Genomic DNA, 72,089 nt, shown 5'->3' with positions numbered 1-72,089 from the left:
AATCACGGCAGAGAATGTTATTCCCTTTAAAAACACACCCTGTTTCCATTGAAAATTAAAAATCAACCATCATGGAAACGTTTATAAGATGTTAGACTTGTTTTGTACTGTAAAAATCTGGGCTAACTTTGGGTCCTAAATTGTTCTGACCATGTTCCTTTAGAATGCTGCTCCTTATATGCTTCACTTTCTTTCTCATTGTTACTGTTTCCTGATGTAAAGCTACTTTAAAAGTGTTTTTTGTGATGTTCATTGTTTGCCACTCTCTTCTCTTGCTGCTTGTCACTTTGTAGTGTCAGCAACTTCAGCACCCTACCATTATAAAGCTTGCAGACAAGTAAGGTTTATTATTCACCAGAATTCAGAGCTCCTATGAATGAGTTGCTGCATGTTTTGGAGATGTGCCTGCAATGTCACACTCCTTCTCTCATTCTTTTCATCCTCTCCTCCTCTGTTAGATTTGACATGCTGGCCTGTAGGAAAGCTGCCTGTTTTCAAGACAGACGACAATTCAGCACAAGCCTAGTTATGATTTAGTCACGGCTAAGTTCCATCTGAATAGATAGGTTATCAAAGCTGAGAGATGTTTATAAATAGCTGATTGGATGGGAGATGATTCTGACCCTTAGGTGAAAGGTTGAGGCCTAGAGCAGGTTTAATAGCCTCTGGTTACACTTGGTGACCTTTTTGGGGTAACCTTGCTGAGGAGAATGTTCCAAGGTCAGAGCTGGCAGCCAAGTAGATTATTCACAGGTGGCCCGGCAGGCTCTTGGAAGTTGCCCATATTGTTTGTTTTGGTCTTGTCTTCTCCTTTGCTTCAGATTGGAACTTAGGTAAAAAATCATCAGTCTTCTCCGGTTACACAGAAAGTAGCAGCATGGCCAGCTGCCACGTCCTTAGCAGTAGGGACTGCACCAGGCTCTTTCATGTATTTGTAATTACAGGCATTGGACTCGAGAACTGTAAAATCCAATTGGTCTTGCCTGGGGAGGGAAGGGCTCTTCCACCCCCCACCCCTCATTTGAATTTGTGTCAAGGAAAAATAATGTCTGTGGGAGTCCTGTGCCCTAGGAGAGAAAATTAAGAAAGAAAAGTCAAGATATTGGGGTTCCTTTTTGGAACTTTTAATACTTATTGGATCTCATACGAAACTATTACAGATATTTAATGAGGTCCAAGGACTTACTTTACCTGCTGTTTAAAAACAAGTTAGTTTATGTTCAAGAGTAAGTGCCCAGCTTTGGGAAAGATCAGACACACTAAGGTTCATTAGTCACAGAGTCCAGGAACAAGGAGAAAGAGCAAATTCTAGACATGAGCCTGCAAACTGATTCTCCCACCTTTATGCCCACAAGGCACAGCACTGAAATCAATGGGGCTCCGCATGGGTCAGACGAAAGCTTTGGGGGCAAAGCCTTAGTTCGGGGTTGGGCAGCTGTACCTGGTGCCACTGAAGTCAATGGCAAAACTCCCATTGACTTCAGTGGTTCAGGATCAGAGTCTTGGTCCTTTGAAAGATCAGTGTCCACAAGACCACACCCCCACACAGCCATGCTGCTGCATAGTTACATGGAGAGGAAAGAGTTTCACTTATCTCGTTTCTTCACTGCATGCCCCAGCTCACCTGTACTATGCAAGATGGATTTGGCTTATGGATTTACATTTGTCACCCAACTTAATGTTCTCTTAATGGAGTTGCTGTTGATGAATGTAGACAGGGGATGTTTATTGTAATATATTTTCCTCCTATTGGGAAATACCATTTTGAGTTATGTTTTTTTCCCCATGTGAAATATCTGGCAACATTTGGACTAAAAAGAAAATAGAGGTTGTTTGTCAGCCGTAAGAGAGAAGGGGTGGGCGGTGTTGAGGTGGGCAATGCAGCAAGGTGCTTAAATAAAACTGTCAAAAATGGGGAGATTGAATTTGGCAGGTGGAAACCTGAATACAACAGAAGGGAAATGAGACCTTACATGGAGTGCAGCAACAGGAGAAAAATGAATAGCTCAGAATAGGAAGGTGTAAGTTTGATCTGAAAAATAGACTGTGGAGAAGAGAAGGGAAGTCCAGTTCTCTGAAGGAGAAAATAAAAAGTATTTCCAAGGAGCTTGGGACAGAAACAAGAGGCTGAACTGGCAAGAATTTAGAACAAGAGGCACAGGGCAAATGGGAGAAGAATGGGAAGGGAGATAAAGACTTACATGAGTCTTGTGTAGAGGGAAGAAACTGCAAAGGAGGGAAGGTAAACATCTGATACAGATTCCGAGCTCCCAGGAAGAAATTGTCTCTGAGTTAAAAACCAAAAAGCCAAAAAAAAACCCAAACCAAAAATGGTTGCAAACTAGTTCTTTAATGGGAGCCAGAACTTTTGGCTCAATGGCATTTTTTTTTAACAAGTAGGGATTTGTGGGATTTGTCCAATCACCAGTGTGGATTCTGGTCACAGATGGACTGTCATCTAGGACTTTGGGTGAAATTCTCCTACAGTGCCAAGAATCTGTCTCCCATGTAAGCTCTATTTGAGGCCTTGGTGCCCAATCCTGCCCCCATGAAGTCAATAGCAGAAATGACTATTGACTCCAATGGGAACAGGATTGGGACCATAAAGCAAGACTTATATGGGATTTAAGTGATGCTTAGGGTCTTTGTATGGGCTCTCTGTACTGGGGCTAATTTAACCCTTTTAAAATGACACAGATTTTTATTTAATAGCCAGTGGCCCCAGTAATGAAGTTCTCACTCAGGCTAAACTCCCATTGACTTAATTAGGAGTTTAGCCAGTTTATCAATTTCAGAATAGACCATGAATAATGGGTGCAATATAAATACTTAAGATGGGTAGACAGATGGAATTTCTCATAGATGAAATGAATTGATGACTAGAAAAGATAGAGATCTATTCAGATAATCCCAGTTCAGATCTGTGTCTATTAAAATAAATCCAATTCCCTGATGTCTAGTATTGGTGGGGCAGGAGTTTAAATTGAACAGCTGGAGAGCAGCTGTTCACTTCCCTCCCCCACATCCTTTGCAGTTTACCTAAATTACAGGTATTAACACTAATCAGTCTTCTCGCACAATGTGGTATCAGCATAAAGATTACCCTGATTTTCTACCATCACCCAGTGTGTAGTTAAATTGCACCCAGATCCACAAAACATAGTATAATTTGTATCATGAACAAGACACACTGCACTATTTACAAAATACTTTCTGTGAAAGGCTGTCTTTGGAAAACCCAGAATTCAACTTATATGGCCAACCCTCCAGAGTACTACTCAGTTTTTGCTTAGTTCTTCCTCCAGCAAATCCCTGCTGAAGTCAATAGATGTTTCCTGGTGTAAGGCTGGAGCAAAAACCAGAGCTGAATGACTAATGCAAACCTTTTCCCATTAATATCTATCCTCACGTTTTACATAACTTCACTTCAGACATGCTTGCCCCATGCCCCTTCTGTGTTAATTTTACACTCATATTCAATCAACTAATTTTTACTGTCACAAAAGTTTGCAGAGAGTTAAACTGAAAATCACAGCTGTATGTTTGGAAACTGAATTCTACATTCAAGGATGCCAGTATATGTGCTGAAAGTGTGCGTTGACTTGTCCAGTCAGAGAATGGAAACAATGCCATGTGACCTCTCTGACCAATCACAGCTATGTAACACTGCTCTAATACTGAATATTTGCAATCAATCCATATTTAATAAAATTCAGACTGAGCATCAGCAAATACCCTGAGAGCAGAAAAAAAAGGGGGGAGTGATTATCAAATAAAGTATTTTTGTGAACTCTGCTTTCAGCGCCAGTAAAGATTAAATTAAAATATGAGCCACGACCTCAGGATGTGGATCACAGTGCGGTAATGATGTCATGACAGCTGACCTTTGATCTCCCAGACCTTCAAAGGGGTTACTCACACGAGTAAGGCTTTGGAGAATGTGGCACTAGATAAAAGTGACAAGCAACAATGATTACGAGTGCTCAGGCCCAAGGGTATAGATCTCATCTGGAAAAGCAGAGTGATAAAAAAAAGAGTTGAACCATGACACACATTCTCACCTGATTTTCCTGTGTCTGATTCCTTTGAATCTGCGTTAAGCCATGGCTAACCTCTGCGGTGACATGAGATGGGAAAGTGCCAGCACAAGAATTGGATGGCTGCTGAGCCACGAGTTCCCTAACTGTGTTGGCTAAACACGACCACATGCTAGCCAGCAATAAGTGCAAGGAGCCATTCAGTGCTCAGCCTGCGTGTTATGTTATGCCTATCAAACTCTGCCAGCAAGACACGGAAAAACTAATGAAAACCTAATGGCATCCAAACGATGTCTGTTATCATAAGGTTAAGTTGCTATATTCAACCATGTATATAATAATAAAGACAAACTCTTCTGCCACCATAGACATTTGTAATGTACGTTATAACTACATTGAAAGGAAGGGTGATCCAGTGGCTAGGGTGCTAGCCCGGAACACAGAAGACCTAAGTTCAATTCTATGTTCTGTCTCAGGCTTCTGACGTGACTTTGGGCAAGTCTTGTACGATATGTCTACACTGCAACTTGATTCCTAGCATGGGTAGACAGACATGCACTAGCGTGCTGAAAATCTCAGTGTGGATGCGGTGGCTTGGGCTAGCAGGATTAGACTGTCTAGCCTGAGCCACCACCAGTGCCCCAACATCCACACTGAGATTTTTAGGGCACTAGGTTGAGCGGAGATAGTGCGAATCTGTCACCCACACTGGGCTCACGCCTCCCAACGGCGTGTAGACATAGCCGTTGTCTGTCTGTATTTCCCATATGTAAAACTGGGCCAAGAGTACATTCCAAGAAAAAGTTTTGGCCACTCAGGAATATTTTGAGGCTAAATCCATAAACAATTGTGAGGTGCTCACATTAGCACATTACTTAGGTAATGGAGGCCATACCTACCATACCGTAACTACCTATTATAGACAGATTGTAGCATTAGCAGCTGCAACTGTTAGCTAAAATAAGGTCACTACAGCTAATGTTAGTCCCCATGCTTCAGGATACAATCTGATCACCAGCTTGGATTAGGAAGAAATTTCCTTCCATGTGTTACACAGTTATATGTACCAGTAGGATACTTTGTCTTCTGCTGAAGTACCTGGAATACAGTAGTTATCAGTAAGATATTGGACTCAATGGATAATTGGTTCAGTGTTGCACTCCTGTATTTGGGTTTCAAAAGACCACCAGTGAGATAATGATAACAAACAAATGTTCAAATATCCCACAGCAATTTTCAAGCAATGGCCCCATAAGCCAATTAGCACAGCTGTATCCTGGGAGATTAGCATCTGAAATTAAAAAATGTGATGCGTTAAATTATTTAAACTATTTACTCAGCATTGTCTGACCCTATAGGAAACTGACATACTTACACTGCTACTTGGTATGCAAATATGGCAGGGTCTACAGACACCATTCCTTATTGTATTCCTAACATTGATTTGGACTTGTAGTTACTCAAATTGAAGATGAGTTACACTAAATTATGAGTATTGTTCCTCATAATTCCTAACCTCCACTCAAACTTAAAATTTAAATTCCCCTTAATCTTTAATAGGTAAAATGATGGCTGGTCAAGTCAAGGAGACTTGTAATATTGGGCTCAGACTCTAGCTGCATGAGAAAATAAATTGCATCACTGTTGTGGCGTTTATAGTCAAAGAGGCCGTCAAAGTCTTTATGTGTTTGCTGAAGCAGTGGAGCAGTAAAAAACTGCAATTCTACAGGACTCTTCCTTTCATTGAGGCCTGCCTTCTGTGGCTAGCACAAGTTACCCATCAAAGAGGAAACCTGGCCTTGTAAACTGTTTATCAGTAATGGAGACAAGGAGTTGTGCTTCCTCAACAGATCCTGGCTTTCAAGAAATAAAGTAATAATTACCTGTGTCCAGTCCAGGGAAATTGGGCCCTTGAAAAATACAGTGATATGTGAAATCTCTTTCTATTGATGTAACTGTCCTCCCGCTATCAGCTCTCTCTCTCTCTCACACACACACACACTATACAGTAGCAATGGGAGTTTTGATTCCAAAGCGTGATATGGAATACAGCTGGTCAGGATAAGTTTAGTTGTCCTATGAAAAATGTAGATGTAAACAGAAAACCAAACCAAACAAAAACATTTTATTCCACAAATTTCTACACCTTTTATGGGAGATTTTAGTTAAAAAAAACCTGATGAAACATTTTGGCCAGCAGGGTAAAAAATGTTGTTGTCCCCAACAGGTAGAAATTTTTAAAGTTTTCACTAAAAAAACCTAAAAATGTCATGAAAATCAGGTGTTTCCTGCAGAAATTTCTGAGATCACAAAAAAAATCATTTTTTGTGGCAAATGTGTTTTGAATGAATATTTCAACTGGCTCAGCTACGGAACTGACAGACTGAGTAGGCTCACGAAAGCATATGCTCAAATAAATTTTTTAGTCTCTAAGGTGCCACAAGTCCTCCTTTTCTTATTACTTACCTTAGTCTTTGGTCTTGGGTAGGTAGGTTTCCTCTGACAAATCAGAGGCACCCATGTCAAGGGGGGCTGGAACAGTTTGTATAGTAGGGGGCTGAGAGTCATTGAACCAAACTGTAAACCATATATATGATGGAAACAACTTCAAGCCAGGGGGTGCGGCAACCCAGCAGCCCTAGTTCCAGCACATGTGCCTGTGTCTTTGTATTGTATTCATCATCTTTCCTAACAGTACTGAATACTCAGTAGCCCTGGTTGGGCAATCCTGCTTAGACAGTAGTGCAAAGAAAACTGTGTTTTCTGTGGAATTTCAACCCTTCTGAGCATATCAACAGAACAACTCAGCTGCCACTGTTCTAATCCTCCTACCCTTCAGGAGCACTAAATTCATGATTTGAGAAAACTGAAAAAGGTAATGCAAAGTTCTCCTGTGCGACATTTTTTCAGTATTGGATTGAATGACTAATGTGTATGTGCATCTGTGGTATATTTGTGGTATTGAAACAGGTTCCCCGGGGTGTGTCTATTTTGTTCCACAACAGTTCATAAATCTAGTAATTACTAACAAAGGATATTCTGTTACAGGTAAATAATATTTGAAATATAATCTCCATAAATGTCATTATTTTAGCTATTAATTTTATAGATTGTTGAAGTAATTAACAGTGCATAAAGAGGACTTCCTGGAAAGTGAGTGTGATCAGCTGCTGAATAGACCTTTATAATGATCTCTTAGACAGCATCTCAGAATGGGGATATGAATTTCATATTACATATATTTACTTATTTTAAGATCTGCCAGACCTATTGGCCAGCATTTCTGTTTGCTTAAGTAGGACAATCTGAATTACATCAAGATTCATGGCTTAGAGTCACTGCCATTGCAAATTATGAAAAGATCAAAATATACCATAATTCTCTCACACAGTGAAGCTGCTATGTTACCTATAACTAAGCAGAATCTACAGCACAATTAGTGCATGACACTTTTGTAAGCACTTTTCTCTTCACTTTAATGCTTTTTTATTTTTAGTTTGTTTTTCTTTCTGCCTGCTATGTAGCTAACAGTGGTTTAATGCTGCATCAGAAATGAAGGTTTCTATTCATTAAAGGTTATTTGGGCCACTTCTGTATAAAAGTGACATTCTTTCAGTGGAAAATAGCCCAGAGAATAGAGGGCCTATCCAGATTTTTCTGCTTGTGTTCGATTTTACTCTCCTTCACCTTTGGCCTTCGTCATAATTTTTACTTATATGTCTCCCCTACAGCTGATAATAGTCAGCTGATGATAAATCCTGGTTACCTTTAACTTTCTTTCTTCCATTTTTTGTCCTCCGATTGATTAGATGGTTGTTGCAAAGAACCACAAGGAAAGGCAATATAAACCAACAGAATGGAAATCACCATACTTCCAGTTCTCTGCGCCCCTCGAGTTATACTCTGCTGAATGGCGTGGAGAGTAGCAAACATGCTCAAAAAGCTGCTTACCACCAGAGGTGTGATGAGGAGTCTGTGTGGTGGCATTTGACTTCTACACAGATTTTCCCGCCCTTTGTGCGTGTCCTGAGATCCATGGTTTTACAGAATTGAATCTCATACTGATTCCACAGGAGGCAAAGTTTACCTCACCCTGTTACCCCCAGGACAGAATGAACCTCAGGGACATTGAGCAGCTGAAAGCTGTGGATTTTCTTTGCCCCTATACAAGCCTTTCTACAATGGGACTGCGTGTGGCCCCCTGTAAGCAGTGCTGCCCCCCAGATATGCATGCTTATCTTCCATTGACCACAACTGGTGTTTTGGATGCCAGAATTAAATCCACTTGACTTTATTGGGGAGCAAAGCTGAAAAACCTGCATAACCCCCTGGCAATATAGTGACTTATCAAGAACTGAAGCTGTTCATGCACGAAGCCTTATTTCCTTTAGAATGCAATTAATCAGAAGCAGAAATTCAGACTCCCCTTTCCTTTGGTAGACTATATTCAAATCAGCATTGGTTAGTCCCCAAAATATTCAAGCAGCAGTAGAAGTAGCATCTGTTTCTTTAATAGCTAGCTGGGGTTCAAAGTCTCCAGCGATCATATTGTCCTCTTAATCTAAGACATCAACTGGTGCCCATTTGGTGTTTATTACAGCAACTCTTCCTTCTCTGTGTGAAGGAAATGATACCTCATTTCCCTCATTAAAGTAAAATATAACCCCTTTTTAATGCACTGGTATATTGTTGTATAAATTATGAGGACTTCTTTCTGTTGATATGGAATGCAGACGTTTCATACACAGAGTGCAAAGACTCCTTGTCTATGAAAATAAAAAGCAGATGTCTCTTCCCCCCTCCCTCTTTCTCTTGAGGTTAATCATGGTACTTTAACTCTTGACGTACTGTGATGGGCCACATTCATGAACTCTATGCAGCTGGCAATCAGCCTTAGAATTAAACAAATTGGACCCAGTTAATCCCCAGGTTGCTCTCTATATTTGTCAATGGGCCAAATACAGTGGAGCATCTAAAGGAGTGAAATTCTGCTGTCATTTACACAGGAGTGAATCTTCAGTTTCTCTTGTATAAATGAGAGCAGAAGTCAGCTCAGGGAGCCTATAGGAAGACTAAGTGGGTGAAACATTATACCTTTGTCCAGCCCCTCGGTGGATGTGAATTGCAGACTCCCTTTGGCTAAGTCTATACTTTGAGCTAGGGGTTTGATTCCCAGCTTGCGTGGACATACCTACACTTGCTCTCATCAAGCTATGGCACTAAAGATAGAAGTGTAGCTGCAATAGCAAAGATAGCAGCAGCATGGGCTAGCTGGCCTGAGTACGTACCCACAGGCGGGTTTGTACTCAGGGCGGCTAGCCCATGTCGCCACGCCCCATGTTACTTCAGCAACACTATTTATTTTTAGCGCACTAGCTCAATCACAGCTCGTGTGAGTACGTCTGTGCGAGCTTGGAATCACACCCCTATCTCATAGTGTAGACACTCCCTTAGTGTGGCTTACTCAGATTCACTCCCACTTATCAATATCTAATTTACACTCCTACCACGCCTTACGCCTCATCTCTGAATAGGGTTCACTGAGTCTAATTGAACATAAGGGGGTCTCAGGTGCTATCGCTCAAATGCTGAGGTGTAAAAAGAGAGGAGTGTAACAAGAAAATCAACTAGCAGCTGGTTGTAAAAAGGTGTAAATTAAATCAGGCTCCAGGTGATCCTCACCCTCCATATGGAGAAGCAGGTGCTTTACATCTCCCAGGGATTCTCCTGCCTCACGGGGAACGTAATCATGAATGTAGTGCTCCTGAAGGGTAGGGGGATTGGAACAGTGGCACCTGAGATGTTCTGTTCTGCAGATCATTTTGATGAACAATTAAAAATTGAAATATTTTGATTTTGAAATGCCTTCACAGTGCCTGTCGGTGTTTTAGTTCAGGTTATATATGGTCCTATTCTCCTCTATAGCCTGGGCTGCCTGCTTGGACTACATTTCCCACGATGCAACATGGTCCATTCTTTTGCTGAGGAAAGGTATGGGAGTTGCATGGTCATAGGGCATCAGGGAAGAAGTCTGATTGAGGAGCCTGATTGACATAGAAGAATGAGGGAGACAAGAGGTCACTGAATTACAGCTTCCATGAGGCACCACAGAGGCATTTCCAAATACTGTCAACATGTTCAGTTTTTAAGGGTTAGGATATTTTATGAAAAAAAAAATCACAATTTTCCATGGGAAAGCAGACACTTTTTGTGAAAAATTTCATTTAATCAAAAACGTATTTTTCTGTCAAAAATCTGTTTTCACGGAAAATTTTCAATACACTCTAGTATTTAATATATCAGAATATCTCTTTTATTTTCTTCAGGGAAGAATCCTTGTAAACACACTGCACAAACTAAGCGGATGACTCCAAACCATATGGTTGGCTTGCACTTCATTGTACTCTCACAAGTGGATTATTACTTCTGGAGGGAGACCTATGGTGCAGAAGATACAAAATTAGTTTAAGTGTGATTAAATGGGCCTAGAAGCTGCATATTTTATGGGAAGGATTCGTAGGCCCTGTGCCAAGCTGTAAGAGATAGTATGGTACTTACATTCTTCTTATCCATAAGGGTGGCTTCAGAGGGAACCTGTTTAAAAGTCCCCAAACAATTTAACAGCTGTTTTCATCACAAGGTCTGAGTACTTGAGGGAGATATCCAGGAAGAGTCTTGAAATCTTATCAAGATCATTTTTTTTCTAACTTGGCAAAGTACATTTTCCAAATTGTCATCCATTTATATCACAGCAACTCCTATGAGCAGCACTGTATTTGGGGAGTTCTTGGTGCTGCCGTAATGAACATCATTTATCAGCAGATAACTCACCAGTAAAAACAAACACACAAACAACATTGTGACTAAAACAAACCTGGCACAGAAGGGTCAGCATGGGAATGGATCAGGTGGCTCAGCAATGAAAACAGTCAGTCAGCCAGTAAGTTTCCCTTGAGTGTTGTTCTTGAGAGTTTTATGGTGCATTGGTTATAATAAGAGTAAAATGAGATGAAACAGAAAAAAACCTGCTTTGTACCACCTGGTTGTGTAGCCAGAGGCAGACAGGCCACAATGCTAGAATAAACTGATGTACGTCACTGGAAAGTAAGGATTTCCATACCATCAAATGGTTGCTGGTTCCTTAGATCAGCTGAATACTATATCATTTTCCAGGCAAGTCAGGAGAGATGCTTTAGGTGTCTTTGGCCTGTCCTGCTCTGTCAAGCTCTACCTTCTCAAGGGATCCTAGCCAAGACCCTACTCCTCCTTTTGACCACCAAGCAGCTGCTTTCATTTCCTCTGAGACTCTAACCGACCTACTGTGAGCTATGGAATTAGTATTTATTCTGCTTCTTTTACTGATGGGGAACTGTACAGATTAATTGATTTAGCCAAGGTCATGCTTCTGGAAAAGCCAGGACATGAACCTAGATCTCACAATTCCCAAGCCAGAATCAAATGAACTCATTGGTAGGTCCTTGTGAGATCCAAGAAGGTGTGCCATTAGTGCACGTCACATTAGGTCTAGAAAACATTGTGATTAAAATGCAAATAATCACTGTCTATTCTAGGGTTCCTACTGTTGCTACCCTCAGCAGAGCTGCACTACTATTTCACTAGGAGGGTGGTGAAGCCCTGGAATGGGTTACCTAGGGAGGTGGTGGAATCTCCATCCTTAGAGGTTTTTATGGCCTGGCTTAACAAAGCCCTGGCTGGGATGATTTAGTTGGGGTTGGACTAGATGACCTCCTGAGGTCTCTTCCAACCCTAATCTTCTATGATGCTACTAGAAGTGCAATGACAGCAAGTCTATATAGATGTGATGGAGAAGTCCATAATGGCTCAATGGATCTGCATGTCAGAGTGATTCAAAGTGAAACCTTTCATCCGACATACACCATCCCACTTACAAAGAATGGGCCTGCTAGTTATGGGCTGGATATTCTCCAAGGAACAAAGAGTGTTTTGAAGTTGCTTCCTCTAAGACTAAAGTCCATGGAAGGGGCAATTCTGCACTGAACTTTGATATTCCTGCATCTCCTCCTGTCTCCATATGTACTTTTGGCAATAAATCTCATATTCTTCCAGCTATCTCACCTTAAATGTAAACAGTTTATTAGAGGTCCCTTAGCAACAACAATGGTCATCATGCTATTCTGGAAAGCAGAGATGACTCCCAGGACTGAACAAGGTGGGTCAGCTCTCTGCTGGATATAGCCAAGTATGTAAAAGCTGTTTTTATCTGGTCCAACAAACTTTATATTTACTAGAGAAGGTCCAAAATAAAATGTTTTAAATTGAACCTGTCACGGTTTCAGGGTAACTGCTTTCCCTCTCCATGGTCCACTCCAGGATTTTCCAGTCAGGTGTCAGGTCTCCAGCCATCACTTGTCTTTTGGCCAGCAACCCTTGCCCCAATCCCTTCTGCCTTCAGGTACTGTTATCACTCAGCACAACAGCATGTGGAGCCCCAAACCCAGGTAGATTGCATGGATGCTCCCAGAGCCATTCATGAACTAAAAATAGAGAGAGGCTTTAGCCAAAATGCCCCCAGCTCCCCAGCCTACGACCCCAGAACTGTACTGTCTTGCCCTGGTCAAAAGCCTGACCAGTATACATTTATTACCAAGTCCACCCCACCCTCGATGTGGAGATGACAATGCCCCAGCCCCTGTTTCTGAGCGGATTCCCCATGTACTTCAGGCAAACCACACCGTTTTATCTAAAAATATAAACAGATTTATTAACTACAGAAAGATAGATTTTAGTGATTATAAGTAATAGCAAACAGATCAGAGATGGTTACCTAAGAAATAGGCAAAAATCACAATGTAAGTCTTATACACTAGATAAGATTTGAATCAAGCGGTGTCTCAAGCAGTTAGATAGTACAAGCAGGTTAGCTTTTGCATACTCAGGCAGGAATCCTCTATTCCAGCCTGGGACCAGCACTTCCTCAGTTCAGTCTTTGTTCCTAAGGTGTTTCCAGGTGTTGTCTTGTAGGAGGGAGTGAGGCCAAATCATGATGTCACTTCCCCCATTTATATCTTCTTCCAACCTGCTGAAAAGATCTTTTACTGTGACCTGAGTCAAACAGTCCCCATTGTGTAGTGCTGTCTCTGAGAGGTTTCGATTGCATCTAGTTCCTCGGGTAATCCTTGTGAATGTGTGTATTTCCTCACTAGGCCATCAACATTGTTTGGCCTTTTTATTGTTGTACCTAAGAGGCTGCTTGTGAGTGTTCCCACCCTCACAACATGTTTCAGTAGCAAAACTTCATAACCCCGTATACAATGAGAGCGCAGACAACTTAACTGGATATCAATGTTCAACAGATTAAGATTTTTAAAATGATACCTTACAAGGCATACTTTGTACAAAACATCTAATTATATCACCATGATGAATATAGGGTGCAGTGTCTCTCTTTGGGGCACAGAGAGTCACAGATACAATACTGGGTGTTCTTCCAGATGATAAATTTACATTAATAATGTATCCAACTCTAACACACACTCAAGCCTGTATTCTCAGCTATATGCACAGAGATTTAGCGGGGTGACTCCTGCTGATTTTAGTGAAGTAAGTATCATGGGCTTCTTGCAGGATGCACAGGAAATGGACCACTAAGTTAGCACCAAGCAAACAAGAGGGAGGGAAATTATTCAAAAATGTCATGACATTCGTTGAATGATTTATTAAAAAAAATATGAATCAACTGTTAGCACACACTGGAATAGGATACAGATCCTGTCTTAGACTTCAATCCATCTTGAAAAAAGGGAGTCAAGTGAGAATTTTGGGCCTGATTCTCATTTATGTTGAGGTGTCTTTACCTTGCCAGAGCAAGATATAAATGACATTAAGACCCACTTTAAAACCCATTATACACTGCCAGAAATGAGTAAAAGGAGACTTAGGCCCCTGGTGTCAATTTGTGTTACCTTCTGCTCCTTGCATTGGTCTATCATACCTACCTGTTGCCTGTCATTTGAACTTGGATCGAAAACTCTTTTAGGTAGGGAATGTCTCTTTGTTATGTGCATGTATAGTGCATGGCACAATGAGAGCCTTGGCCTCTAGGTTCTACCCCAGTACATATAATATAATAATAATAGACCAGTGTCTTATCACAAAACCACAGCATGGACATGGGTTCATGACCTCCCATACCCGGGTTTTCCTCCTTCCACTGCAGCCATGGGGCCAAGAATCCCAGGGCCCTGGGAGAATGGAGGAGGGGTTAGGTTCCAGGGACTAGAGCTGGTGCAGAAACACAGACCTTTTGGGGATGGGTTCCATGGCCTTCTCTCCAAGGAGACAAGCCCCACCCCCTAAAAGGACAATGTTTGGGTCTCCATGAGGGGAGCCTTGCTGAGGTTTCCTGCTTCCAAGACCACTCCTATGATGAAACCTGTGGTAGGGGATGATCTGAAATAATGAAGCTATCGGGAACTGGCTGAAGACTGATTTGAGCTTGCCTGCGTATTATTGGAGAAGTGGTGTCAATTGCTGCTACTGTCTAACTCCTCAGATGGTTCATTCATAGTGATTCATAGAGTTTAAGGCCAGAAAGGGTCATTAGACCACCTAATCTGACCTATATCACAGGTTGCTAAATTTCATCCAGTTACCACTGTATCAAACATTATGAATAATTTATGTTTGACTAAAGCATCAACCTTCACTGCGTCTCCCCTGTTACTTGTGAAAGCACAACGAATGTCATCAAATCAGTGACTGCCATACAAAAGTAAGACTAAAGCATAACTTGTGTTTGGCTAAATCATATCTTCCAGAAAGACATCCAGTTCTGATCTAAAGATCTCAATGGATGGAGAATCTATCACATCCTTTGGTAGTTTATTTCAGTGGCTAGTCACCCTCACTGTTTAAAAGTTGTGCCTTATTTCTTATTTGAATTTGTCTCTGTATTTTTAGTGAAAATATAGAAACGGTCTTACTAGGCAATCTGAATGTGCACTGTGAATGCAATCTGTGGGCAAGAAAGGCAACCCAATGTGTCTGTGATTACAGCTGGTCAAAATTTTCCATAACAAAGTTTTTTCCAACAGAAAATAGCTTTTTGGTAAAATGGAAAGTTTCATTTAAAAAAATGGTTTTCATTAAAAATGTGAAGCCCCCTGAAACTGGGAAAAAATTGATGTAATCAAAAATTTTCACACGGAAAGAAATAATTTATCGAGTAGCTTTATTTGCAAAGTTGAATCTTCAACAATTAGGTAAATCCTACTGGAATATAAACCAGTAGGAAAGAAAATTAAATATTCCCTTTCTCCCCTTCACACTCCCAATTTCTCTAGACTGCCTTCAGCATCTCTAGGGAGGCAAACTTCACAGGTTGACGAATCCCAGGCTTAGACCAAATCTACGAAATGGAGCCCAGGCTTCTCTCTCTCATCACAGTTCTGTTGGTCTGTCTGTCTGCAATATGCCTATCACCATATTAGCTGAGGACGATGAGCCTGATTCTCAGCAGGTAGCATCCATTATAGCTCCATTGAAGTCAACAAGCCACACCTATTTACATCAGCCTAGTGTGTAACCTTATGCACTGAAATATTTGTTTAATTATTTCAGAGTATAGGCCATCTATTGGACAAGAGAGAATTACTGTGTATTCCTACTCAGTCTAGCAACGCTGCTTGTCTTCTATAAAAGTAGTCGGATTCCCTTCTATTTGTTGTCATTGTATGATGCTATGATAGTTCTGTTGTCAGCTTCAGAAAAAAATAGCTTTTGATCTATTGATTTCCAAACTTGTACATTTCAATTAATCCAGACATTATTTGGTGTTTTATGCTATTTAAATTGCTCCCCTGCCTAATACCCATAAGAAACAGACATTTAAAGCTGATTTGGTTTATCACACACGTGATGCAATTTATAGGAAGGCAGTTCACGGAAGACCTTAGACATTGTTCTCTGGAGTTGGTAAATTTTCGAATAAAGCTTGTTTTTCTTCTAATAAAGCTTGTTAGACACAGATCAGAGCAGACATCTGTGAAAGATCTGTGAACGATCTGTTTTATTAATTAATTATTATGATGATGATTATTTATTATTATTCAGCAGCTCTACTCTTCTGTGTTGAGAGCATTCTGAATGTTTTCTCTTAAAGGCCTGCAAGAGCCACGCAAAACCCTCAATTTGTGGCTGCCACAAAAAATGTCACGTTGTCAATTAGGCGGTAGTTGTACAGTCACAAAGTGTCGTGTCCACTATTGATGGTAACCTTTGATCTTAAGGACTAAATCCTATAATTTGATGGTGCCTGTTGCATAAGGCTAGGTAGTGGTTGCTGTGGGAGTCTGGTGGTGATGGTGTGTGGCAGTCGATGAATTCTTGTTATATTTCAGGTTATTTGGTTTGATTGGGGTAATTGATGGGTCTGTTTGGGTATTAGTATATTTTTAAAAGAATCTCGGTGGCCCCAGGTCACTGGATGGGCACTCTTTAACCAAAGTTTGTTAAAATTCAAATACATAAATGGAGGCTTTTTTTTGCACGTGAAAGGTTGTTTTGCACTCTCCTCCCAGCAGTGGGAGCACACGTTTAGATGAGAGGTTGAGTCATTTGACTTGTGTTGTTCGCTAAGAGGAACAGGATCTTCTTCTAACCCATAAACATCCCCACCTGTATCCATGTGTTTGCTCGTGCCATCAGCTGTAAATCTCATCCCACTCTGAAACCATTACAATACAACTAACTGAGCAGATCTGTACCGGCCTGGAAGTGCGGTCAGGAAAAAGTACAAGAAAAAGAGATTCTGGCAGTTTTGAAAAGACAGGCAGCCGGGGAGTTCAGCAGAGCACAATGAACCAATTATGTTACGCAACTGTCATGATCTCTCTCAGTGAAATCAAGCTAAAACACTTTCATAGATGCAACATTCAAGCAGATGAAATATGGGTAACATTTAAATTAAGACGTCAAAGAGTTCAGATCTGCATGTGGAGATTCTGGATAGAAATGGCTTCAGATTTGTGGGGTTCATATCCAGGGTTCAGGTTTGAACGCAGCTAAATTGGACCAACTAATTCACAGCTAGCAGAGTAAATTCTGAGTTCACAATTACACTCCCCTCCCCCATTCCCTACTTACTAGACAGTATCACATATGGACTATTCAGAGATTGTGGCATTTTGTTGTGGGTAAAGTACCAAGGAACACATTGTTGGAGTACCAAGTTACTTAATTTGTTTGAATGACCTATCTGTGCTGTAGCAGGGCACCCATTTTTATGAGAACAGATTTCAAGAGGAGCATTTGCCAGGTCTGACTCTGATGCTTGAAAAAGAACTCAGGAGGGGGAAACTATGATGAATAAGGCTAGGTGGTATATTGTAATGCACTGGCTGGGGTGTATTTATATCGGCTGTACCCTGCTGGAGAGAATCAGGGCTGTTCAGCTGTGAATCATAAACCCTATGCTGATAAAAGCGAAAGGAGAGTCTTTTCAGCTCAAGTGATGGGATTGTGCTTTTGGGCATGGGTGTAGTTTGCAGGGGGAAGAGGGAGCATTGCACTCCCAAACTGCAAGCCTCCCCCCCCATGCACAGCCTTGTTGGCCTGACTGGAACTGCCCCCCCAAAATATAGAAGTCAAACTACGCCTGTGCTTTTGGGGCAGTAGGAGCTCAGTTCCAGCCCTGCTCTCACTGGAGTTCTAGATGGCCATGGGGTGCAGGGTAATGACAATATGACCTCCTTTGTGTTTGGGTTTTTTTGTACAGTCATGTTAGAAGCAAGTTCTGAATGCCTGTGAACCTTAGATGTTTGGGTTAACTAGTGTGAAATGTAACAAATAGGCTAATGGGTATTAGAACAGTGTAGCAGCTCTGCTAAAGTTACGGTTGTGAGTTGCTTACTGTTTAAAAGATGACTGTTCTAACACATCTAAAGCCACATAGCTGACTTGGATTGTCTCGTAATCTGCTGTTCCTCATAGGGGTGTGACAAAGGGTTAGTTGTCCAAATTTGTGGTCATTTGAGTAGGGGTTCCTAAGATACAGCCCCCCTAAAATCATCCTTTTACAAAAACACCTGCTCAAACGATGGCTGTAATCCTCCCCAAGCAGATCTCAGCCACTCAGGATTTATCAGGTAGTACACGGCCCCCACTGTCCCAATAACTTTTATGAGCCTCTACAGCAATACATAGTAACATAGTCAAAGCTGGGGAAGAACATGGAAGACATATGCAATAGAGTGTGCACACAGGATATGTGCAAAGAAGAATCCAAAGGAATATAAAAGCCAGCTTTCACTCTGATGGCCAGCTCTCTGTTTGCATTCACAGTCTGGGCTGACTGAATCTCCCAAGCTTCAGGGTAGCATCATTGCTGTAAACTAGCCCGCAGAAGATGTATAGTGCTGGGTAGCAGATACAGTCTGTTCTCCTCTAATGCTAATCTGCAGACTGTCAAAGCTATGGAAAATGTTTCTCCCTTTAGTAAACAAAGATAATTTCAACTCGCCATGTTTTACTTTAAAAGGATAAGCAGGGGAAAATATCCATCTACAGAGATGTGGGGAACATGTTTTAAAAAATTGGAAGGGAGGAGGGAGGACTGTGAGTGAAATGCATCGTCATAACACCATATAATTCACTTCAGGGATGCTGCCTCCTCATCATTCATTTTCGCCAAAAAACCTTAGCCTGATCCTCGATTTTTTGGAATGACTTCTGTTACGGTGTTTGTGAGAAGCAACATAAGCACATTAACCAACAGAGCAGGAAAAAAATGTTTCATGGCATACAGTGAAATTCCCTGAGAAATTGCAAAGTCTGTATTTTTACTAGAGTTCCCATGGAGAAAAATAACTCTAACATTTTACTGAAGGAACACTAACTATGTTAATGGGCTTATTGCTGTGAAAGGGGAAAGACCATATTTCACCATTAAATCTGAGGTTTTTCTCACGTTGCAAGCGAAAAACAATAGAAAAAATGGCTCCTCTCTTTCTCTGGCATAATACATATTTCCCAAATGAAACCTTGTCTTTTCTGGTGTTTGTGGCTCATATAACTACGATGGAGCTATTAGGATTTTCTTTCTGTGTACTACACCTTTACATTTCCAAGAATCTGCTGCCTGTAGGGGGCAGCTTCCACTTTCTGAGGCAGAGTAGCGCAGCATGTTACAGAGGGACACACACAGCACTCTCTCTTGGACCTTTACTTTTGTTCCTTCTTGTTTTCTTTTTCAGCTTAATCTAAAAGAACAACCATTCAGGTTAAAAAGTAGATAAACATTCCTGCCAGCAAAAAAATAAATAAATAAAAAAAATCTTTGTTTTAGCATTGAAGTTGCTTAAATTCCAAACCCATCCACCTAATTCCTGAAAAACAAGGGAATATCTAGTTATAGGAACCTTCTTTAATATATCTTAACATCTATACATCACATTAAACAGTGCTAACAGACTGCAGCAGAAGCTCTTTTGGATTATTCTATTCTGGATCGTTTCTTAAACTGCCCTCATCACCATAGTAGCTGAACATCTACCATTAGTGCATTGAATGACATGATTACACATCTGTCATGTATGATTCATTCTCTCTCGCCTCATCTCCACAGGGGGAGAATTGTGTATAGAGCAGAGTGGTTTGATTTGTTTTCTAAATGTGCATGCTGCTCTGTGGATAAGTTGGAGAAGGTGGGTCAAAGAAATGCACCTTGCACTTGGTGTGGAAGTTGTTGAGGTTTTGAATGGTCTTCAGCTCCTGTGGGAGTTCTCAAATCTTCACTATGTATTTTAAGTGGAAATTTGCATGCTGGCTAGGTATACTGATATTATACATGTCACAGGTCAGGGCACCTGCACCTGTATTTCCCCTGGGTGAGCCAGCCAGGCCACCCAATCTCAGGCTTCCAGCTCCTCAGCTGTTGCCCTTCTGGGTTGAGTTCTGTATCTCTCTCTCTCCCTTCTGACCAGGGTATTTCCAGGCTGCATAGTTCCCTGCCTTCACTGTGTTATTGCCAGCACAGACAGGTTGCCCACATGTAACCCTTCTGCCCGTCAGAGTTGGCAGCAACAAGGGCCGGGTTCAATATCTAGGGGTTCCATTCCAATAACACAATGCAAACCGGCTCGAGCCCCCACCCAGTGACCTGGGACCAATATATACCACCCCCGCTGGGCGCCTCCAAGAGGCAATACTTCCCCTCTCGCAAGCACATAGTCTGAGTGTAGCAAAAGTCTTTTAATAACAGAGAGAAACAATGTGGCATTATGTTGGGGAAACACCACCAACAGGATTCATAACACAACCCATGAGCAAAAACAACCCCACCCCAGGCAAATTGGGGCATGCCCTTTTCCCTTTGGTTCTTGAGTCCAGCAACCCCAAATCACCCAAAGTCCCAAAAGTCCAATGCCCCAAAAGTCTCTGTCCCTGGTCAGGGCAGCCCCAGAGTTCGAAAGTTTATCGGCGGAGCTTTACCTCCCAATCTGGGTGGAAATGGGACAGGGGTAAGAGGCACCTTACGTGATCTGAAGCTGACCGCCCCATAGCTCCATAGCGGCGCTCCGCTCCGCCAGCCGCCCCACGAACTCCTTCGCTCAGCTGCGCTCCGCTCCGCCAGCCGCCCCACGAACTCCTTCACTCAGCTGCGCTCCGCTCCGCCAGCCGCCCCATGAACTCCTTCACTCAGCTCCACGGCCCACAAGCAGCTCCTGCCATCCACACACTGCTCCGCGTCGAACTGCTTCACCAGCCGTCCCGCAAATTGCTCCACAATATATCTTCAGGCTCCCCCACTACTTAACACAACACTCAGTGATTTCAGCTCTTAGGTGAATTCAGCTTATAGTAGGGGAGCCCCAGTGCTGGTGCACTGTAAGCCCAAAGTGAGCTCAGCAGCCTATAACTAGACTTCTAATGAAATCAAAATTAGCTCTGATATTCCACAGTGGAGAGAGGAGGAAGTGCAATCAGCATGTAAGGCCCTCACCAAGGGGCCCATGCCACCAAGTATTAATACTTGTCCCCAGCCTCTCTCCATTCACACAGTTTTGGAACCCATGACCCTTGCCTAGCGAGTGCTACTTAGTTGATGGTGAATCCCTCCATCATAACAAAAGGCCACGTACAGTTCCAAGCACAGTTCCCATAATCAGGGTAATAGCAATTTATTCTTCCTGCCCCAATAACAGAGACACTGGGGATCCCACAGCAGCCAAAGTGACCATTTGGGCAGCTATGGTCTCATTCTAGGCGTGGTGGGTGTGCCTATGCAAATGAGATCGGCCCCTGAAGTTCTTTTCCACAACTTGCCACACCTCACCACCAGATGTCAGGGTGGAGCTCATCCTGACACTGCTTACATCCTCCCCCCAGCCGAGACTTTGTCGTCCCGACAAATCACACTCCCTTTATACCAACTCATTGGTTTCCTCCAAAGGGCCTCAGGAAGCCCACTTTAGCTTCCACAAGCCTGTGTGCTAAATGTATTGGCTCCTCACTAGTCACCCCAGGTGCATCATAAGTTAACCGTTTCACTGGTCTTATCACCCTGTCTCGTCTATTGAGAATCTCTGTTGCCGAAGTAAGGGGAACATCCTCTTGAGTGACGGATGGAGAGGCTTCCCTGGAGGGTCCCTCGGCTACTGGCGTAGGCCCCTGCACTCCTAGTTCTAACGCTGGAGGGTCCAAGGTGCCCAGGACATCCTCTACCTGTCTGTCCCCATTGTCCAATAACCTGTGTTTGTCATCACAGGGGGGTCTCATCAGCAGCACCGGGGTATCAGAAAGGGGCCTAAATAGTTCCGCCAATGGGTTTAGGGCAGAAAAGGGAGAACTCTCGTTTGGTTCAGCTGATCGAGACTGAAATCTTGTCTCCATCCCAGGATACACCAGGGTTGTGTCTTCCTCCTCAGACTCACTCTCAGATGTGCAGAATAGGGGTAAGTTAGCTGCAGGGGGCCCACTGTCTGTGTTGGATGGCGGCTTTGGTCTAGCACCTCTGTTCTGCCCGGCGGCCCTGCCGTGGCCCATCTCACAAGGGGTGCTTACCAATTCCCCCACAGGGAGCAAAAGGTTTCTATGCACCGTCTTTATTTGCCCTGGACCGTCTTCAGGTTTGATCTTGTAGACCGGCAGATCTCCCAGCTTTTCCATCACCAGGTAAGGTATTGCCTTCCATCTGTCAGCTATCTTGTGTTTGCCAGCAATACCCAAATTTCGCAGCAGGACTCTGTCCCCCGGCTGGAGCTCCTGCGAACGCACTCTAGCATCATATCGATGTTTGTTGCGGTCTGCGTTCTTCCGAGCCGCAGCGGTAGCTAAGCGATAAGCATCCCGCAGCTTTTCTCTTAGTCGGGATACATATTGCTGATGAGTTTCATAGCTATCTCCATCCTCTGATACACCAAAGCACAAGTCTATGGGTAATCTTGGTTCTCGCCCAAACATCAAGAGATATGGGGTGACTCCCGTAGCATCGTTCTTTGTGGCATTGTAGGCATGCACCAGAAATGCGACATGCTGGCTCCAGGTTGCCTTCTGCTCTGGTCGCAAAGTTCCCAACATATCTAATAGGGTTCGATTGAACCTCTCTGGCTGAGGATCACCTTGGGGGTGATAAGGCGTTGTCCTAGACTTTTTAATTCCTGCTATCTTCAGCACCTCCTTCAGAAGGTGACTCTCAAAATCCCGCCCCTGATCAGAGTGTATCCGAGCCGGGAATCCATAGACTGAGAAATATTTGTCCCACAATACTCGAGCAACGGTGGTGGCCCTCTGATCACGTGTGGGATATGCTTGTGCATACCGTGTAAAATGGTCAGTCACTACTAGAATGTTTCCAACATTCCTCTTGTCTACCTCTACAGACAAGAAATCAATGCATACCAACTCCAAAGGTTTGTTGCTGGTGATGTTCTTGAGATATGCAGCCCTCGTGGGCAGAGTTTTCCTTTGAACACATCGAGCGCAAGTCTCACATTTCCTGCGAACATCTTCAGCCATTCGGGGCCAATAGAACCTACTACGGATAAGTTCCAGGGTCCTCTCCATCCCTAAATGCCCAAAGTCATCATGCAGGGCCCTCATGGCCAGGGCTCTGTACTTTTTTGGCAGTACTAGTTGTGCTCGTTGTTTTTGTAAAGGGTCAGTGGTCATTCGGTGTAGCACTCCCTGAATCAGTTTTAGTTTGGTCCATTCTCTCAATAGTAGTTTACCCTCCGGGTTAGGTGGGACAACCGCAGTTGGGCTTCGCCCCTCCCTTTTGGCAAGTAGTGTATCACGAATGTCAATATCTTGCCGCTGGGCTTCTTGCCAGTCAGCCGCATTGAGCATGGGCAAAGGAGATTGGTCTAATGCAATATAGTTCACCGAAGCAGAAGGCATGCATTCAGGGGGCAGGCCCAAAGCTTCTGCAACACATCCCTGAAAGTCTTCACGGGCCTCTGGCTCTCGGCGACTCACACTGCAAATAGCTCTCACTCCATCTGTGGGTATCACAGCAACTTCTGGAGCCTGCGGACGCCTGGACAATGCATCTGCATCTACATTGCTTCTCCCTGATCGGTACTGAATGCTGAACTCATAGCTAGCCAAGGCGGCCACCCATCTCTGCCCTGTAGCATCCAGCTTAGCACTTGTTAACACATAAGTCAGTGGATTGTTATCTGTCCACACCTGGAACTGAGCACCATACAAGTAGTCTCGAAATTTCTCAGTGATGGCCCATTTCAAGGCCAAAAACTCCAGCTTGTGGGTGGGATAGCGAGTTTCACTATCAGACAATCCTCGGCTGGCAAAGGCTACAGGTTTACATTTGCCTTCCACTTCCTGGTACAGGACTGCTCCCAGACCCTCCAAACTGGCATCAGTATGCAGGATAAATGGTTTGCTTGGGTCAGCAAAAACTAGGACTGGAGCATGAGTTAGGCAAGTAATGATTTCTTGAAAAGCCCTTTCACATCTCTCATCCCACCGTGGCCCAAATGGTGCAAAGGGGCCATTGTGTCTCTGCACAGGAGGCTTTGGGGACCTCCCCTTATTCTTGGACTTAGATTTGTTCTTGCTGAACTGATGTCCCCTGGTAAGATCATTCAGAGGCTTTACAATCGTAGCGTAGTTTTTCACAAATCTGCGGTAGTAGCCACTAAATCCAAGGAAGGTCTTGAGTTCTCTGTAGTTACTTGGACGTGGCCATGTAGTGAGTGCTTCTATTTTATCAGGATCAGTACTCACACCTTCTTGGGACACAATGTGACCCACATACTTCACTGAGGTTCTGCAGAACTGGCATTTGTCAATTGAAAGCTTCAGACCATAATCCTCCAACCTATCAAGCACTTTAAGAAGTCTTTCTTCATGCTCCTCTAAGGTTCTTCCAAACACAATCAGGTCATCCAAATAAACTAACACTTGCAGTAAATTCATGTCTCCCACAACTTTCTCCATGAGACGTTGAAAGGTGGCAGGTGCTCCAGAAATCCCTTGGGGCATGCGTTCAAACTCATAAAACCCTAATGGGCAGATGAAGGCTGTCTTCTCCTTATCTTCTTCTCCCAGAGGGATCTGGTAGTATCCACTTCGAAGATCCAACACAGAGAACCACTGGCTTCCCAGCAAACAGTCTAAGGCGTCTTGCACTCGAGGCATAGTGTACTGGTCGACCACAGTACGGCTGTTTAGGGTGCGGTAGTCAATACACATCCGGATTTTCCCATTCTTTTTGCGGACTACCACAATGGGTGAGGCGTATGGGCTGCGGGACTCTGTAATGATGCCATTCGCAGCCAGCTCCTGAAGATGATGTCGCACATCTTCCATCTCAGAGAGAGCAATCTTCCTAGATCTCTCCCTGAAAGGTCGAGAGTCATGTAGTCTGATATTGTGCTCTACTCCTTTTGCACATCCCACATCCCACTCATGCAGTGAGAACACCTTGGATCTTTCACAAAGTTTCTTCCTCAGGCGATCTTTCCAGTCCTCGGACACTGGTGAATCTCCAAAGTCAAACTTTGCTGGGTCTATTGCCGAAACTGGAGTTTCATACTGGGGTTTTACAATCGACTCAGGCTCAAAGAGGTCTGCTATCTTTTGTCCTTGCTTCACAAAAATATCACGACTCGTTTCATTAGCAATCAATATAGTCACCCTTTCCTGGGCTTCAGCAGGTAGGGTTATGACTCCACTGGGGACCAGCACTCCTTCAGGGAGCTCTCCTCCCATCGGCTGCTCTATCATTGCTAACGTCCCTTTACTGCCTTTCAGACAGGTACTCATGACAAGCACTTCTTGCTCCGTCCTTGCAGGCACTACTAAGGGGGTTGTGCCCGCGTACTTCAGTGCCCCAAGCGGTAGCTCAGATGTGTCCCTTTTAGCGCTCTCAATTTTCCTATAGGCTTCAGCACAAAGCGTATGGATCATCAGGGTATTCAGGTACTGGTCCCCAGCCCGCCTTCTGCAGTAATCCGCGAGTACCTTGAAGAGACTGGAGTTGGTCCCTATCAGCACAGACACATCAGAAGTCCCTTTAGGGTCAGGGCATATTAAGGCAGCTGTGTCTACCTCTTCTCTTACCCCAGCAACCTCCTCTGGGAATTCCAGGTGCACTATGACATACCCTTGATAGGGGTATTCATCCATGCTGAGGCCACATAGGCCAAGGCCAGTCAGTGGCTGTATAGGCAGGTGCCTAAGCATCTGTTGGTAGAATGACTGAAATATAATAGTCACTTGAGATCCAGTGTCAAGCACTGCTTTACACTCCACCCCTTCGATCCTCACCATGACCTCTGCTCGAGGCCCTATCAGTCCTGCAGGGATCCCAGCTGGACAGTCTTTTCTGGGGGAATCTTCAAATCCTGCAGACCTGGGGGGTCCCCGTCCCCAGACCCTCTGGCAGCTACCGGATCTCTCCCAACTGATCCTCAGCTTTCCATACACTAAGGAGGGGTTTTCTTCATTACGGCACTTGGCAGCACTGTGTCCATCCTGACCACATCGGTAGCAGAAGAATTGACCTTTCCCCCTTCGCCTGGGGGGGATGGTGGCTCTAAGTGCGGGCTTCTCAATCGCCACAGTTTGAGGCTTCTTATTCCTAGAAGTCTTAACTCGGTCAACGGTACTTTGCAGCTCAGCTATCCGTTCCGTCAGGACCTGCATTTGTTGGGCAAGTTCCTCTCTGGTGCTCACCATCAGTACACTGGCCATTTGCAGTGGTGTTGTGCTGGCTGGCTCCGATGTTTGGGCTTCCCAAAACTCACTGGCAGCCTGCCTTTCTTCCTCCTCTCGGACCTCTTTTATCAGCTGGGAGTAACTTGGGGGATGTTCCCGTCGTTCTCTTAGCCGGAGATGAAGTAGAATCGGGTTCTGATACTGAGTTCCTCTTACAATTTGAGCCAGTCTGGTCTGATCCATCTGCTCAGCAGTCACTGCTCCCCTCATGACAGCTCTCTGAAGCAGTCTCTCCAGTCTCTGTATGTAGGCTGAAGCCTTCTCGCCCTTTTGTTGTCGGGAATTAAGGAACTTACAGTAGCTGTCTTCAGGGCCCTCTACGCTCCCAAAGTTGTGTTCAAGGGCCTCTAGGCAGTCCTTCACACTGACCCCAGGGTCAATGAGCTTCAGGGTGCGAATCACATCTAATGCTGGGCCGCCAAGGCTCTCTATAAGGCATCTTCGCTTTTCTGCATCTGGTACGGCCCACTCTTGCAGCATTTCAGTGGTATGCTCTAACCAGGGTTCAAACTCCTCCTCCCCAGCAAATAATCTTAACTTACGACAAGAGTCTGACTCAGCATGGGGAAGCACAACCTTTTCCAATATTTGCCCCAGAGCTTTTGTCCAATCATCAGCCGAGGCTGCAGCCTCTGAGCTAGAAGCTGCTGAGCCAGGGCCCAACAAACCTGACATATTAGCCATTATACAAACAGTAATTTCCTCAAAATATAAGCACAAACAAAAAAAAATATAAATTGTTTCCCAATGTAGTGGATCACTCAACAGGTGCTTGCGAGGGGTACTGACCCAGGCGATCCCGGACGAGCCCCCAAAAATGTAACCCTTCTGCCCGTCAGAGTTGGCAGCAACAAGGGCCGGGTTCAATATCTAGGGGTTCCATTCCAATAACACAATGCAAACCGGCTCGAGCCCCCACCCAGTGACCTGGGACCAATATATACCACCCCCGCTGGGCGCCTCCAAGAGGCAATACTTCCCCTCTCGCAAGCACATAGTCTGAGTGTAGCAAAAGTCTTTTAATAACAGAGAGAAACAATGTGGCATTATGTTGGGGAAACACCACCAACAGGATTCATAACACAACCCATGAGCAAAAACAACCCCACCCCAGGCAAATTGGGGCATGCCCTTTTCCCTTTGGTTCTTGAGTCCAGCAACCCCAAATCACCCAAAGTCCCAAAAGTCCAATGCCCCAAAAGTCTCTGTCCCTGGTCAGGGCAGCCCCAGAGTTCGAAAGTTTATCGGCGGAGCTTTACCTCCCAATCTGGGTGGAAATGGGACAGGGGTAAGAGGCACCTTACGTGATCTGAAGCTGACCGCCCCATAGCTCCATAGCGGCGCTCCGCTCCGCCAGCCGCCCCACGAACTCCTTCGCTCAGCTGCGCTCCGCTCCGCCAGCCGCCCCACGAACTCCTTCACTCAGCTGCGCTCCGCTCCGCCAGCCGCCCCATGAACTCCTTCACTCAGCTCCACGGCCCACAAGCAGCTCCTGCCATCCACACACTGCTCCGCGTCGAACTGCTTCACCAGCCGTCCCGCAAATTGCTCCACAATATATCTTCAGGCTCCCCCACTACTTAACACAACACTCAGTGATTTCAGCTCTTAGGTGAATTCAGCTTATAGTAGGGGAGCCCCAGTGCTGGTGCACTGTAAGCCCAAAGTGAGCTCAGCAGCCTATAACTAGACTTCTAATGAAATCAAAATTAGCTCTGATATTCCACAGTGGAGAGAGGAGGAAGTGCAATCAGCATGTAAGGCCCTCACCAAGGGGCCCATGCCACCAAGTATTAATACTTGTCCCCAGCCTCTCTCCATTCACACAGTTTTGGAACCCATGACCCTTGCCTAGCGAGTGCTACTTAGTTGATGGTGAATCCCTCCATCATAACAAAAGGCCACGTACAGTTCCAAGCACAGTTCCCATAATCAGGGTAATAGCAATTTATTCTTCCTGCCCCAATAACAGAGACACTGGGGATCCCACAGCAGCCAAAGTGACCATTTGGGCAGCTATGGTCTCATTCTAGGCGTGGTGGGTGTGCCTATGCAAATGAGATCGGCCCCTGAAGTTCTTTTCCACAACTTGCCACACCTCACCACCAGATGTCAGGGTGGAGCTCATCCTGACACTGCTTACACACAGACACCTGCTGGCTTTCTCTTGAAAGACAGTTAACAGGTGTAATTGCTACAGTTATAAGGTACCACACGGCACTTCATATGCAAGCCTGCTTTATTCTGATGATAAAAAGCACTACAGAAAAAACATAATTAAAACAATGAAAGAACCTAAACACATACTAGTGAGCTTGCTGGAGTTAATCCCAACTCTAACATGGATTCTGTTAGGTGCAGTCCTTCAAACCCCCATCCAAAAGGGGATTCCTTCTGGTCACAGCTTCAGCTGAGAACAAGCACAGTCATAAATGTTTACTTCACCCTTTATGCAGTTCAGGAGTCTTTGATCTGGAGTTTCCAGGAGCAGGTAATGCATAGACAATAGGTTTTTGTTCCCAGGGTGTAGCTTGAAAAGGGAGGATTTGAAATAGATCATTTGCATTGCCCAGGTACTTCCTAGGAAATCTACTTCACAGTTATTGTTCCGAAAAGTCCTTTGAAGTTCCTAATACCTTCCAGAGATTTCATTAATCAGTCTCTGTGAAACAGTACATACATTCAATTCCACAATAACACACCCAGTTGTATTTTTAATACAATGTTCCCCAAAGATGTTAAATGTAATTCAGTAAGGTTTAAATTAATTCCGTAAAGTTTGTCAGTCATTGTCAGTCTGTCACAATACATAGATGGGTAAAGTGTGGGGTTGGCATTAAGGCTTTGCTTTGGAAGATGAATTTGGGGAAATTGGCATATCCACTGAGTTTCTTTTATGGTATCCTGCCTCCAGCAGTGGCCAAACACTGATGCCTCGGAAGAAGGAAACACAACAATAATACTATGCACCCAACCGTCTGAGGCTGTACAGGATAACAATTCCTGTTAAAGAACAATTCATATTCAGGACTGAAGCAGGCACGTCAGTTACATTTGTAACCCTGGGGTCAAATTCATCCAGAGGAGTTTGAAATTCCACCAGGAGTTTGATGATTTTTACTTTCCATAGCTGCAAATGTTATCTCTGGCCATAAAGTTGTCCATTCTTTTTATCTTGTATAATTATTATTGCAGTGCTCCTATCTTAGGCAGCATTTGATCTTAAAAGCAGAGCTCAAAATTAGTTCATTGGCTCCGTCCAATCATAGTTTTGGAGAGAGAGGAAATGTTTCCAGCCTCACAAGTCTAGTGTGTCCCTTCATTGAGGTCATGAGATCACCACTGAAATTAGTATGGAGAAAAGGATCTGATTCTCCATTGCCTTTACCTGGCAGAATCATTTACACCAGTATAATAGGTTGTCACCTCTGAGGTACAAAGAACTGGGACATCAGAACCATTTCATCTGGGACAGTTACCTCACAAAAGGGACAATCCTGGGAAAACCTGGACGGGAAGCAACCCTATAATGTAAATCAGAATGGTGGCATTTAATCCCTGCTTAGCACTCATTTGCACCAAGTGTAAATGATTCCTACAAGGTGCAAAACATTGGAGAATCTGGCTCTGGTGTTCATGTGGGGCAAAGAGGGCAGTTACACAGTTAAGTTACTCTGAAAGAGAACCTTGAAAACAGTTTACTAGAATCCCTTTCTTTCCAAATTCTACAAGTGTCTGCTGAGATCAAAAGGAAATAATAAAATGTAGGTTTCAGAGTAACAGCCGTGTTAGTCTGTATTCGCAAAAAGAAAAGGAGGACTGGTGGCACCTTAGAGACTAACAAATTTATTTGAGCATAAGCTTTCGTGAGCTACAGCTCACTTCATCGGATGCATAAAGTGAGCTGTAGCTCACGAAAGCTTATGCTCAGATAAACTGGTTAGTCTCTAAGATGCCACAAGTCCTCCTTTTCTTTTTAATAAAATGTAGACTGCCTCTCTCTTGCTTTGGATGTGCTAGCAGTGTCATTTTCTACTTCCTGTTGAGATAGCACAGATGGCAGCCCTGGACCGATGTAGAAGCTTTAGATACCCAGTTTTTAGGGAACATGCTGGGGGCATGGACTGCACTGTGGAATATTTGGGTATGGAAAAGTCTGGACGTTTGCTTTTGTCAATAAGGGCTTTTGGAGTTTGACTGAATATTCATGATTTCCTACTGACCTCTGCAATGCTCAGTGACCCAGCCAAGTTACGCGGACTTGGCCCGAACTTTCTAAAAGCTTTTCAGTATGCTGTATGATATTGCATGCTACCACCAGTTTCTACGGCAAAGGTCGGAGAGCTCCGTGGGCTGAATGTTATAAAGTCTGTGGCGGTCAAATGACATTTATAGTAGGCCTGACTCTCTTCTCACTTACACCACCAATGAGGAGTCACTCCAGTGAGATCAATGCAGTTATACCAGTTTAAGAGCAGACTGGAGCAGCCACTCCAATACTATGGTGATGAAGGCAGTATAGGAAATTATTATATACAATAGAGTATGCATAGCACAGAATCCACTGCTGGGGAAAGCATTTAGGAGAAGATGAAAATATTCCACCCTGAATTTGTGCATGTGTGTGAAGCACTATATTATATTACATGAGAGGGGGAGCAACTTTGACCCCTAGAGCAACTGTGACCCCTAACACTGGACCCATGTCAGTCTATGCAGGTTTGGCTGGGTTATGATCTGTTGAACCAAAGTCGTCATATAGATTCTTTTAGCTACTCTCCTTACATTATGAACTCTTCAAACCCAGAGCCAACTAGCCTTTAGAAAGCCTGATTTCAGTGCTGTTATGTCTGTTAGCAGAAGGCTGAAAAGGGATTTTGAATCCCCCTCTTTGTTAATAATCTAATTTGGCATTGGCACTGGGATTTAATAATACTTGCCTGTGGCTGCTTTTAAACTTTCTATTTTCTTTAAAACTCTTAATTGCGAGCTTTAAGGACTCCCAGCTATTCTTGGTAAACAGAAAATGAGAGGGTTGAAAGTTCCCATTGGTAACAGGTTAATTGAAGTGTGGTTTCTTTTAACAGGAGTTGATTTTAAAAAAATCTTTTACATTACTATTATTTTATGCCCTTTGGGATATGACTCGATAAAATAGAACCTTTGACAACCATACAATGTACTAACAAAGCGGAACTCCTCTGATCTTTATGAGTAGGCTTATGGTCCATCAGGGCCACATGCTCTTGGAGACAGTACAGGACAGAACATTTTAGGGAATCAAAGGGAAGAGGCACTTGATCATAGATGCCTAAGGTGAAATTCTGGCCCCACTTAAGTCAATGGTTATGTTTTGCCATGTTATACCTTGTGATAAGAACAGATCCAGTATGGAGTCCTGCATAACATAAACCATAGCATTTCACCCACTAATTCCAGCAATATTTCCCCTATTTTTAACTGCTGCTGGAACCGTGCAAAGTGTGTGTGTGTGTGAGAGAGAGATTTCCTAATCTTTAACAAGGGTTTCAGCCATTTTTATCACTTCCAAGAATACTCCTTGTCAATTTGCTCTTTCTCTCTTTCCAAACAATCTTTGGATTTAACTCTGTGTGTTACTGAATGACCACAAACTCCAGTAGGTCTTTTGTCTCCTCTTTCTATGGCTGATGAGTTAAGCATGCCCAGCAACCTCACTGATCAAGCTCTCAGAGTCTACCTTTAACGTACAGAAATGCTGTTGCTTAAATAAGGAAACCCCTGAAACACCTTTTCAAAAATCTCTTAAATGTTTCCTTTAATTTCAAATGGGTTTATCCCAGGTTGAGACCTGAGCACAGACATCCTGTTTTGTAGCAAGTCACTGCCTAGCTTGTGTGACTCTTCGAGAGATGAACATTTTTGGTACCCTCATAGAGAAGCGATCCTTCTTTTACCCACACATCTCAAACATTTGGATCATGTGCTACATAATTCTGACAACTGCTTGTTCTTGATCCAAAAATGCTTTCCAAGCATTCTGCTGTAGTACAGCATTACTCATGCAGGTAAGGAAAACTGAGTAAGACTTTTACAGGGCAGGGCAGAGTGATGAACAATTGGAACATGACAATGTCATAGCAGCTCAATTCAGAATAATTCAAGGATCTTTAAGTTTCTGTTCAAGATCTCACACACATTATGGGCAGACTATTCAATGTGTTGCAATTTGGCCTCCATATAATGCTAGCCAGATTTTTGGGCACAGTCATTTTTACATGCAAATGGAGTAATTGTGCACACAAGATAGCATGAGCCGAAACCCACTGAAAATTTGACCCGTATGATGCTAGTTAAGGGCCTGACCAAAAGTCCAGGAAAGTCAATGGGAGCCTTCTACTGCTTTTAGTGGCCTTTACAAAAGGGCCAAAGTGCACAATCCATCCTTTACAACTGACTCAGTTGCTTCTTTCTACTAATTTAGGGCCAGATTTTGCAACCCTGACACCTGCTGAGCAGCACAAACTCCTGTACTAATAAAATGATGACGAATTCCAGAACTGGTCCCTGAGCGAGAGAAACCAAAAAGAATCTGGATGCATTTCAGCAACAAAGAGTTCTTATCTGGCATCCACGGAAATAGATAAGAACTCTCCTCCCTGAACCCCATGTTTCATTACGGTGATAGGAGCTTTCAGGGTCACAAAAACATTTAACCCAGGAGTTACAATTATACCAAAGTTCTCTGAATAATAGGAAAGCCAGAAGATCTACAGTTCCTCCCACCAAACACAATCTCTTCATGTCGGGGCTTGCCTGCCCACTGTGATCACATAGGACAGGCTTTTAGGGATGGGGGTGGGGTTAGTGAAATGTCCCCACTGCACCCCAAATATAACATATACTGTCATAAATATAAAGGGAAGGGTAAACCCCTTCGTGTTACTGCTCCCCAGTCAGTTACTGCAGGAAGCGCCATCCACGGGGTGCAGTACATCCCACCGCTGCCACCAGTTGTCACGGAGTCCCTGGGCGATGCTCTGGAACTGCTCCCCATGAAGCCAGTCAGGACTCTGGGGTAGTCGCCTTTCTGTGAGCAGCCTGTCTTCAGGACACACAGCTCACACAGCTTCCACCTTCCTGGGTCTGACCTCGGAGCATTCAGCATCCTCTGCCCCTCCGTGCGCTTCCCCCCAGCGAGTCCACTCAGGTGGGGCTCCTGGGGAAGCCAGAGGGTCCTGCACCTCAACTTCGCAGTCAGACGGGACTCTCAGCCAGCCAGTAAAACAGAAGGTTTATTAGACGACAGGAACATGGTCTAAAACAGAGCTTGCAGGTGCAGAGAACGGGACCCCTCAGCTGGGTCCATTTTGGGGGGCAGTGAGCCAGACAACCACGTCTGCACTTCACTCCATGTCCCAGCCAGCCCCAAACTGAAAACTCCCTCCAGCCCCTCCTCCTCTGGGCTTTGTTCCTTTCCCGGGCCAGGTGGTCACCTGATTCCTTTGTTCTCCAACCCTTTAGCTCTCACCTCGCAGGGGGGAAGGGCCCAGGCCATCAGTTGCCAGAAAACAGGGTGTCAGCCATTCTCTGTGTCCAGACTCCTGCACACACCGGCCCTCTAGGGCTCTGCAATGATCATACACCCTTACCCCACCACCTAGATACTTAAGAACTGCCTAGGGGAAACTGAGGCACCCCCACACTATTCAGAGGAAACATTAAGAAGAGTCCCACTTCGTCACATCTCTCCCCCCTTCAAGATCGAACTGAGCGGGGTCACTTTAGCCGATGATCTGGGGAAGTTCGAAGCCACCAACGTTCCCATGGATGCCCCAGCCTTCCTTGGTAGGAGTTACACCAGGCCCTTCCAGTTTCACGCCCTCCCTTAGGTCAGGGGTGGTCGATAGCACTAGCAGGCTGCATGTGGGAAGGTTTCTGCAGCCCATGCCCTTTGGCCACCCCAAAACCCCAGGGGGTCAAACTGGGATTGGGTTTTCTCCAAGAGCTCCAGTCTGGAGGGCTGCAATTCGGGCTCTCTTGGTTAAGGGCCCCCATCTTGACCTGGGCCACATACTGTTCACTTACAGAACTAGCATGGAGACATCCCTTTCTCCACAACCTTGTCTCCCCAACAAGCTGGCCAAACTCAGCCACTTGGTTATAGGACGGTGTACCTTTCTTAACAGCTTTCACTCCATCTGAGACCTTCTCAAAGCTATCCACACTGGATCTTTCAACAGGAAAGTCAGTGGATCCATTAACAACAGAAAATTTCTGGCTGTTAGGAACTGAAACTTTCTTGATTAAATCATTTTCACACCCTTCAGTTGCAGTAAACTGCTTGCAAAGACTCCATGAGGATTCCTTTCCCAAGGGCTTTTCTATGCAACAATTCACCCCTCCCAGAAATTCTGCTCTTACCCTCTTTACCTAGGGCTTGCTCTAGGGGAACACTTTCCTGAGCAACAACAGACTCTTTCTGGGTCTCCCTTACATCCAGAATCACCTCTGGCCCATCAGGCGGATTCCTACACAATCCCCTTTCAGGCAAACTTACAGACTTCCTAGATAAAAGGTTAGAAGCATTCTCCTTCCCTTTGCCACACACAAGTTCAGGAATCTTTTCCTCCTTGCTACAGGTTTCCACACCCTCAGTAGGTAACACAATCACACACCTTCATGCTCTCCTTGTGCCCTGGCTAGGATCTCACCCTGATTAGACAGAGTTGCTCCACCCTTTCCAACAACACACTAGCAACAGGCAAAATACAAGCACCAGAATTGTCTGGTCTCTGGGATTTTACATAGACCCTAACTGGATGCGACCTAGTTACAGGGCCATTCTCCCGAGCAGACAGAAACTTAGGACCCTTCCCTTCCTGGGCTTTAGCTGAGTCCAGAACCAGCTCTGAGACAACTGCACGACCCTCAACCATCACAGGCTGAAAGCCCCCTTCTGTCTGCTCCACAGACCAAGAAGAGCCGGACACACTTTCTCCTTTACCAGACACACAGGTTGGGATCTCATTCCCTTTGTCCCAGCACACAAGGCTGGTCACAGACAACTGCTTGGAGACCAGGGTAGCTCCCTCCATAGGCAAGTCAATACCCCTGACAGACAGAGACCCATTTCCTTCACTGTCCCAATTCTCCACCCAGCTAACAGGTAAGGTCCAGGGACTCTCATCTTCCACTCTCCTCGCCTTCGCACCCTGCTGACTGGACACAGCCATCAGATCACAAGGCTGTCTAGGCTCATCCAAACTTTCCTTACCAAGCACCTTGCCACTCCCCACAGATCCCCTGCCCTGCCTATGTCTCCCCCCACTCAGCTGGGGTCTCAGCTCCCACTGTGCTCAGCACTGCCCTTGCTGTCCCAGTGGGGCAGGCCACTGCTTTCCTCAATGCATCAGAGCCAGCGAGAGTCCCCACTCTTGTGTGCAAGGGGGCAGGGAGCATCTCTCTGTCCCACCCCGCCCCAGGGGTCTGGTTACAGGCAGGCAGGTAGCCTGAGCCTAGCGGCTCCTCCCTGCTGCCAGCCAGGTCATCTGCATTTTCACTGACCATTTCCCTCTCCGCCGATTGGTTCCCTGGATTCAAATTCAAACCCTTGGCAGTTACAGGAACAGGGCCTGGATCCTGTCCCAACATATACATAGGGTGCAGGTGTCTTTGGGTCATCACCATCCTCATCTGCTATTGAGTACTCTAAAGCCCATTTGTGCTGGGGTCTGTGCATAGCAGCCATGATGTGTCTCAAGGACTGCTCCTCTGTGCTGTGAGGTGGGGACAGTGGGGAACCCATGACTCATGGAGGAAATCACAGTGAAAAACTGTCCACCTCACCTGATAGGTTCATATTTTTGCAAAGAAAAAGGTCAGAGACTTTTTTTTTTTTAAAAGAGAGGATGAGAGGTGAGATTGACCGTTACCTTCATAGCACCCCCATGAGCAGCAGGCCATTTACCATCAGGTCCCTGGGCTCTGCAGGTCTTGAATCACTGTTTTCGACTTTCTGGGCCTGTTCTGAGGCCTACTAAGTGAAAGACTCCCACTGACATCAGTGGGCTTTGAATCTGCCCCTCTGTACCCTGCAAAAGAACAACAGAGACTTGGTGGGGTAACTCACATGACTGGAGTACTGTCATGGATGGGTATAAACTGTTCAGGAAGGACAGGTGGGGGAGGAAAAGTAGAGGAGATGCACTGTATGTGAGAGAGCGGTATGATTGCTCAGAGCTCCAATATGAAACTGGAGAAAAGCCTGTTGAGTGTCTTTGGGTTAAGTTTAGAGGTGAGAGCAACAAGGGTGATGTCATGGGGGGCATCTGCTATCGACCACCAGACCAGGAGGATGAGGTAGACGAGGCTTTCTTCGGACAACTAACAGAAGTTTCCAGATCGCAGGCCCTGGTTCTCATGGGGGACTTCAGTTACTCTGACAACTTCCTGGTGCAAGTGCTGGAGGAACCAACTAGGGGCCGTGCTCCTCTTGACCTGCTGCTCACAAACAGGGAAGAATTGGTAGGGGAAGTAGAAGTGGGTGGCAACCTGGGCAGCAATGACCATGAGATGGTCGAGTTCAGGATCCTGACAAAAGGAAGAAAGGAGAGCAGCAGAATACAGACCCTGGACTTCAGAAAAGCAGACTGAGTCCCTCAGGTAACTGATGGGCAGGATCCCCTAGGAGGCTAAAATGAGAGGGAAAAAAGTCCAGGAGAACTGGCTGTATTTTAAAGAAGCCTTATTGAGAATATGCAGAAAGAATAGCAAATATGGCAGGCAACCAGCTTGGTTTAACAGAGAAATCTTCTGAGCTTAAACACAAAAAGGAAACTTACAAGAGTGAAAACTTGGACAGATGACATGGGAGGAATATAAAAATATTGCTCAAGCATGCAGGAGTGTAATCAGGAAGGCCACCGCACAATTGGAGTTGCAGCGAGCAAAGGATGTGAAGGGTAACAAGAAGGGTTTCTACAGGTATGTTAGCAACAAGAAGAAGGTCAGGGATGTGTACAGATATGGTCCTGAATACTGCATACAGATATGGTCCCCTCATCTCAAAAAAGATATACTGGCATTAGAAAAGGTTCAGAAAAGGGCAACTAAAACGATTAGTGGTTTGGAATGGGTCCCATATGAGAAGAGATTAAAGAGGGTAGGAATTTTCAGCTTGGAAAAGAGGAGACTAAGGGGGAATATGATAGAAGTTGTGACAAAGTTCTTCCTCTGCCTTAGTGGGTCCTGAGCTTATTGGCGGATTTTCTCATCTCAGAGGTTCACGGCAGCCCTCAGTTTGGCCACTTTCGTGGCTCAAATCCACTGTTCACTCAGTTAGCCTCATCACTGGCCAGCATGGGGAAAGGAAGAAGAACAATCCCCGCAGTCTCTGCTGATCCACCTAGTGGATTGGGGAACAGGCCAGAGACCTTCCCCTCTGATGGAACCCACAGTCCAGTTCAACTCCTCCGGTATCAAATAGGGAGATGGGGGTATGGGGGGAACCTGGGCCTGCCCTCTACTCCGGGTTCTAGCCCAGGGCCTTGTGGATTGCAGCTGTCTACAGTGGCTCCTGTAACAGCTGCATGACAGCTATAACTCCCTGGGCTACTTCCCCATGGCCTCCTCCCAACACCTTCTTTATTTTCACCACTGGACCTTCCTCCTGATGTCTGATAATGCTTGTACTTCTCAGTCTTCCAGTAGTATGCCTTCTCACTCTCAGCTTCTTGCGCCTCTTGCTCACAGCTCCTTGCACGCACACCCCTAACTGATGGGAGGTCCTTTTTAAACCAGGTGTCCTGATTAGTCTGCCTGCATAATTGATTCTAGTATGTTCTTAATTGGCTCCAGGTGTCTTAATTGGTTCTAGCAGGCTCTTGATTGCTCTAGTGCAGCCCCTGCTCTGGTCACTCAGGGAACAGAAAACTGTTCAGCCAGTGGCCAGTATATTTGCCTTCGACCAGACTCCTGTACACCTGCCCCTTTTGCGGCGTGAGGGAAACCCTGGCGCACGTCTATCTGGAGTGCGCCAGGATGCAGCCCCTATTCCGGCTCCTCACCAATCTTTTGTTACGGTTTTGGTTGCACTTTTCTCCTCACCTTCTCATCTACGCACTCCCTGTCCGTGGCCCCACTAAGTCGCGGGACCTCCTGGTCAACCTCCTCCTGGCCCTGGCTAAAGCGGCCATCTATAAAACCAGGGTGAGGAGGTTGGCCGATGGAGTCTCCTGCGACTGCGGGGCCTATTTCCGATCCTCTGTCCGTTCACGTCTCCGAGCGGAGTTCCTCTGGGCGGCGTCCACCGACTCCCTTGACGCCTTTGAGGAGCGGTGGGCGCTGTCCGGGGTTCTCTGCTCGGTGTCCCCGTCCGGTTCCCTTCGTTTGACCCTTTGACCGCACTCCCGTCCCTGTTTTTCATTAGTTGTCCCCCGTAATTAGTTGGCTCTCCAGGCCCTGTGGATCTCCCCCTTAGGCTGGGGGGGGCTCCTTTCGTAGTGGACGAGCTCCGCCCGCCCACTTCCTGGATCCCAATAGGACCAGACTCCTGTACCCTGCTGGTCTGGGTCTGTCACAAGGCATATAAAATCATGAGTGGTGTGGAGAAAGTGAATAAGGAAAAGTTATTTACTTGTTCCCATAATATAAGAACTAGGGGCCACCAAATGAAATTAATGGGTAGCAGGTTTAAAACAAATAAAAGGAAGTTCTTCTTCACTCCGCGCACAGTCAACCTGTAGAACTCCTTGCCTGTGGAGGTTGTGAAGGCTAGGACTATAACAGGGTTTAAAAGAGAACTGGATAAATTCATGGAGGTTAAGTCCATTAATGGCTATTAGCCAGGATGGGTAAGGAATGGTGTCCCTAGCCTCTGTTTGTCAGAGGGTGGAGATGGATGGCAGGAGAGAGATCACTAGATCATTACCTGTTAAGTTCACTCCCTCTGGGGCACCTGGCATTGGCCATTGTCGGCAGACAGGATTCTGGGCTGGATGGACCTTTGGTCTGACCCAGTATGGCCATTATTATGTTCTTAAAGTGAGGGACCCTAACTGAATGGGGGAGGCAACCTAGTGACAGATGATTTGGAAAAAGCTGAAGTGCTCAATGGTTTTTTTGCCTCTGTCTTCACAGACAAGGTCAGTTCCCAGACTGCTACACTGGGCAGCACAGCATGGGGAGGAGGTGAGCAGCCCTCAGTGGTGAAAGAACAGGTTAAGGACTATTTAGAAAAGCTGGACATGCACAAATCCATAGGGCCAGATGGAATGCATCCGAGGGTTCTGAGGGAGTCGGCCAATGGCTCTGCAATGACATCAGCGATTATCTTTGAAAACTCGTGGCTACTGGGGAGGTCCTGGATGGTTGGAAAAAGGCAAATATAGTGCCCATCTTTAAAAAAGGGAAGAAGGAGAATCTGGGGAACTAAAGACTGGTCAGCCTGAGCCCCTGGAAAAATCATGGAGCAGGTCCTCAAGGAATCCATTCTAAAACACTTGGAGGAGAGGAAGGTGATCAGGAACAGTTAACATGGATTCACCAAGAACAAGTCATGCCTGACCAACCTAAATGCCTTCTATGATGAGATAACTGGCTCTGTGGATATGGGGAAAGCAGTGGAGATGATATACCTTGACTTTAGCAAAGCTTTTGATACGGTCTCCCACAGTATTCTTGCCAGCGAGTTAAAAAAGTATGGATTGGATGAATGGACTATAAGGTGGATAGAAATCTGGCTAGATTGTCGGGCTCAATGGGTAGTGATCAATGGCTGCATGTCTAGTTGGCAGCAGTATCAAGTGGGGTGCCCCAGGGGTCTGTCCTGGGACTGGTTTTGTTCAACATCTTCATTAATGATCTGGATGCTGGGATGGATTGCACTCTCAGCAAGTTCGTGGATGACACTAAGCTGAGGGAAGAGGTAGATATGCTGGAGGGTAGGGATAGGGTCCAGAGTGGCCTAGACAAATTGGAGGATTGGGCCAAAAGAAATCTGATGAGGTTCAACAAGGACAAGTGCAGAGTCCTGCACTTAGGACAAAAGAATCCCATGCACTGCTCTAAGCTTCTCCTTTATCTCCTTTGCCTCCTCCTTGTGCCTTCTCTTATGCCATCCCTTCTGCTTACAGCAGCATCCTCACTCCTAAACACTGCTCAGCATCCACCTCCCATGGAGCGCTCAGTCTCTAAACACCACACTCTCCTCCGAGATTGTTGAGGGTGGTTCAGGTTTGAGCTGTATCATTTCCTGCCCGTCAGAACAGGGACTCTCCTATGTGCCAAATTTAACCTAAGAAACAGTACCACATAAATCTATACTATTTTATAGATTGTCATCATCATCATACTGTAAACTACCATGTCACATCTGTGAAATTTGCACTGAGTTAATATAGCCAGATAGAAGGCTCTGCAATGGGATTTTGAGTGCCAGAATGATAAAGCAAGAGCTCAGAAATCAAAGGTCCCTTGGCATCCCGCAGCCCTCTGAAGAGGGAAATTATCTTCAATCTGTGTACAAAGCATGGAGTGGGGTGGGATGAACAGTCCTTTATTTGTTGACAAATGTCAAGGACACTTTGTGGGGCTCAGTTGTTTCTCTGGCAAGGAAGCCACTCAGAGCAGCGGGGGGCTTGTTCTATTTCTGATCGGAAGTGAAGAATACAATGCACTTAAAAAAAATTAATTACCAGTGCTTTTAATTAATGTTGCTGGGAGAGGTATTGCATTACAGTGCAAAGAGGAAGAAGAATATAACCTTTCTGTGAACTTCTCAGCCCTGCTAAAAGCATAAATTTAAAACCTCTTAGCAAAGACTTTTTTGGCTTGAGCTGAGGTCTACAATCAGGATTCTGTCTGAGGGTATCAATGTGCAAAATCTCTGCCTTGTGGAACTCTGAACCCCGAGAGATTTCTTATGTTTTGCCTTCATTCACTATAGTCTGTGTCAGAAGGTTTCAGTGGTCTGCATCAGCTCTGGCTGCTTTTTGTCCTCTGAGCCTTGTGCACTTCCTGTCTACCCATGGAGAAAAACTTTTGGAAGGGTGACAAAAAGGCCAGGGTAACTGGAGTAGATCAGAAAGCGTTGTACGTGAGTAACATTCTCTAATGATATATCACTTTTGTCTGCTACCAATTGTCACAAATAATTAAGGCAAACAATTTATGGCCCTGTACCTCACACTTACCCTAGTGGAGTTTCATCTCTGACTTATACCTGGTGTGTTCCATTGGTGCTGTCTGCCTTCTGACTAAAGGCAGGGCAAAAAGAACACTCTGAAATACAGCTACTCCCTTGCCTTAAAAAAAATTTCCACAAGCGCTGGCTTTTTTGGCTTCTTCTTTATTATGCAGACATATTTTCTGAATGACAGCTGTTTCTGCTCAGGAGTGGGACAGAAAATTTGGCTTCATTTTGCTCTTAGATGTTGATTATGTGGCTTTGAAGAATACCCCCTTCACTTTACCCTTCACTGTCTGCCCATAGCTTTTGGGGCTGGGAAGGAGCTGGAAGAGGAAGAGATTTCAAAGTGATGTTTTGCTGTTAAAGGTTCAATTTTGGTTTCATATGTGATTTTCCTAGATGGCAGTTTTATGGCTAAGACCTCTGTGAAAAACTGGAGCATGCTGGCAATCTCATGAACATGCCACATAGTGTATGATGACCTCTAGCGATGGCAGATTTATAGCTTTTTCTCCTCATAAAAATCAGATATCTTGCCAAAAGCGGTCCAGCTGGAGTTATGAACTCAGTAAACATGAAGAGACCACAATGCAATGGCCTTTTTGGTTATATTAATTTGCAGCATGCTTAGTACATAATCTTAGGTGCCTCAGATGATGCAGCACAAACATGGTATATTTGGAAAGGTGCCATTGTTCATTTAAAGGCATGTAATTTTATAATTTCATTAGCTCCTGATATACCCCTTTTCAGTCAATAAGAAGGTCATCTTGTTGAATCACAGATATGTTCCAGGTACAGCATCCAGTTTTATGTTTATGTATCAGTACTTGTTATTATTGTTCTCATAGTGCAGAGCATCATAAAGTCATACCACTGTGAACAGTAAATACAACACATGGGAGTCATTGGCCAGCAGTCTTCCTCCATGTTTCACAGCCTTGATAAGCATGCCATCCTGCATCCCATCAATTGGCCACACCATCGAACCACACTCACTATGGGTGCCCCCGGGCACCTGGCACCAGTCCCTTCAAAACTTGCTTTGCCGATATTCCTCCCCTCATCCCACCCATGTGTCCTGCAAACTCAAGCTTTCATCATCTGATCATCTTAATGATATCATGTATCACTCCAGTTATGCTATATATTCGGGCAATTACCTCTTCACTAGGCATGTGCATGGTACAGCTAGTGTGCAGCAATCACATGTAGCATTTCAATTTGAAGGCAGAAGGTCTCGAAATGTCCATGCCTTGCATGCATGTAGCAAGATGCTGAAGACAGGAAACCACAGCAATTTCATTGCACCCTTCTGTGACCCTAGGCATCCCTGTATTCACACACTGCTTCAATCATATTTGTACAAAATTTGCCTTGTGAGATATGATGTGCAAGCTAATCACCCACTGGTTATTAATATAATTGTAAAATGTATGTGCTAACCTTATATGTGAAGTTATGAATTCCCTCTCTATGAAGTTACTAGTATATGCAAGATAAGAAAGCATAGCCTAGGTAAAGGTGATAACCAAGGCTGTCCTAGACAGTGGAATTTGGTTTTACCTCAATTTACATATTAGTCATAAACAAAGCTATCAGCCTAAACTATCAGGGGTTCTCCTGAGCCTGAACTCAAGTGATTTATTTTATTTAGTGTGTGCATAGTGATCTAGCCAAGCAATGGCATCTTCAGTGGTATGATGCAGTTCTTCTAGGTCACCACTGAACCTAGTCAGCAGGCATTCATCGACAATGTGTGTCATTGTCTGTGTTGCACTGGAGCTGCACAAAGTGCTGTTGCAAAGGCCCCAGCGATACTGGTTGGCTGCACAGGGACCTTGCCTGGTCCGGAACCTGTTCAACAGGGACCACTGGTGACGGGACAGTGTTGTACCAATAAAATAAAAACCAGCAGGATCTTATTAAAGGGAAAAAGGCAAAATACCACATTTATTGTGAATACAGAAAGAATCATAGTAAGCAGTTAGTTATAGTTATAACATTCCATTCAGTCTCAAATTTATTCTCACATTCATTCATACAAACATACACACACACAGGTTCTGCAAGGTTGTTATCATAGTTACCAGCCTTAGAGTTGCTCATGCCAAGCCACTGGCCAGGTGGCCTGGACATGAGGAGGGAGCAGGGCCTTGTCAGATGCTCATCTGATGCTCCTGGAAGTTGGTTTGCAGAATCAGACCCCAAAGTTCTCACTTTTTAGAGTCTATTTTTATAGGAATTTCTTCCTATGCCACTCTATGGGAATTGCTTCATCATGCTGTTGCTGAATCAATCAGCAGATAGCACATTCCTGACGGCTCCAAGATGTTATCTTGTTCTTTGGTTCTCCCATCCTTGAGGCTGTTGGGTGGATTCCAGTCTGCCCTCCGGGGGGGGGGGGGTCCTCTGGTTATTTCCACTTGACGCCTTCTTCAGCCGATGGACACTGGATTCTTAGGCTGGCACCTCCCTGATCATTCAGTTATTATCCACACCAAGCATCCATCTACATACATCCTCTATCTCTATTTTAATCACAATTGTTAATACAACAAAAGGGTGGGGAGTCTCTGGGTGCTGTTTCTGTTGTTACAGAGTATTGCTTTGAGTCTCTCTCTCTGTGAATTGCTTTGAGAACAGACTCTGTCTTAGAATGTACTAACACAATTAGCAGCTTGCAAGTTTCACACATAGAGGGAGAGAAACAGAACCAAAAACCAAGAGACCTCTTAATTAGTAATACCCTGGAATTTAAACTCTGGGGAATCAAACTCATTTGTGATTTTAATACAGAACTTCTTTAATATGATCCAACAACAGGTCAAAACCAGGCAGGCAAATTGTGGGGTTGGCGACGAGGGACTGGTTGGGGATTATAACAAATATCCATTCCTCTCGCCAGAGTGTTTCCGCCCTAGCATCCTGGTGTGGTGGATGAGATCATAATGGGCGATGTGATGGCAAATGTGCAGCTGGTGGTTTTAAAAGGTCATTGCGCAGCGGCAGGCTTGAGCTGGTGCATGCTTTCTCCAGTAACTTGCCAGTGGCAACCTCTCGTCTGATATGAGGAGGAGCAATATTGCTGAGAGCTGGAAGTTATGGGAGTGGAGTCGGACGCAGGGTGCCAGAGCCGATACGCATGGCGGCATGTAACTGCGTATCTACCAGTTTGGTGTGTGACAATCGACTCCAAACTGGCACGCAGTACTCCGCCGCTGAATACGAGGTGGCAAGAGCTGACGTCCACAGATTTAGAGCACGAGCACCCTGGGACGAACCTGCCAGTTTGCTAAGAAGATAATTGTGCATCTTAACTTTAGCTGCTGTCTACTTCAGGTGAGCATGGTAACTCAGTGTTCGGTCTAAGGTCACACCTAGATCGACCAGTTCTACTTCATGCTTTACCTTCTGACCATTCAGATAAACATTCATTTCTTGGGTTGCGCTGGCATGATGAAGATGGAACAAACTGGAGACTGTTTTTATGATGCATGGCTGGAGACTCCAAGTCTTACAGTAGGCAGCTAACTTTGTCATGTCCTGGTTTAAGGTGGCATCAAGCTCGTGAAACATCCGGGCCTGGGTACCGCAACAGATTCTGGAGATATGTTATCATAGCCCGCAGCTGTTCCACACTTAATGCTACCCAGTGTCTGTTCCACCTTTGTTACAGTGAATGGTTCTGGGCAGGTTCTGATCTGGTGTACACATTTAAACATAGGCCATTCATTCCTCACTTGTCTTCGCACCTGTTTCTCCAAAGGTGCTCTGGCCACTTTAAGTAGGTGTCCCGCCACCTGGTTGGGTGTCACTGATGGTTGGCAGAGTGCAGGTGGCTGCTGCACTGCTGCAAGGCATCAGAGCAGAGTCCATCGTGTGTGGCTGGAGTGGATAAAGCTCATCCTCTCTGTCGTCCCCTCCCATCTGGGTCGGCGAGCAGTGTCCAACGATTTGGTCAGATGGTCAGCAACATCTGGGTCACCAGATGCCTCATACTGCTCAAGCAAGACAGCACTCTCCTCGTCAAGAGGGATGTAGACCGGGCAGCGACCGCGTGGGATGGCTCTGCAGGCTGCTTTGTAGGTAGCACCAGAGAAGTGATGGTAGGTCTCATTTACCAAGATATGCCGGGCTGGTATTGTCACCACACTCTTCTCCAGCACTTCCCTGTATTTTTTCAGTCGGCCTTTTGGAAGTTCCACAGCTTCTTTTTGGAACTCTTGACCACTGGCAGCTGTAGTCCAATATGGATCAGTGACGGACTGTGTTGGCTGCATGGAAAGTTATCCAAGACTTGGCATGTTGCTGGCTGAGGATGGCCATGAACTGAACTGACCTAGCACAAGTCAGGAGAGTAGTCACGATCCCATCTAGAAGAATGGTATGTGCCTTGCTGCTTAGCATCATAGATAAGGGTGAGGTTGTTTCAAGATGCCCAGTCTACAAGTTGTTCACCGTTGGTGTCAACCTGCTTATACCCCAGTCTCTGTGATGGCTGTTGAAGTCTCCGACATAGACTGCTGGGTGTGGTTCCATCTGACACTTGGAGGCTTGTAAACATTTGCCAGCCAGAAACCGCCAACCTGGATGGTGTCACAGAATTCAGTAGACAGCAGATGAATGGCATCTGCAATATTGGACTGAATGTATGTGGCTCAACTGTGCTTCAGGTGTGCCACATGGCACAACAGGTCGAAGGCGTCCATACTGTAACGCCCGGCTTCAGCAATTGCCACGTGTGTCTCTTGCAAGCAAATGATGTTGATAGTATGTTGATGAGCAAGAACGCCAAGTAAATCATACTGGTCAACCGACAAACCCACCACATTAAGTTGTAAAGCACTGATTGTTACCTGTTTGGTGAGGTCTGGGCTGGGGGAGCCTTGATGAGTTTGCTGGTGAGGGAGACCAACTGGTGTGGCAGGGAGCTGACACACAATCAAATTGCCAGCAAAACTCACTCTTGCTGAGGCAGGACTCATTGCGAAATATTACAGTAATCTACAGTTCCTTGGATTGTGAGTTCCTTGGAACAGGGACCGTTCCTTCCTGAATATTTGGAAAGTACCTGCTACATCTTGGTTGTCACCATAAACAAATATTAAACAATAATTTAAAAAACTGAATATTTTCTAAGCAGCCCCTGGTCTCTCAACTCAAGTCCATTTCATCCTGCTCTGTTAGTTTCACACTGATGGCTATGAGGGCAGGGTAGGAACAAACTTCTCCAGTTTGCTAATAGCCTAAAAAATTCTCTTTGAAATTGTTTAAAAAACAAATGACCCAAATTGGAATCCCTCAATGCATGAATGCAAAGGATGGTACATACTTAGGCTGTATGTAATAAGACTGTATACTATAAGGATTTCAAGGTCATGGGGCCTTCACTTTTCTCAGCAAGGAAACAAAAGTTATGTCTACACTGCAATAAAGCACCTGTGGTTGGCCCATAGATGTCAGGGCTAGGGCTGGAGCCCACGAAGTGGGGAGGGTCCCAGAGCCTCAGCTCCAGCCCAATCCTGGATGTCTGCACTGCCATTTTACAGCCCGGCAGCCCAAGCCCCATGAGCCTGAGTCAGCTGACATAGACCAACCAGGTGTGTTTTATTGCAGTGTTGACATACCCAAAAGGAGAACCTGTTAATTGCAGTAGTGCTAGGGTTTATATCTTCATGAGCTTCAGCCACTGGCGGGTAATTTGAAGCACACTTGCTGTTCCACCTGTTAGAGAGGTGGTTTACGCATGCTAGTCAGACTCAGAATCCTTCAAGCTATTTCTTTTATTTTGGTTTTATCTGTGTGATCTGGTGTGTACTTCTGAAATGTCTGTCCCACCAGTCTAACCTGGGCTACAGAACTTTAATCCAGGGGATAAACTCTCTCTCTGTTGGCCAGCTTCTGAGAAACATTGTTATAATGCCCCATTGCGAGTGATATAAGAAGCTGAAGAAGCAGCAGAGAAGGACTGAGGTCCATTATTACACAGCCTCTTGCAATCACAAGAAAATTTCCACCAAATGTTACCCTGATCATCTGCTGAATGCTCCAGCAAGGAAAGAAATCTGGTCACTACCTTAACCACAGGGTCCTGATTCTGATTCAATTTACTTATCTGTAAATCAGAAGTAACTCCACCAATGTCAACTCCATGGAAGTCAATGGAGTTATTCCAGGGTAAAACAGGTGTGAGATCAGAATCAGGACCAATGTGCCTTTCTTTCTTTCTTTCTTTCTTTCTTTCTTTCTTTCTTTCTTTCTTTCTTTCTTTCTTTCTTTCTTTCTTTCTTTCTTTCTTTCTTTCTTTCTTTCTTTCTTTGAAGGACAATACTGATTGGAAGGCTGGGACTTAAAAGGCATTTATAAAAGCTACATAGTGATACTGAAACTGACACCATGGCTCTGAGTCAAAGTACTGAAAAAAAGAACAGTGAAGAAATAAACAGCTTGGAACATATGAGATAAAAGGCTAAAGAAACCCAGAACAATTGCTGTGCCTTGCAGGCCTGAAAAGCAGGTCTAGGATCAGTGGTTTTTGTTATGACTTTACCAAAATATTAGAAAAACGGAAAATGAGGATCGTTTTAGTTGGCTTTGTTTCTGTGCGAATGCATCACATCTGGCGCTGTGCTATTTGTGCTCAACTATATCAACCTTTTAAAAGAGGGAATTTAGGAGCAAGTTCTGAAAAAATAAGCAAGTTTTCAGCTGTGATTCCTGCAGCACTGAGTGAAAGCCTCTGGGGGATTTCATTTAAGATGCACCTACAGCATGAATGCACAATGAACACTGAGTGGCTTTCCATTCTCGTTACTGTTTTACTTATGCACATATTTTCATTTTAGAGAATTGAATGCTCTGCCAGGGGCAATGGATTTCTCTGCTTATCCATAGTTACTCACCCGGACAGACTAATGTGCTGTAGCCCTGATGTGGAAAAACCACCTGTAGGTCTGCAAAAATACTTCACTCGCCATTCGCCCATTCAGTCATCGTACTCTCTATGAGACTGCCAATGACTCTGTGATGTGGCTAGTTGTCCACTAAGAACAATATTGACACCACCAACTCGTTTCCCATGAGCCATCAAACCCTTGGGGTTCAATTCTCCATTTCTGCTGCGGCAGCTTTAATCCCCACTCCACGGTTTCAAGTATCAGTTAGCGGATGGAACTGTCCCCTGGAATATTTTCCCTAGAATAAGGAATTTCCCAAGCGATGTAGAGCTGGTGGAATGTCACACTCCAGTGTAGTCCTTTGGATATTCTCCCCTGCAGAATAGCTCCTGTGTGGCAGAAGCAGCCAAGAAAGCCCTGTGGCTGCTCTAACTTCTGCTGTAGATGGGACAGGGCTGTGTCTACACTGGGAGCTGGGGGGGGGGGGATTCCCAGCCTGAGTAGACATACTCATGCTAGATCTCATTGAGCTAGTGCACCAAAAAATATCATAGCCAGGGTAGTGCAGGCAGTAGCAAGTGGCAGCATGGGTTAGCCACCCCAAGTATGTACCCCTGTGGTCCAGGTGGGATTGTCCTTGGGGTGGCTAGCCTGTGGTGCTGCTTACCACCACCTGTGTTCCTGTTGCTACACTTCTATTTGTAGAGTGTTAGCTTGATGAGATCTAGCACAAGTATGTCTGTACGAGTTGGGAATCACACCCCTATCTCCAAGTGTAGACATAGCCTTAAAGAATAGTGACCACAAAAGACAGTGTTTATAATCATATGTTGCACAAGATCTAGATACACTCTTTAGAGCTGGTGGAAAAGTAAATATATATATATATATATATAGTGAAAAGTTTCAAAATTTTGAAGTTGTTTCCATTTCACAAAATTTGAAATGGGACCATATTTTGTATTGTGTTTTGTTTTGTGGTTTTTCAAAAAGTGTTGAATTTTCAAAATTTTTGAATTTCTAAATTTCAGAATTTTGTTTTTCCCCCTTTCTCCTCTCCTTCCCCCTTTTTTGCCTCTGAGTGGAATAAAAAGAATGATTTCCAGGCTTTGCTTTTCACTTTTTCGTTTTTTCTTTTCTTCGATTTTTCTTTTGCTACTTTATAACTTTCCAAAACTTCTTCAACTTTTGAAAAGTCAAAGGGTGACAAATTTACAGAGTTTGTGTTCCTTTTGCTATTCTTTTAACTTTTCCTAACCTGGAGAAGTTTTGAAAAGTTACAAAGTGGTCAAAAAAAAAAAAAAAAAAAAGGTAAAAGAGAAAAAAAGCAAACAAAATTCTCCAAACTCAGACATAATTCATTCTAGTGCATTTAGTGGTGAAAAAGGAGAAAAAATGGCAAAAAGAGGGAAAAACACATTCCAAAATAACAAAAATGATAAGAAGTAATAATTTTTCATTTTGGAAAGCTACAAAAGAAATGAAAACTTGAATTCTAAACAAAAAATTTAGGTTTGCTTTGAAATCTCCTGTTCAAAAAATAAAAATTCATTGAAAATGACATTTTCCCACGAAATATTTTATTCTTGATAACACCCTGTTTTTCAGTAGGAAAACTTTTCAGCTGAAACATTTCAAACAGTTCTTGTTATTTTATTTGCTAAGGTTTAAATAATAATCATAAAAGGACTCCTATAGAAGAAATTTAAGTGCCCAGACACTATAAATGTTGCAGCATTATACCTCTAGCAGCATCAAACCACAAACATTTAAACAGGAACTAATTACTTGTTTGTTCAGCCATCCAGCTAAAACCACTAAATCAAATAAAAAAATCAATCACTCCCCCTTTTCCACCCTCTATTGTTCTGGGAATATATGTGCATCCCTCTCTAGACCAATCAAATAAATCGCTTTTGCTGAATACCTTGATGGCCCAAATCTATCCTGTTTTGCACTAAGGAGAGGAACAATAGCAGGAGATAATCAAATTAATTATTTATAATGAAATCAGTGTCACCTAATGTGCAGAAAGGGCTGGTTAGTGTTTTGAGCAAAAAACTGGAAGGCCAGGCAAGGCTCTTCTGTTTAGTTTTCGGGCCTGCCACAAACTTCATTGTGTGATTTTGGGCCACATAATGACTTGCTTTCCATCTCAGTTTACTCATATCTCCCTGGCAGACTAACAGAGAAGTGGCTGGTAGCTGGGGACACTTTGGCTGTGAAAAAAAACTTGGTCCAAACTAGTCATGGATTGTTGATATTCAGAACATGTTATAAGGCCCATCTTTTTTGGCTTCACTGGGATTACTTATATGCTTAATGGGTGTGTGTACTTAAGTGCTTTGCTGGACCGGTGGGTACACTTGAAAAGACAGTAGTGATCTGTTTGTAGCTTACTGTTATGGGGTTTACAGAGACTAAGGAAGGGAAGGAGATGTAGCGGGCTAAGAGGGCCCTGCCCCTCCACAGCTGCGGAGCATGCTCCAAATGGAAGATCTGCTGGAAAGGAGACTCCGACTCCCTCCCCTACTTCCTGCTGAGGGAGTATAAGTGAGCAGTGGAAATACTTATTTGACCAACTGCACTGCTGAGATGGATTGGAAATCCCTGCTGGGAGGTAGGAAGCAGCTCAGGGGAGGCTGGTCGGGTGCAACTGAGACACTACATGCCTCTTTCCTCTTGCTCCCTCGGCTGGAACCCGGTAGAGAGGGAGGATCTGGGTCCTCCTACCAAATCTCCCCCACCACCCATCCAGCTGGGAGAACTCTGAAGCACTGGGAAACAATATCCCACAGCTAGATCGCTAGGCCCGCTGACTGTCAGGCAAGCCCATCCCAGGACTTTGGGGATGGAAGGACTGTCAAGCCACGGCCTGCTAGCCTCTGAGTGAAACCCACTACACTTCCTCTGCATGTCGTTTGGGTTGGCTGCAGAAACAATCAGTAAAGAGAGCCATTCACAATGCCATGAAAAAAATCACTTTCATTGACTGCATTCCTTTCCCATCTTATTCTTTTTGATCCAGATGCTACTCCTGCCGTGGCTAGTAGACAGCCTGCTATTTCTAACATGAGCTGATCCTTTTGGATGTGAATTTTGGTTCTTGGAAGTTAGCACGGGGGAGGGGGGGTAAATACTTGTTTGTTTTGACTTTCTTCCCCCATTAAGTCTGGTTTATTTTAGTAGATGGTCTTTTGATTTCTTTAATTAAATTATGGCTGGACCAGGGATGGGAATGAATGCAGTGTGCTTATGATTCCTTTGAAATAGCCTTTGACTTCTTACCAGCACAAAGAAAGTAGTACGTGATCAAGTGTAAGGTGATGGTCATCCTCCTGATTCTGCAGTCGGAGGGGGTGGGGTTTGGCAGTATTTATCCTCCCGGTTGCCTAGTGTAGTTCCCGTTTGATATTCAGCGTCTTTGACAGAGCTGGTCAAAGTCATTGTTGCCCTAACCCCACAAAAAATAATCATTTGTGTGTCGTCCCCTTTTTTTTTTTTCTTTTTGATTAGCGAATCAAACCTGATTGTTTGGCGAACGTAGTTCTGTTTGGCTTTTCAGATCCTGGGTTGGTTGCAGACTAGTTTCTCTGACTTTTTTTGGGCTATTCTTTTGTCCCTATTGAGTGGTTGAGCTCCGAAGGAGTTGTCTTTACTCCAAAAGTTAGCTTGAATTAGTGCACTTGAGTTAGCCTTGCTTGGGTGAAAGTGAGCCCATTATGAGACAACACTTCAGCTACTCAGAGAGACTGGATTGGCAGCTGATGAGGTCTTGTAACTTGGGTTGTTGCATCCCGCGCTATACTACTAGCTCCGGCATCAGTAGCACCCAAGCTTCAACCCACCCCACTGATGGACCAGCTAGCTCAAGCTTGAAGCACCACTTGAAGCGAGCAAGTGATTTTTTGCCTATGGACTGGAGTTGAGTGAAGGGCGAAACGTGAGTTATACCTCAAGCTACCAGTGCAGTGAAGATAAGCCCTTTGTCACATCAGTTGGTTCTGCTCCCTGATTGGATGTCAGAAACTTTTAAAAATCAGACATGGCTCAGAGTTAAACATGTGCGTAAGTGCAATCCTGAATAGGGATGGTCTTAAGCACTTATGTGTGCTCTTCTGAATTGGGGCCTTGAAGTGGAAACACGGCTTAGTGCTTACATGTTGTACAGTTCACAGTAGATAGTTCACTGTTAAAGTCTATCACTAAGGAGGAAGGGAACATTATGAACTAATCCAAACTTGGAAGCAAAGTGACTTTGCAAATCTTCTTTTCACAAGATGAGATAGCTAGCCACGCAGGTTTTTCAAGCATTTCTCCAACTCTAGATTTCCTACGCTTGACGCTACTGGGTGTCATCAAAACAGGTGAAATTTGATGCTTTGCTGAGCAATTCACAATGCAATATTTTGTTTGCTACCTCAGTGTGATAATTTATGGTTTGTTAGAAAATTGCATGGAACCCTTATGTAAGTCAATGGTTTGAAATGTGTCATAAATCGCTTGAAAGTGAGAGGAAGTTGAATTTTCGTTACAGGGAAAAAGAAAAAGGATTGTAATTTATTACTGCATACAAGAATGAGAAGATTCAAAAAAAATAATTAAAAAAGAAAATGTCAAACTCTCTTTATTTGCAATCCAAAAGGACCTCAAGCCAATTGTTTCCTCTCTTGGAAGGTCTGGTTTCTATCAACCAAGCAGAAAGCTTTTTGTTTCTCGCATCCAAACCAACAAGCCAGAGCAAGCGGCTTTGAACTGCAATTTGTCTTTATATATTTTTAAAATGTTATTTGTATGTGTTTACATGTTGGCTGGGGAGCTCTCACCAGTGCCAGCTCTTTCTGGGACGATTCATCAAATGATCAAATTGCTGATTAATCAAAGTCCCTCTTGACAGCACGGGTCTTCCTTTCAGTCACCTGCTGAGTCTCTAAAAACCAAACAAGCAAGCGATTAAACATCAAAAAAGCTGCATGTACCACAAATTTGGCCCTTTTCAAGGTACATACCTCAAGTCGAGAGAGCATTTGGGCTACATTTGTGATGCAAACTGGAACCTTTGGCTACCAAATGCAGGATGTGGTGTATCCTGTTCAAAGAGGCGCATACTTCATGTGTTTATCTTGGCTCCTCTCAATCAAAGCATGCTGTGATTCAACTACACATAAAATTAACAATCTATGTTATAGTTGCAGATTACATTACACTCCATATTTTCAAAAATCTTTTCCAGAGAGACATCTTCTAAAGAGAAGGGGAGGAAGGGAACAAAACCCTCACGATGTTTATCATAATAATTATTGAATGGCAATCAAATCGTACAGCATTAAAAGATCAGCTGAAACATCTGTAAATATTTTCTTATCCTGTCAGTGTGGTACCAAAGCCTGATAAAAGGTGTGTGTTTCCATTCCTGCATTAAATGGGAGGTGTACTCTTTCATGTCTGTCTTCTTGACGACATCCCAAATGGCAAAGATGAAAAATGGTTTCATAGGGAGGGATGGAAGAACCCAGAACCATTTGGTAAAGCAGGTGGCCCAAAATCAGTTGGTTCTATTACAATTTGTGGAATTAAAAATTAAGGAGAGAAATCACAGACAACGACTGGCTAGCTGCATCTCTGGGGTTGGTTGACTCTCAAATTTTCTTTTCCCTTCTCCTTGTCTTTCTCATTTTGGGAATTCCTTTTATCTCCTTACATGCCTTCAGTCTCTGTATTATTATTAATAATAATAACTCTTTGCCTTCTCTAGCACCTTGCATCCAAAGATCTCAAAGCCCTTTACAAACTAATCAATAAAGCCTTACAAGAGAGGTAGGCAGGTAATTATCACCACCACCATTTTACACATGGGTAAACTGAGATAATGACTCAGCCACGGTCGCACACCTTGTCTTTGGTAAAGTTGGGAATAGAATCCAGGGGCTTTGCCTCCAACATCACTCACTTTACAACTCTGCTTCTTCCGCTAATGAGCCCATTTTCCTTTCTTCCAGTCAGTCCTACCTGCTCTCCACAAATGGAGAAAAGGGCTGCAGATATGCACACACAAACCAAAGTATTAAATGAGCTAGCACATGCATGGCCACTTCTACATGCACTGCCATAAGAGTGCAGGTTGACCACCAATCACCCATGTTGTCTCTTTAAATTTCCTATGACACCCTTGACAAGCTAATCCTTCTGTCAGTCATGATCAGCTAGCATCAGCTACTCCACCATCTTGTTCCCCTGTTCCACATACATATTCCTAAACCACCAATCTGCCCCACTTGCTACATTATAATTAGCTGGCTGGAGCTGGTCCTTTCACTCAAACGTCTTCCCCTTTCCTAGCCAGCTATTAAGGGACAACAGGCCAGATCCTCAGCTGCTATAAACTACTGGCCTAGTTGAATTGATTTCAATGGAACTAGGCTGATTTACAGGATCTGGCCCAACATGTGTAATGACAAGTTCTAAGTATTTGGTTTTCAGCAGATGTTGCCAGAGAGTGGTCCTCCCTTTCCTAATGGACACCCTTATTTTGGAATATCTGGTTTGTGAAAGCTTCACAAAATGCATAAGCCACATTCCTTTCCATGTGGCCTTTGTAACAATGATTCTACCTGGTTGCGAGTTGCAAAGACAAAAGTTCCATGTCCTTTTTTTCTGCTAAAAGTCAGCCCATTTTGTTTCAGTGCACTCTTACAGCCATTTCAACCATTTGCCACTCTAGACAGCTGTGAGGACTAAAACAATGGACCAAAAGGAGTTTAAGAGAAATAGTCCTCTGGTGGGAAAAAGCATCAAAGCATCACACCGATATACTCTGGTTGCTCTCAGAAAGGAAACAATCGCATGGACAGCCCAGAGACAAAGAAATGGAGCAAAGTGCCTCAGGCATTTTTGGAGTTATATAATACATGCCTTAAAATAATAAGTCTCTTCTGAACCTTGGCTATGGATTATACTTCTAAACAGCTGGAGACTTCTAAAAGTTGGATCTCCATTAAATCAATTGAAACTGTTGTCAGACTTGGAGCTCTGATACTGGACACCTGAATCCATATTTAAGCCCCCAAATAAGTAACCCGATTTTCACAGAGAAGTATCCAATCCCCCATTAACTTAAATTCAGGTGCCTAAGTTTAGACGTGGGTGCCTAACTTTTAACTCCCACATTGGGAAATATTGACCTAAGCTATTTTATTCTATATATTTCAAATATTCTAAACAACAGGGGAAAAACCCCACTGTACATTCAATACAGCACTTATAAATAATATGACTGATCGTCTCCAATCAGACTGAAAGGCCAAAGTAATTTTCAGTTTCTATCTAGCTTCTGGATGTGACTTTGGGGTGTATTTTCAGAGATGCACAGAGCTTTGGAAGCGTAACTCCCATCGGCTCTCATATTCCTCTTTCAGAACTTTTGCCTTTAGATTGAAATTCATTCTGAGCTGGTAATACTATATGCTATGTCTAAGAATTTGAGTTTAAAAAATACCTAATGAAACGCAAGGCCTTCGACGCAGGTAGCTTCATGATTCAAATGCAACGTTTAGTTCTACGAGAGCTGGGCTGTGTTTTTTCCCTCCCTGCCTCCATGTTTTTTACTTCATCCCTGGTGAACCATAGACTGCCTCATAAAACAACCACAAACAGTCATGGCTATCATGGATGCTGAATTGTCTCCTCTCTCTTGAGGTTAATCCTTCCAGGTCAGGGTGGAGATGCTCGTATTAGGACAGCATAGAGAACTTTGATTATGACCTACACCTAGACAGGCTTTCCCAGCAGCTGCCTGGGTCAGACCTAAGGAGAAACCAATAAGGAAACTATTTCTGATGCCCTCAGTCTCTAGGTGATAGACATTAATTGAAAAAAAAAAAGGGATAAAGAATATCCAAGCCTTTAATGAACTTTTATAAGATTCTCTCTTTATTTAGGGAATGTGCAAGTCAAATGCTCAAAGCAATTCTGTGTTTGTTCTAACATGCCTGTATTCAAACAGCTCTAAATGTTTTTAATTTGAAGTACCGGCATTGTTCCGTTGTTCTTTATGAGCGGAGTACAAAGTGATGCGTCCCCTTCATTTATTTACAATGTGTCACATACTGTAATATTTTTCAAGATCTAAAATGGACTATTTGCCTCAGCCTCAAGCTTCTGTTTTCAAGTTCAGGCTCATTCAGTCACCAAATTTACCAACCCCTGGTGAATGCACCAAGTACAACCTAATATTCCATGTCCTGGATAAATGGAGAAGATATGGAGTACTTGTGGCACCTTAGAGACTAACCAATTTATTTGAGCATAAGCTTTTGTGAGCTACAGCTCACTTCATCGGATGCATACTGTGGAAACTCCAGAATACATTATATACACAGAGACCATGAAACAATACCTCCTCCCACCCCACTCTCCTGCTGGTAATAGCTTATCTAAAGTGATCACTCTCCTTACAATGTGTATGATAATCAAGTTGGGCCATTTCCAGCACAAATCCAGGTTTTCTCACCCTCCGCCCCCCCACACACAAACTCACTCTCCTGCTGCTAATAGCCCATCCAAAGTGACCACTCTCTTTACAATGTGTATGATAATCAAGGTGGGCCATTTCCAGCACAAATCCAGGTTTTCTCACCCCCCCTTCCAAAAACCACACACACAAACTCACTCTCTTGCTGGTAATAGCTTATCCAAAATGACCACTCTCCTTACAATGTGTATGAAAATCAAGGTGGGCCATTTCCAGCACAAATCCAGGTTTTCTCACCCCTGCCCCAAAACACACACACACAAACTCACTCTCCTGCTGGTAATAGCTTATCCAAAGTGACCACTCTCCCTACAATGTGCATGATAATCAAGGTGGGCCATTTCCAGCACAAATCCAGGTTTTCTCACCCCCCCTCCTCCATACACACACAAACTCACTCTCCTGCTGGTAATAGCTCATCCAAACTGACCACTCCCCTTACAATGTGTATGATAATCAAGGTGGGCCATTTCCAGCATAAATCCAAGTTTAACCAGAATGTCTGGGGGGGGGGGTAGGAAAAAACAAGGAGAAATAGGCTACCTTGCATAATGACTTAGCCACTCCCAGTCTCTATTTAAGCCTAAATTAATAGTATCCAATTTGCAAATGAATTCCAATTCAGCAGTTTCTCGCTGGAGTCTGGATTTGAAGTTTTTTTGTTGTAAGATAGCGACCTTCATGTCTGTAATTGCGTGACCAGAGAGATTGAAGTGTTCTCCGACTGGTTTATGAATGTTATAATTCTTGACATCTGATTTGTGTCCATTTATTCTTTTACGTAGAGACTGTCCAGTTTGACCAATGTACATGGCAGAGGGGCATTGCTGGCACGTGATGGCATATATCACATTGGTGGATGTGCAGGTGAACGAGCCTCTGATAGTGTGGCGTATGTTATTAGGCCCTGTGATGATGTCCCTGAATAGATATGTGGGCACAGTTGGCAACGGGCTTTGTTGCAAGGATAGGTTCCTGGGTTAGTGGTTCTGTTGTGCGGTATGTGGTTGTTGGTGAGTATTTGCTTCAGGTTGGGGGGCTGTCTGTAGGCAAGGACTGGCCTGTCTCCCAAGATTTGTGAGAGTGTTGGGTCATCCTTCAGGATAGGTTGTAGATCCTTAATAACGCGTTGGAGGGGTTTTAGTTGGGGGCTGAAGGTGACGGCTAGTGGCGTTCTGTTATTTTCTTTGTTAGGCCTGTCCTGTAGTAGGTGACTTCTGGGAACTCTTCTGGATCTCTCAATCTGTTTCTTCACTTCCGCAGGTGGGTATTGTAGTTGTAAGAATGCTTGATAGAGATCTTGTAAGTGTTTGTCTCTGTCTGAGGGGTTGGAGCAAATGCGGTTGTATCGCAGAGCTTGGCTGTAGACGATGGATCGTGTGGTGTGGTCAGGGTGAAAGCTGGAGGCATGTAGGTAGGAATAGCGGTCAGTAGGTTTCCAGTATAGGGTGGTGTTTATGTGACCATTGTTTATTAGCACTGTAGTGTCCAGGAAGTGGATCTCTTGTGTGGACTGGACCAGGCTGAGGTTGATGGTGGGATGGAAATTGTTGAAATCATGGTGGAATTCCTCAAGGGCTTCTTTTCCATGGGTCCAGATGATGAAGATGTCATCAATATAGCGCAAGTAGAGTAGGGGCGTTAGGGGACGAGAGCTGAGGAAGCGTTGTTCTAAATCTTCCATAAAAATGTTGGCATACTGTGGGGCCATGCGGGTACCCATAGCAGTGCCGCTGATCTGAAGGTATACATTGTCCCCAAATGTAAAATAGTTATGGGTAAGGACAAAGTCACAAAGTTCAGCCACCAGGTTAGCCGTGACATTATCGGGGATAGTGTTCTTGACGGCTTGTAGTCCATCTTTGTGTGGAATGTTTCATGGTCTCTGTGTATATAATGTCTTCTGCAGTTTCCACAGTATGCATCCGATGAAGTGAGCTGTAGCTCACGAAAGCTTATGCTCAAATAAATTGGTTAGTCTCTAAGGTGCCACAAGTACTCCTTTTCTTTTTGCGAATACAGACTAACACGGCTGTTACTCTGAATCCTGGAGAAGATATATAACAGGTATAGGGAAGCAGTGTAAGGGTTGAGACTTACCATACACTTGTACCCACTAACCCCTGTTCTGTCTTGGAGAATGAATGCAGAGGAACATCATGTCAGTGCTTGAGAACTATTAGAGGTTGCAGAATTTGAACCAACTTGTGACCATGTGCATCCACTTTTTTGTTAAAATGAATCAGTCAAATAGGAATTGGAAAAAAAAGTGGATCCACCGTATCATGTGCTGTAATATGAAATGGCAGCTAAGTAACAGCTGTAAGTTTATTTTTTCTGTGCTGCCCCTTTACATTTGTAATGGGTCTGCTTGTCAGCAGAGAGAGTCTACATTTAGAGGCTGAGTTTATGCAGCATGCTACAGTGGAGACTTGCATTGTGCTGTGCTAGGGAGAGTCCACTTTTGCTTTTAACCTTAATCTAAAATAAAAATCACAGAGACTGCAAGGATACGCATGCTCTTTGTGTGCGGGAAAACATAACAGCAATCTGCCACCTACAGTGGTCGATCTCGGACAAAACTGAGGCTTCAAATGCTTCAATATTATAGAATGGGAAAGGGAATGGGAATTTCGGCCAGACTGAATGGGTGATCAACCTAGCATCGTAACTGACAACTCTTATAAATGTATTGTGAAGCATGACTTGAATTTCACAGAAACAAGGGTTCAAATGGAGCCAATAAATAGCGAAATTCTGAAGGCTTTTCGGTATTCATGGACATTTGGGTCCAAATGAAGATGTGATGTCATTTGTGGCAGACCGTCAGCTTCACATTGTAAGCTGTGTGTATATTGGTGTAAAAAGGGTTTATCTTACACCTCCTTCTTAGCTGCTTTTCATTCTGGAGCTGCACCTTTCTGTCCTTTGGGGTGTGACACCCCGTTCACATGCAGACCCACTTCCTGATGTGTAACTTACACCACGAGCTCTGCCACCTCTTTAGTTGATCCATTTATATTTAACTTTCACACCAGACAAGCAAAGAGCATGTGTGTGTGCGAGGATTTTGTGAGGTTAGAACAAAAATTAAAACAATGGGAACTTTTAAGAGCTGTTTCCTTAGATATAAAATCAAACTAAGTATTTCTTCAAACAGCACAGCAGGTAACCACCACCTAGCAACCCGTCTATCCGTAACTGCATTGGAACGCCATGCACTGGGAAGAAATTTTTAATTCCATCCATCACCCACAACTTGCTGCATGGATTCCAAAACTCACACAACTTTGTTGTCCACTCACATCCCTCACAGCAAGATCCTTTTGTTTATTTATTGTGTTTGCATGCGTAGCAGCTGTCTTGGTTGCAGGCTTTGCCGCTCAGCCCCTCTGTGGGAATCCCCCTTGGAGGGTGGATGCTGTTATCGAATCTAATATGTCACCTTTGCACTGCTAGTGTTACCTTCTGAGACTGGAAGTAGTAGGAGGTAGCGGACACCTCCTTCCCTCACCCCTGCACTTGCTCCTTCGGGGTCCTAGAAGCTACCTTCTACTGAGTAGGCTGAATTATTTCTGGAAGTGGGGAGGATAGCCCCAGTAGCCGCTCCCTCATGGTCAATTCCAGTAGTGTCCCGCCGCTTGATCAGCGCTGATCTAGTCACATCAGGAAGGGGGTTTCATTTCACCAAATCACTCAGCTTGGTGGCTGTGCTCACACGCGTATTTTCACACTGCGCTGTGCTTGGGGTTAACGACTAACGTAAACGTCTGGTTTGGAATAACTTCCATAGTCACATTAGAATGACAGGTTCACATCTCAGTGGGGCGTGCTCAGCTCTCTAACCTGTTTTCAGACCTAGATCTTTGTGTACCATATGGTTTCAACGTGTGGAGTCTTTCAGATTGGACCATAAAGACTAAGGTCCAGTGTGCTGTGTGTGACAATAAAAGATCCCATGGCAGTTTGCAGAGGTTTGTCCTGGCATCTTTGACCATTGTATGCTGTGTGTTGGCTGCTCCCCTCCCCACCAATGGTGGCTGCATTTCGATGGAGGTGTGTGTGTATATTTTGTAAAGCATGAGGATGGTGCAGTATATGCGTCTGATCCAACTCTTATTGAAGTAATTGAAAAGACTCTTTAAATGTACACTAAATATAAAAATAACTATTGGTAAATTCCTTTGAAATCTCATCTCTTTCTGCTTTCTGGAGCAAAGAGCTTAAATAAAGTCAGTGAGTTACATTTAAAGTGATGGAACTTTAAAGGAGCAAGAAAGTGAATGTTGTTTCTTAATTATGTAGCGGACTTTGTGTTTCATGGATCTTCGTCCCACGTTCCCTACATAAAGCATCTGGCATTTAGCACTGGCAAATACACAGTGGAATGTATCTTATATTTTTTTAGCTAGCCATGCCAGGTGACATATTTGTGTTTATTGCCAAGGCTGGAAGTCGTCTGCCAGTACTAATTAGTGAATATTCCTTCTCCACAATGGAGCCAGTATTTGAACTGCCTTTCACCCCAGACTTCGAGTCACTATCCCATTCCCTACCCTTCTCCACAGCTGGAAGTTAGATTGGTTCAGTTGGAATTTTGTGGGCCCAGAGGATGCCACATGCTGCATGTTCCTTAGGACTCCTTGGCTTTACAACAGCTGTTGATTTTGGTTCACACCCCTTCCCAGGATTGCACACCATCCCTCCGTTTCTCTGTCCGGTCTGCAGCCCCTTTCTCGCCCCAGGAACCAATGCTTCTTTTTTGCAATTTGGCCCTCGGGCCAGGTTCCCAAATAGTTTCCCCTTCCAGGGTTGGAAAACCTTTCCTTGCAAGCAATCCTAGGCAGTCTTCCCATTCACTGCCCCACTGGTGCCACTTCCCCTGTGGCTGGCTGGGGAACCCGGGCCCATCTTCTACTCCAGGTTCTGGCTCAGTGACCGTCTAGTCAGCAGCCAAGGTTTGTTCTACCCCAGATCTTGCTGCATTTCCCTGAGCCCTTTCCTAACCTTCACCATTCCCTCCTCCCAGGGAGCAACTGCAGGCTATCTGTCCCTGTGGCCTCCAAACACTCTTACCTTTTCCCAGGAAGTGACTGCAGATTTTCCCAGCAGCCCCTTTGGCTTCCAATTTCCTGTTTTGTTCCTCCTCAGCTGGGCTTCCTCATTCAATCAAGGGATTGCTTGGCCACCTGATTCCCCTCAGCTGTGGCCTGTTGGGTTTATTAGCCCCCTTCTCAGTCTGCTTTAACCCTCTCAAGGCAAGTGTAGGGTGAACACCCCATCACAAGCTGGGTACTAAAGGAACGTTGGGCACTTGTTGTAATCATTAATCTCCCTTGTTTTCTTAGGCTGACAAATGCTGATGTGCTGCAGCTGGTGGCTCCAACATGTTGCCTTAGGCCCTCTGATCTTGCAACATACTGAACATGTCCTACAAGGTGTGGAGCACCCTCGACTCCCTTTTGAGTTCACTAGGAAATGCACAAGTAGGCCCTTATTGAAGATGCAGCTGGCTTTGCAAGGCTCATCCTCAGGTTGCCTGCACAACAGATAGCCTCACAGGTCACAAAGTCTTGTGAACCACATAGCTATATTAAGGGGGCTGCCTCCACGCCTGGGTTCTTTTATTGTTTTCATGGTGGTATTGAATGCAGCATCCCGGGTGATAGCAGGTGGATGTTACAGAACACTCAGAGCCGCAAAAATGATAAAATCCAGCATATAGGCTGTGATCTTTCCCTCCTCCTGATTGATGTCAGATTTAATAAAACAAACAGCTTCTTACTCCCTTCTGTTCGCTCTGCTCCCACACAAGAATAATTTGATATACCGTTTTAATTTAAGATTTAGGCTCGCGTAGTAAAATCTTAACTTTCCCCTCAGTCAAAAATACAGCAAAGTAAACTTACTGAAAAGAAAAATATGGCCTGATTGATGTACTATTTTTTTTATTTTACTCTTTCATGATATCCAATAAAATAAAATAATAGAATATAAATCACCAAGAAAGAAAGTCACAGGGCCTGATTCGCCAGTCAGCTCACATAATATAAGGAGACAGATTTGAAGAGATTCCCACGGCGTCGCTAAATTTGTCAATTTTTAAGCTTGTCACGTTTATGTGAAACAGCAAGTCTAAGATGTTTTTGACCTGAAACAATAAACTGGCCCATATTTACTTGAAACTTAGCCAAGCCATGCTTGAAACTTGGCCCACTTTTGGGAATGTGACCGAGTTTGAGCAAGAAGACTACAGTGGAGGCAAACTCACTTGGTTTCAGGAATGGCTGTGAAAGTTTCACACTGCTCTGGTCAATAGCCATGAACAAATGATGCATTTCCTTGCAGTGGCATGTGCTACTTTCTTGGTCACGTGGCCTTTTCCATTGCATCCAAGGAAATAGTCTTTGAGGCATGGATCTTCATTTACTGTATATTTGTTCAGTAGCAAAATGGGGCATGACCAGGTTGAGGCCTCTAGGTGCTACCACAATATCAATAATTAAAAATAATATTAATAAAAATAGTGTTTCTATCTAGGATTTTGGTTTGGGCCCCCTCTCTACTTCTCAGAATGTGTCAGGAGGAACAGACATGTTCCTATTCCTATAGGTTTATATAGTTTGTGCTTTGAGTGCACTGCCTGAGGAAAAACCACACCCTTCACTTGCTCGTTCTGTAAGGGACCAGGCATAGGAGATCAGGCCTAGTAGTGACAACTGGGCTGGTGTCCCAAATCAAGGTCGGCCATGAGGCAGTAGTCACTGAGCAAGGATCAGAGTAATTGCTAGAGCTGGGATTGATAGGGAAGAGTCAGAGTCAAGGTGGGACTGGAGACCAGAGGTGAGAGGTAGTTACCAGGCTGAAATCAGGAAGCAAGAGTCAGGGTCAGAATCAGGCTAGGGTCAGAGACTGGATATCAGAAGGTTGCCCAGACAACTTCCTGGGTCACTTTCCAGGGTTAAATAGTGAGCATGGGCCAATCAGAAGGCTGCAGGGTTCTGTCACTCTGGACCCTTTGGGCCATACTTTCTGCATTGCCTAATCTCCACAGTGCTCCTTGAATGTGGCTCCGCATGAGCTCCTGGTGCCATTGTGGACATGTCAGTTGTTGCAGGCCTGGGTCCAAGTCCCATGGATCCTTACACTTTCTTGGTCAGTGAAGTCATTTCCAGGCCTTCAGGAATCTCTTATTCAATTGTTAATATTTTCAATATCAAGCTGGTTGAAATGTTTTGACAAAAAAATTAGTATTTCTGTAGAAAAATGTCATTTTAGCCAACGTTTTCTAATTTTGGGAACAAAAATGAGAAACTGAAGGTTTATCTGTAAAAGTTCTTGGGTTTTTTGGTTTAAAAATTGAGGGGGTGGGTTTAACATGAAAAACAGAAAAATGTTCAAGGGAAATTTTGAGGAGGATTTTTTCTCATAATTTCACGACAAATAATTGACACATTTTGCACCAACTACTATCACTGTTAAGACAGATTTATGCCCCACTAACATGTGAAACAGAGCTTTAAACCTTAAATGATGTAAACTCTCTCTCTCTCTCACACACACACACACACTTTTTATGTCTATATATACAGTCTTTGCATCTACTATAGAAAATAATAGCTATGTGTTTCTTTAACTAAGTTGTACTGAACAAATCTGCAACATACTGAGAGTTGCCCCACACCAAGCCCTTTGATAGAAAGCAACGCTATGAGGGGCTTTGCTTCGTTTGTTACTTACTATGACTGTTTTCCTCCTGTGTTTCATGACACTGAGAAACTTCATTCTGGCATAGACCTTCATGGCCCTGTTAAAGGGTGGCAGGATTACAGAATAACATTATTATGCAGGAATTCGAAGCATCCTTGCACTGGCATGGAAAAACGCTAAAGATTGTGGGTAGAACATGGGCAGAAGTTCTCAATTCCGCCTTTCTTTCTGATTTGGCTAACTGTCAGGTGGGTTCTAGTATTCATATATTTTTTTAAGTAGCTGGGTCTCATGTTCACCCTGTTGTCTTCAGTGATGCTGCACCCCCTTACATCAGAACTGAATTGGTGTGTATGTGTGTTTTTATGTATATGGATATATTTAATGGTTTGGGGAGACATCTATAGGGCTGATCAAATGAAATCTAGTGGTCTTGTGTCATTTCAAGTGGAGATAGCATGAGAAGATGGGATTTCCCCTTACGGAGAAGTCCTATAGAATTTAACACAGAATTATTTACATCCTAGCAATTCTACAGAACGGCTCAAAAATCCTTTATAAAGGGGAGCATTCTCTATCAGATTCTATGGACTTGTAGAGTAATTTCTAGAGACCCCTATTAGATTTCTATACAACACTACTGGTGTCATCCCTTGTCCAAAAGGCTCATGTTATTTTGGCCATAAAATGCTCCCTGAGGCTAAACAGCCCATGAAAGATAAAGCATTAAATTCAGCCTAATGAAGTGGCACTTGCCTACACCAGGACTGAATCTGATTTGTGCGTTTATGATTGGTATGCCAGTAGCATCGAGGTGTTCCAGTCAGTGAGTTGTGCTGGATGCTGTACAGACAGGTAAAGACAGCCCCTGGCTCCAAGAGCATAGGGTCATGGTTAATGACACAAAGCCAGTACTGGAATAATCCTTGCAAAGCCCTTGTAGGTGTTTGTCTGGAGCTGGTTAAAGGTGTGATCAATTCATTTTATCTTATTCTTTTTAGCTTTTCTTGCTGAAGTACTCATTCCTTCGTGTCACATTCTTCCAAGTTTTCGTCTCTCACCTCTAACCATAGCCAGTAGCTACTGAGCCACTGAAAGCTTCCTCCCAATTGATGTCAGCCAGTGCAGCTGCATTTAGTGTGATGTGCATGTCCGGGCTAGTCACCCTTTCACCTCCTTTGAGGTTTGCCCTTGTGCCCATTGAATTGCTCATGCATGTTTTGTAGCCCTGTGGCTGGAGCTCCTCATCCAGATAGTAGTGCATTTTGGAATTAAATGTGGTTGATTAGCACCCTTTGACCATTAGCCCTAACCTGAATCGGTCTGACTCAGGTTACTTCCACACTGTAATCTCCAAAGAGACATATCAGAAATTAAAGCCGAGGTGCTAACCCCTACCAGTTCATATATCTTTCCTTGGTCTATAGGATGCTTGCTTGCCGCTGTTCCACATTCAGTTTGGTAGATGGGAGGGATAGCTTTTTATTTTCACCTTACTATGGAACTTCTGATTTATTTTGTTTGACCTAAACCTGCTGAATTCTAACCCTTCTAGTACAGCATAACATGACCTGCAATGTAACCTTACACCTAATTAAGTAATCACACTGTAAGTCTTGGCTTATGTTGTTTTTTCAGTGATTTATTTTTCTTCTTATACGCTTATGAAAGTGGAGACCACTAGCCCATGTTGGGGTCACCCTTAAACCCCTCTTTCTTTAGCTTATGTAAGCAAACGTCCTCTGTGAAACTTGCAAGAGGGGGAGAGCTAAGGGGCACTCTTTTAGCACTGTAATTAATAGTCTGGATCAGCCTGCACATTGCTGAATGAGAGGGCCACTTGGATATCTTCCCATTTAATGTTAGTTCAGAGGGGAAAAATCGGGTGTAAATCAGCAAAGCTGCAATGGAGTGATGTTGATTTATGCCACCTAAGATTCTGCTCTTTAATTTATAGTTCTTCTGAGCCCAAAAAAGGGACAGCTTTTGGAGGCTAAAAGGCAATAAATAGTAGCACGTTCTTTAGCTAGTAACATTAGTCATCGGGCTAGCTGCTTAAGTAGTGTAAGCTCCATTGGTTCTGATGGGGCGATGCCGGCTGCCTTCAGCTGCGGATCTGCCCTCCTGCATAGTTCTTTTCAGCACTGTTAAAAGGAGTATGCACAGATAGGCCTGGCTTAACAGTAGGAACCCACTTTTATAACAGTCCCAGTAATTTATTACCAGGATCCTACCCTTATTATTCTATTGCCTCTATTCAACAAGCAACATTCTTTTTCATCCCATATTTTCCCATGCCCTTTTTCCACTTACACATTCTGCCTAAACTCGTCGCTTAACAGCATTTGTTGACAAGCTTAGAGCATTCTGATAAGTCTTCTGCCAAAGTGTCTCTAATAAAAATAAAAAGAATGACAAGTGGAGCAGAATAAAGAGGATTCCAACAGCAACAACCAAAGGTTAAAGCAGCAGAGAACAGGGGGTGGGAAGCGTAATGGGAATACAATGTAAAGATCTCAGTTTGCCTTTCTTGGGACCTTTGAAATGGTTGGTTGGTTGGTTTTTGCACTGGCTCACTAGTTATGTATGCATCCTGCTCCCATTCAAATTCTTGAGTGAACTGTGACTCTCCATTGATTTCTATGGGAGCAGGGGTAGATCTATCTATTGTACACCTTTTATACTAGGGCCTTCTTTAAAATAGCCCATGGCTTAATCCGTTCCTCGTCTTCCATGAACAGGAGCCAGGCAGTATCTCCACAGTCTACAATTCCACTGCAGAGGTTGGTCATTGGCAGCAGATGGCACCTATAGTCCTCATTTTGCCAGGGGGCCAGATTCAGGCTGTCACAGAAAATGTGTGGTGAGGAGAGGGTGTGGCCAGGAACCTATAAACTTCACACATTCAGCCCATCTCTTAGGAAGCCTGTGTCAAGGGATCTCCTATAGACACCAGGCTGTGACTGGAAGTCAAAGCTGCCCATTCTTGGCACATGCCTCAAGGGACAGTGGCAGTGAAAACACCCCAAAAGTGAATTTGCCAGGCCCAGAACAGTGGTGCAGAGGTTACACATTGCATCCACCATCTGTGTCAGTGGGGGCAAATACAACCCTCAGTCTTTAAGTGGAAATCCATTTACCGTTTTTTAACCACCTTTGCTCATTATTATTTGAAGATACTTGAGTTTTCCCAGTTCATCTGCTCTCTCAATAGTTAGGGCCCTACCAAATTCACTGTTCATTTCAGTCAATTTAGTGGTCATAGGATTTTAAAAATTGTAAATTTCAAGATTTCAGCAATTTAAATCTGAAATTCCATGGTGTTGTAATTGTAGGGGTCCTGACTCAAAAAGGAGTTGTGTGTGTGTGTCACGGGGGTCACAGTGTTATTGTAGGGGGTGTTACGGTATTGCTACCCTTACTTCTGCACTACCTTCAGAGCGGGGCAGCTGGACAGCAGTGGCGGCTGCTGGCCAGGAGCCCAGTTCTGAAGGCAGCGCTGCCGTCAGCAGCAGCGCAGAAGTAAGGATGGCACGGTATGGTCTTGCCACCCTTACTTCTGCGCTGCTGTCTGCAGAGCTGGGCCCTCAGTCAGCAGACGCCACTCTCCGGCAGCCCAGCTCTGAAGGCAGCAGCGTTGAAGTGAGGGTGACATGGTACGGTTTTGCCACCCTTACTTCTGCGCCGCTGCTGGCGGGGCGCTGCCTTCAGAGCTGGGCCCCCGGCCAACAGCTGCCGCTCTCCAGCCACCCAGCTCTGAAGGCAGTGCAGAAGTAAGGGTGGCAATACAGTGACCCCCCTAAAATAACCTTGCGACTCCCCTGCAACTCCCTTTTGGGTCAGGACCCCCAATTTGAGAAACGCTGGTCTCCCCATGAAATCTGTATAGCATAGGGTAAAAGCACACAAGAGACCAGATTTCAGGGTCCGTGATGCGTTTTTCATGGCTGTGAATTTGGTAGGGCCCTACCTATGGTGCAGGCACAATACTGAGTTTATGACATCGCATCCATTCTATGGCACCAGACCACGATGTCACAAGCACTGGATTATGATCTCATTTCAGAATCAAGCAGCAGGAGAAGGGACTTGAGCCAGCTACATCCCATTGTACATTAGAGTGTTAAAGATTTTATTCTCCAATGGGAAAGTCACTCTTGAAAACAATGCCCCTGCTCACAGAAGTGGAGCTCAGACAACTGGAGTCCAGGAAACTGTAAGCATAAGGAATGTATCATAGTACAGCAACAGCTGTAGCAGAAGTTGGAAGACTCTGGCATTGCATCCGTAACATTGCTTTTGTTATTTACAGATCTATATTAATGCCATTATCCAATTCAATTGTAGCAGTTTAAGGGGGAATTAACATTTGAAATGAATGCTATGCTTGTAGGTGGTAGAGGAGGATGTTGGGATTCCTCTTTCCAAACCACAGGAGATGTGTCCGTTCCATTTAAGTCCATAAGAGTTGTGTGTCCTGCTGTTGGAGAATCTGTTCTACTTTGTCCTATTTAGGTTCTTCTACTGTGCTCATAATTGTGGCACCTTGAATGTCTTCCACTAGTGCAGTAAGCTATGGCTCAGATTTTCAAACTGGCCTAAGGGAGTTAGCTATCAAATTCCTATTGAAAGTCAAGAGGAGTTGGGTGCCTAAATCCTCTAGGCCCCTTTGAATGCTCACCTAGAAGTGTAGTATCTGTACCCCATAGTTCTTTCCTTCCTTTCTTTCTTTGTCTCCCCAGGGGATGGTGGGATTGCATGTGGAATTTTTCTTTTTGGAAGTACAATGCACTATGTGTTTATGTCACTGAAGGCCAGGCTGACAAAGTGCGCTTTGCACTTGGAACAAACGCTGCTGATTTTTATGGTGGTTCTTAAATCCCATGAGATTTCTTTCCAGAGCTTTGGGCCTCCCCAAGAAAGGTCTGTCTCCCGCACAAATAAGCTTTACCTTTGTTCTATCATGCCAGAGGAATGTCATCCACTGTTCTTGTTTTGGAGTTTTAGGCAAAATTTTAGTGCCCCTCAGAGCAAATGGCAATGTGACCACCCCCAGAAAATTCAGTGCTTGGTTTACCCTGGGTCCAGGACATGCTGGGCTGGTCTTCAGGAGTTTAGTTCCAATTGAGATGGTATCCATATTAGTACAGGCAAGTTCCACAAAGCTGACAGTTACTTCAGCAGCAAATCGTAGCGCTTTAATTTGGGATGCTTCCAACAGCTTGGGGACACTACAAATCCAAGGACAAAAGGGAAAAAAAAGCTTTTTTATAATCCCATCCATTCCTCATTTCAGTAGCGACACAGTACAGAGAACATGTTTTAAATAATATTATGTAGCAATGACACCCCTTTGCTCTGCGTTACATACTATATTCTCTCTCTCACACACACACACATGCTATAGATGAGGTGTCCAGTTCTCCCACCACAGGATACGAGGAAGTCAATGGGATTTGCACTTATCCTGTGGGGAGAGAATCAAGCCTCGTTCCATTGAAGTCAATGGCAAATCTTTCTTTGACTCAGGGAACTCAAAGATTGGCGTTATGACTGGTTTATGTGCAAGGGAGGAAAGTTCCTTAAACCTTTTCCCAGCCTTGTGCATCCATGGCAGGGCTAGTGTTGGTCTACACCTAAACGTTGAAAGCTGTGTGAAAGACATTACCCCTAGCAGGTCTCTATCCTGCCAACCCCCCTGTTTACACTGAACAATGGGCTCTATATTATCCATCTGTTGATATAGAAAAGAAATATTTTCCCGCTCAGTGATATCTTTAAGACATCCTCTCCCACAAATCTGAAATTCCTAGTGTGTAGGATGCCAATAATGCAAAGATATAGCACATCCCAAACCACTCTAGAGTAACACCCTTGGAACCTATATGGTCTGGAAGGATTTTACAGCCTAAATACCCATAAATGAGGTTCTGAAACTAGAGAGTATGTATCCAGCAGCTTGGCAGGTAACAAATTCTCATGCTTCTGCAGGGGATGTCGTCATTGTTTGGCTTTGTGGTACTAACACCTGGCCTTTTGGAGGAGTTTGATGTCTGTCTCTCTTTCTCTGGCTCTCTGGAAGGATTAGATGACTGTTTTGGATCACTCCCCCCTCCCCATCCAGTGGACTCTGCCTCACTGTTCACCTGCAGAACCATACATTTGTATTTGCTGTGTCTCAGACCCTTGGAGGTGTGAGCCAGGCAGCACTGTGTGACTGAATCCTATCCCCATTTATTGTCTTAGTGCCTCTCTGATTCCATGCTGAAGCAAGACGCATATGCTAGCAGTGGGAGTGGAGATGTCAGACTGCATCAGCTTGCTGGTTGCCTGCTTACCAGCTGGAACAGTATCCCAAAGGAGAAGAAATGGAAAGCACATGTGTGAAGAGACCATCCTTGCCAGTCTTAATGACTGGCCGGCATATGGGACAAATCAGCTGCTTATCGAGCCTTTGGAGGCAAATGCAAGGCACCTGATTAATTGGGTAGTTCTTTTTTTTTCTTGCCACCTTACAGGCCAAGGTAGCGCAGCTAGTGAGCGCAATACTTAAGATAAAGTTGTCAGCCTAGTACACATTCAGTGTACTGTGTACAGATTACTAATTGCTCACAATGTCTGTGTCAGCTGGAGAAATAGAAAGTACATGTGATTGGCCCTTGTTCAAGTGCAAATTCCAACATACTCAGACTATAAGCTCCTTGGGGCTTTTTGTTTTGCACTTGTACAGTGCCTGGCACAGTGGGGTCTTGTCCTATGACTAGGGCTTCTAGGTGCTACCACAATACAAATAATAAATATCAGTATTCCTGAATTGTCAGGTTTGGTTTCCACTAGCCTCTCTTAGAGAATCAGTATCCCCAGGAATTAGTGGCTTAATTGGCTCATTGCTTTTTTTCCAAAACTTAGTTGTCAACAAACATCAGTAGGACTAGCTGAAAATTTCAGCTGGAATTTCCACTCTTTTTGTTTGGGACTTATCTACAAATTGTATTTGATTCTGATGAATTTGTTTGACACTCCAATTATCTGACATTTGACATTCCCCTAGACTAGGGTGACTGTTAAAAAACTGGACAGTGGGTGGGGGCACCAGATAATATTGGCACCTATATAAGAAAAAGTCCCAAAAAATGGGACTGTCCCTTTAAAAATGGGACCTCTGGTCACCCTACTGTAAACTGAGGTTCATTCACATAATCATTTGACTATTTGTTGTTCCTGGTAAGTTTCTGCATCACCTGCCATTCTTTCCGCTCCCAGATTGGGTATTTGAAATTGTAACATGCAGGTGAAAGGAAACCAATGAGATTGCAAGACAGCTATGTGAACTCTTTGGGCATGAAACTTCTTGAGAACATGGAGTTGCAAGACTATGTACAAGACCTTCACTTTTTGCAAACATGCTTGAGAAAATGAAGTGTTCATCAAAGAAGAGTGATGCACATTCAAAGTGAATTCCTGGTATTTATTCAAACAAATGTTCACAGATACTTTCTTCAGGTATCTACCAATCTGTATTC

This window comes from Lepidochelys olivacea, assembly GCF_965140295.1.
Source record: "Lepidochelys olivacea isolate rLepOli2 genome assembly, chromosome: 8".
In the NCBI taxonomy this organism is placed as follows: domain Eukaryota; kingdom Metazoa; phylum Chordata; order Testudines; family Cheloniidae; genus Lepidochelys; species Lepidochelys olivacea.
This window is presented reverse-complemented; position numbering follows the sequence as displayed.